Genomic DNA, 72,089 nt, shown 5'->3' on the forward strand with positions numbered 1-72,089 from the left:
GTGCTAAAATAGGTTGCTCTATAACTTTTTGTTTCAACAGATTAAAACTCTTATATGCTCCTATAGTCCACTTAAATTATTTCTTATCCCCTCTCATTGTTTCAATCAAGGGCCCACAAATACTACTAAAACCTCTTATGAACTTTCTGCTAAAAACTAGCCAGCCTGTGAAAAGATTTTACCTCTATAGCACTCTTTGGAGTAGGCCATTCAAGGGTAGTCTTCACTTTCTCTGGATCTATTTCTAGACATTTTGTTGAGACTACAAATCCCAAATACACAAACTCCTTCTTTACAAAACTACACTTCTTCAAGTTTATCAACAACTTTTCTTCCCTCAACTTATCAAACACCTTTTGAATATGCATCATATGCTCCTCCAATTTCTTACTAAAGATAAAAATACCATCAAGGTAAACAATAAAAAACTTACCCAGAAAATCCTTTAATATCTTATTCATGCCTCACTAAAGTGCTCGATGTGCAATTGGTTAACCCAAAAGGCGTGACTAACCACTTGTAAAATCCTTCCCTTGTCTTGAAGGCATTCTTCTACTCATATCATTCTCTTATTTGAATCTGATGGTACCCTCTCTTCATATCTATCTTTGTGAAATGCAGAGTCCATAATATCATCCATCCTTGGAAATGGAAATCTATACTTGATTGTGATTTTGTTGATAGCTTGAGAATCTCTACACATCCTCCATTCTCCATTCTTCTTTGGTGCTAATGTTGTTGGTACAATACATGGACTTAGACTTTCTCGAATCAACCCCTTCTATAATAACTCATGAACTTGTCTGTTTAGCTCTTCACTTTCTAGTGGTGTCGTTCTATGTGCTGCCTTGTTTAGAAAACTAGCTCCTAGAATCAAATCCATCTTGTGACTGATCTTCCTTACTAGGGGTAATCCATCAAGTACATCATCTAACACAATATCGAGAAACTCTTCCAACAAATTTGCAACTTCTACAGGTACCTCCTCTTTTTCTTCTTTACCATCTTTTGGGATTACTGCAAAACACATATTCTCATGCTTCATACCTTAGAGAAACTCTTTTCCATCAACAAAATGTATTTGTACTACATACTTTTTCTTCTTTCTCCTTCAATGGTTTCAACTCATGCTTCACTCCATCCTATTTGTTAGAGTGTAGGTATTTTCTCGCCCATCATGTACAGCATGCCAGTAAAACTATCGCAGCCTACCTAGAAACATATAACATATTTTGATAGGTATGATATCACACACCTCATCCTGGTAGCTTCCAATCTTGATCTTCACTAACAATTTCTCACTGACCATGAACTTGTGGTCTTCTTGCACCTAGGCAATACAGTATGGATGCAGGGGTTTCTGCCTTTTCAGATTCAACTTTGTGACCATTGTTTCGGACACCATATTGTCAACACTTCCACCATCAATGATCACATCACAACACTTATGTTCACATCTACACCTTGTGTGAAACAAGCTCCTTCTTTGATCAGGTTCATTCTCACCATTCACAAAGACTCTTCTGTTAACTAGGACTTCTCCTCTTTCAGCATCTTTAGATTGTGATGATCTAGCATCTTCATCAACATGTGCAACTATGGCCTAGCCTTATCTTCTTTGATCTTTCCTTCCTTGGCACTGGGAACATTCAAATAGTATATGTACTTCTTCTCTACAATAAAAACATTTCCCATGGAAGCCTTCTCTTCCAGATCCTTGCCCACTTTCTCTTCCTCTCTAATCTATATTATTCTAATCATGGAAACCCTCTAGTTATGATTTTTACTTTCAACCTTGTCTTGTGTCTTCTGATCATCAATCTAACCTCTATAAGATTGTCTACTAGATCTTCCGTCATGACCTCTTCCACTATTCTTGTTATCAAACTTTTTCCTTAGCTTCTCCTCAACTCTTAGGGGAAATGGGTATGCCTCCTCAATAATGGTCATTTGAATCAGACTCATCTCATCCTAAATGCGTGGCCTTAACCCATTAAGATAACAAGCAACTTTTGTTAGAATATATAGTCCACTAATATAACTGAGAGTGAGGGGTGAATCAGTTACCCAACTATCATCACAAATATTAACCTTAAACAAAATTAACCATGTAAATAAAATAAACTAAAACCACAACAAGATACTCATACACAATTAACACTAGATATGTTAACTAGGGAAACCCTTGATCAGAGGGAGAACCCCAATGGGGATGGTACCCACAAGATGATGTACTAATATAAATATTCCTTGTTAACGAATAGACCCTGTTAGGAGTCTGTTACAAATTTAGTACATATGAGTCCCTATTAGGAGACTTTGAATCCTTGTTAGGAGATTCCAACCTTGTTAGGAGTTGTGCCAATCCTATTAGGAGTTGTGGAAGACAATTGAACCCACTGCCCAAACAGCTTCAAGGTTAAGATCAAAGAACCCACTATCCAAATGATCTCTATATTATTCCTTGCAGAATAATAGAACTAAAATGTACTTCTTCCTCTATCTCTTTCCTATCAACTAAACTTATGCTCCTTTAGATCTTGTAACCAGATCTCATACTACGCATCCAATGATCCCTTGGATCACTTATACGCATTCAATAAGCATTCTGCTCCTCGCTCTGCACACTAATACTTCGCATTCCACTTGATCTTCTTCTTCAAGATATATTACAAATAAGGAAAAAAACTTTCCTTTATACCTTATCTTCATAATAATTCCTTGAGTCAGCCTTGAGGATTTCTCAATTAATTAAAATAAGATAATTAATTAATTCACATTTACAACAACATTATTGGCTCATAGTCTATAAAAAACTACACACGTGTGAAACCATGTCTTGTGCACATGTTGGCATCATCATATGATTTTTCTCCATCACTATGTGACTGTGCATCTCTTCATTACATCTCAGATAAAAGATAGTAATAGATCATCATAACTTTGTTTTCCAATGCTTTGTTTCTGCACTACTTCTAGTAAATCAAGTGTAACTTCCATACAATATTGACTCAGACTTAGTCCTCTTAACTAGGTCATCAAGACAATCTCAAGAACATTTCCTCCACTGTGCATCATCTAAAATGTCCTTAGCTTCTACGTATCATAAGATTACTGACTATTATTCTTCTAGTCTTAACAAAATTACTGCTATGTTGACATCAATGACAATTACAGTCATGAATGCAACATATCAATAATCTCCAATGCTTAGGATACTCCCCCAATGTAGTATCATCAGCATTCATGCTAACAATCTCCCTGATGGCAACATCGATAAAAAACATCTAAGTTCCAAGAATACCAAACAGTACTCTAGTGGTGTTGCTATTGTTCTCATCTTCTCAAATCATCTTCATCAATCAAATCTAAAATTCTCTAGAACATTTCTCTATTCATCTACTTCTTTTAGGATTGGCAATAGTTGCTCATAGTAAACAACTTCCAATACTTTTTGGTTGCACCTGCATACTTACACTTTGTTCTGTGCACTTACATTAATCTTTCTTGCATCTGTGTACTTACATATCCTTCAACACACTTACATATTATTTTGCACACTTACATATTATTCTACACACTTACATAAATCTTTCTAAATCTCCCTAAAAATATAACTCTCGAGTCTCTCCCATTGCCATCTCAATAGGTGCTTCTCTTTCCATTGCTTATGTGCATTCTCTCAATATGTTTTTCATGTATATTCTCGCCCCCATTGGCATCAATATCAAAGGTGTCAATCACAATACCAATTGTTAATTAGCTTCTCAAATCATCAACTAGCTCGAGTGTCCAAATACATTATTCAATACCAATTAACAAGATTCCTTCATGACTCAGTATATACTAGATACTCCCCCATTCAAGAAGCATCAACATTTAGTCCAGTCTAACCATAGTGGTTTGTACCACTGGACTGATGCACTCCTTGCATCATCTACTCTAAAGTAGATAGGGGCATAACCCCTAGCATACCTCTTAGGTACTCAAAAGTATATTTAGGCAAAGGCTTCGTAAAGATATCCACAATTTGATCTTTAGTACTTACATACTCCAACCTTATTTCCTTCTTTGTTTCCTTCTCTCTCAAAACATGATACTTAATGGATATGTTCTTTGTCTTAGAACGCAATACTAGATTCTTAGACATACTTATTGTACTTGTATTATTACAGTAAATGATAACAGGCTCTATAAACTTAGTCCCAATATCCTTCAGCATTTGTTTCATCCACATAACTTCATTACAATTATTTTTTGTTGGAACATACTCTACCTCAGTTCTACACCTGAGAAATACAGTCTTGTTTCTTTCTCAACCAAGAAACCAATCTTCCTCCAAGAAAGAATACTCTATCACTGGTGCTCTTTCTATCATCCATACTGCCTACCCAATCTGCATCAGTATATGTACACAAGGTAAAATCAATTAATCTATCATACTAAATTCCATAATAAGATGTGCCCTTTAATATCTAAATATCCTCTTTACTACTGCATAATGATACTCTTTAGGATCAACTTGAAATGTTTCTATAATCCCAACTGCATTTTCTATATCTGGTCTGGTGAGTTAGAAATTGCAATCCTCCAATCATAGATTTATACTTTTTCTGCTCAACTGTAGGTGTCTCGTCTTTACTAGATAACTTGTGACTAGTTGTCATGGGTGTACCAACAAGTTTGCAACTTTCTAAACCAAATCTTGTCAAGAAGTCTTTTAGATACTTGGTTTGTGAGATAAATATCCCATCCTTGTTCTGTGTAATCTGCAATCCTAGGAAAAAATTCATTTCTCTTATCATGCTCATTTCAAATTCATTTTTCATCTCTTCAACAAACTTATCACTTTCTTTATCATTACCTCCAAATATTATGTCATCCATAAATATTACAATGATAAATAAACCATCATCAATTTTCCTCAAATACAAATTACCATATGTCATACCTTTAATAAATCCATGCTTAGACAAATACCTGTCCAACCTTGCATACCAAGTTCTAGGTGCTTGCTTCAAATAATATAGTGCTTTAGTCTGCATACAAAATCTTTATCTTTTATCGGAGGGAATCCATCAGATTGCTCAGTGTAAACTTCTTCTTCAAGTTCTCCATTCAAAAAAGCTGACTTGACATTCATCTAATAAACCTGAGAATTCTTTCTTGCTTTACTGATATGTACTCTATTCAGAGTATATACTGCAATGTTAACTATTTCTCTCCAAAATGTCTTTGAAACATCATTCTCAAATAACATCTCTCTTGCTACTTCTACTACTTACTTGTTCCTTCTTTCAACAATCTCATTATGTTCAGGTGTTCTAGGTGAAGATAATTGTCTTTTGATTCCATTCTCTTCATAGAACATGTTGAGTTCTCTATAGGTGAACTCTCCTCCTCTATCTAATCTTAAATATTTAATCTTGACACTAGATTCATTTTCAATTATATTCTTGAATATCTTAAATTTCTCAAAAGATTCAGACTTCTCTTTAATAAATGCTACCCACATCATCCTAGTGAAATCATCAACACAAATCATAAAGTACCTTTCACCATAGAATCCTCTGGTTCTTGCAGGACCACTCAGATCTATGTGAACAATCTCCAATTTCTCTATTGTAGAGAACTTCTTGCTAGGAAAAGACACTTTCCTTTGCTTAGCCAAAATACATTCCTTGTAGATATCATTGTAGGGGGGCGGGAGGTATATTATTGTAGGGGAATGAACACCCACCATAACTATTCGCTATGCAGGGTGTGCTTGAGGGACGGAACCTTTCCCCATAGAATAGTAGGGGCCCCTTCAAATACTAGGGGCCAAGCACCCCACTACCATTTAGACACCTGCTAGCCCCCTTACCCTCCCAACTTTCTTTTCTCCCCGCAGTCAAATTTGTTTCGGCCCCCTTTATAATAGTAGGGCCCCTCCGGTTATTTGCCTAATAAATGTGGGGGGGCCCTTCAATTTTGAGGGTCACATTAGAGCACCCCCCCCCTACAATTCTATGGGGAACTATAGGCTGGAAGCGACATTTTGTTGATAGATCTCTTGTATGCCTTTACCTTTCACTCTGTCCTGATAGGCCTCTGCAACATAACTGCCCGCCCTTAGAATAGTAGGGTGCTCGAATGGAAGGGACTGCCCTACCATCTATAGGCGGACTTGAGTATTCCATACCACCTTAGCTAGGACTTGTGCATGCGTAGTCATTCTCTTGATGTTGATCCTGATCATTAGTAGGCTTAATAATCTTAGGTAGATCTCTTACTAAAAATGTACTGCTAACTTTCACAATATTATCAAAGTTTATATGATAGAACCTTCTATGTGAACTGTTGTCAACCTATTCAACCAAACATGTTATTTCAGTAGGATTCAATTGAAATACATTACCTCTGGACCTAGTTTCAGTACCAATAAGCTTACCATCTTTGTATTTGATAATGCAACTCTTCTCTATGAACTGTAACAGATATCCCTTGTCTGCCAATTGTCCAACACTTAGCAAATTATGTTTCAAACCATCAACAAAGTAAACATCATCAGTGTTAGTTTTTCCATCAAGAGCAATAGATCCAATCCCTATAATATGATAGGTTGCATTGTTATCAACTCTAACAATGCCTCCATCATGATTTCTAAACTTAACAGATTTTTTCATATCACCAGTCATGTGATGTGAACATCCACTATCAATTATCCAATCTGATTTCTTCTCAACTTGGGTAACTAGAGCTTTTTCTTCTCTTATTTCTCTATCAAGATCATCTTCCTTGATAGCCACAAATCCTAATTAATCATCACATTCACTCTATTCTCTTTCATCAGATTCTTTGTCTTCATTAGCAAATAAACAATTTATATCCTTATCTCTTCTAGGCTTAAATTTTCCTCTAAAGTTTTTCTCTCTTTTAGGACATTTAGATGCATAATGACCATATTCATCACAAGTCCAACATTTAAATATTTTCTTACCATCTTTCTCTCTTCTTACCAGAAGGGCTATTCCTTCTTCAATCTTCTTATCTTCTTCATATTTGCTACTACTAGCAAAGTCTCTTCTTGCACTTGTACTTCTTGGTAGATTAGGTCAAATGGTTAGAGCACTAAAAGTTGTCTCAACTCTGGCTTATTCTCCATACTATCTCATTTCTGCTTCTATAGATTCTAATCTCCCAAGTAGTGTTTCCTTTGTAAAATCTTTGGTGTAGGGCATAACAATTTGAATCATCGAAGTTGTTTGCTTGAATGGTGGTGTTAAACTTTTTAGGATCTTCCATATAACCTCATCGTCTTCTTTAATTCCACCAAGAGACCAGATTCCTACAATAATTCCTAATATTCTTCCTACATAACTTCTTATGGATTCATCTTCCATCATCTTAGTATTTTGAAATGCGCAAATCTAATTTTGCAATCTTACTCTTTTTGCATGAGCATCACCTTCAAAAGTAACTTCTAACACATTCCAAATTTCATGAGAAGTTTGAAATGTCTTTACCTCATTATATTCATTCTTGAGAAGAGTTGACAATAGGGCTTCTATGGCTCTCATGTTACACATGAATAGATCTCTTTCTCCCTCACTGCATTTCTCTAATTTTGATTCTTCAAAATTGCTTTCTTATCTTTTGTCAAAATCCAATATCCTAGAACCATGCATAGCTAATGAGTCCTCATCTTTTCCTTCCAACTATCATAGTTGGCCCCATCGAATCTTGGACTATCCCTCATGAACATATTCACCATTGATCTCCCAAAGTTGTTAAGCCTAGTTATCTTCAAGGACCTAATGCTCTGATACCAATTGTTAGAATATATAGTCCACTAATATAACTAAGAGGGGGGTGAATCAGTTTTCCAACTATCATCACAAACATTAGCCTTAAACAAACTTAACCGTGTGAATAAAATAAACTGAAACCACAACAAGATACTCATACAAAATTAACACCGTATATGTTAACTAGGGAAACCCTTGATCAGAGGGAAAACCCTGGTGGGGATGGTACCCACAAGATGATGTACTAATATAGATATTCCTTGTTAGAGGATAGACCCTACTAGGAGTTTGTTACAACATTTAGTAAATATGAGTCTCTATTAGGAGTTGTGGAAGACAGCTGGACCCACTACCCAAACAACTTCAAGGTTAAGATCAAAGAACCCATTGTCCAAATGATATCTGTATTATTCCTTGTAGAATAATAGAACTAAAATATACTTCTTCCTCTATCTTTGTCCTATCAACTGGACTTCTGCTCCTTCAGATCTTGTAACCAAATCTCATACTGTGTATCCAATGATCCCTTGGATCGCTTATACACATTCAATAAGCATTTTTCTTCTTCTCTCTGTGCACTAATACTTTGCATTCCACTTGATCTTCTTCTTCAAGATACATTACAAGTAAGAAAAATAACTTTCCTTTTATACCTTATCTTCATAATAATTCCTTAAGTTGGCCTTGAGGCTTTTTCAGTTAATTAAAATAAGATAATTAATTAATTCACATTTACAGCAACATAGTTGGCTCATAGTCTATACAAAACTTCACACGTGTGAAACCACATCTTACGCACACACTAGCATCATCATATGAATATTCTCCATCACTATATGATTACGCATCTCTTCATTACATCTTAGATGAAAGATTGTGATAGATCATTAGAACTCTACTTTCTAATGCTTTGTTTTTGCACTGCTTCCAGTAAATCAAGTATGACTTCCATACAATATTGACTCAGACTTAGTCCTCTTAAACACACCATCAAGAAAATCTTAGTAACATGTCCTCCACTGTGCATCATCTGAAATGTCCTCAACTTTTGCGAATTATAAGATTACTGACTGCTATTCTTCTAGTTTTAACAAAATTACTACTATGTTGACATCAATGACAAATATAGTCATGAATGTAACATATAAATAATCTCCAATGATTAGGATACTCCCCCAATGTAGTATCATCAGCATTCATGTTAACAACTTTATCCTTATCAATTTTTGCATGGTCAGTTCTTATGAGAACTTGATAGAACTCCTTGGTATAATCTTGAACAGATCTTCCCGCTTTCTTCAACCCTTGCATCTTCTTTATCAAATCTAGCTCATAATCCATGGGAATGAACTGTCACTTTATTTTAGCTATCATTTGATCCCATCTAGTGATTTTGTCTTTCTCTCTTCTATTTTGCTTCAATTAGATCTCCTGCCACTAGATCTTTGCATGTCCCTTCAGTTTTGCTTTCACAAAATTGACCCTATCAAGATCCTCAATATCTTCATACTCAAATCATTCCTCCAACTCATCAATCCAATTGATCAGTTCCTCTGTGTTAAGATTTCCTAAAAATGTGGGAATATCAAACTTGGGTCTTTTTCCAATCTTAGAGATGGCCTTGAAAATTCAAGTTCTTCTTCTGGGTTCAAAATTGCATCTACTTCAGCATTTTCTTCTTCTTCCCTTTCATCACTACCTACAAAAAGATTCATTCCTCTACACATTTATTCTTGCAATTCTTGTATTTGCCTCTAGAGGGCTCTAAAACCCTAAGATGTAACACATACAACTCTCCCAATACGCTCTCTTCATAGAGGCATTTTCATGCTTCTGTTGGAATCCTAGTGTAAACTGCCTCACAATCAGTGATTTGTATACATACTCAACCCAAACCATAGTCCTGGTGTGAACAGTTTCATAGTCAGTGATATATCCACACACTCAAGAACTTGGCTCTAATACCACTTGATGAAGAGTGCTCCCCTTAATATCATAATCACATAACAGAAACAAAGAAACAATAGCAATTGGCGAGAACAAATTATGGGCTTCTTATTAATGCCACAAATGTGAAATTAAAGAATTTAAAATTACAATATGCTAACCCACATGGGCACCTTCATTACAAATTTTTGCAATACAAAGCTATGAACTATCATCCAGGGTTGTCCTAGACAATGTTTGGGCATTTCTTAAATAGGAAATTTTATGCTACCTGGGAAAATTCTAGACACTCAAACTTAATACCCAAGGTTGAAAGACCCTAAAAAATACATTTAAAGTCATCCAAATACATTTTTGACATTTATTTTCAGAATTTTTGGTCGGCCCAACTTTGGAAAGCCATAACTCTCAAACCGTTGCTCTGATTGGCTATTATAACCACTTTTGGAAACTTTAGCTTATGAATTGCATGCTTAGATTCACGTAAGCACCCATCTGTCGAGTTTTTGGGCCTCATATGGGAATATTTAGGCCTCCTATGGTGAGCCTAAAGTTTATATACCAAAATTGCAAACAAAAAATCCATAATAAATCCGTAAATATGCATGATATGGCACTGAGCCTCAACTAGTAGGTTGATATATCCAAGATGAACATCCACCTCTAAAATTAGGACATTTTGAGCTTGTATGACTTACTAAGTAGCAAACGTCCATGGACAACAACTCTACATTAAAGCAACCCTTATTCAAACAACTGAAAAAAAAATATTTTTGGTTGATGTAAGATTACTCTTACACATAGGATGCTCCTGCATCATTAATTCACTATTTCTTTGTTTTGCACTGGATAATCTTTTTCTTGTATACTTACTTTATCTTCCTTTCATTCATCTCATCTTTGTTCTTCACAAAAAATTTCAAATAAAATTTACAAGTTTGGTTTCCTTCCCTTCTAAAATAGAGAATAAAAAGATTTTTAATTCATTTTTAAAACAAAAAATATATCTTATATGTTATAAGTCTTCTTCATTTCTCTTCAAAAAAGGAAAATTTGAAGAAGGCTTTGAATTGATTTTTAAAATAATCAAAAAACCAGGTTATTTATATCAAATACCCAAAAAAAGAATTGGTCAACAAGGACTTCAAATGAAGTCACCTTGGCAAAAACCTGGCAAAGCAAGAAATTGTCTTATTTTTCCCAGGGGGCTTCATTCAAAACCCTATCTGAGCCACCAGATTTGGCCCGGGGGGCTTTGCATGAAGACCCCTTCATGCAAAGGGATCTTTGTGTGAAGGCATCAAAATGGACATTTTTAGTGAAGTCCTTGAAATTTCTATCAAATTTTTCCCTTCGGAGGGCTTGAACAATGAGTAAATAAGACTATATTTTAAACTAAATCTATGAGATTGTCATACTCTAAACAAGCTTTTCAATGACTAAAATTTTCAAGCATATATTGTGTCTATCATGATGTATTATTTTTAATTTTATTAAATATAGGTTGTTTAAAAATTTCACAAATCTTTGTTTGAAGTTTCAAGAAAATTAGAGAATAAGAGGATTTATTTTTGAAAAATATGTGTTATCAAGGAACTTTTGTTACTTTTCTAGAAAAAATAGAAAAAATGTATTTTGATTTATATAAATCAAATTATATTTGTCAAAAATACCCTATATCTAAATTATCATTAACGTCACTTTTCCATTGAATAAAATCTACAAATTTTAGTGAAATTGAACGAAACCAACTAAAGTTGCTAGGTATCAATGTTGTCATTCTAGCCTTGTAAGAACTTCTTCAAGAACTTCTTCGTTATCATATTTTAAATAAAATTTATGTTGATCAAAAGAGCCATCACTCTTTGAAAATGTCAAATTTCATATCAACCACTTCTCAAAGGAGAAGGAATAATGGACTTCAATCAATTCAAATAATTTTTTAAAAAGTATAGTTAGAAACTAGAAAGAAAGTCCTAAAACAAAACTAGTTTACATCATCTTTAAACTATTTGCAATTTTTTAGTAATATGTGTCTTAAAATGAAGTTTTTCAAAAAAAAAAAAAATATATATATATATATATATATATATATATATATATATATATATATGTTTCAATGTCAGAGTTGGCCAAAACATGGGAACTAGTATTGTGGGACCAAATTATTAATATTAATATTATGATGTTTGCTTCAATCATGTCCAACAAAATAATACATTATGTTAATGAGTTAGTTCAATCAAGGTAAATATTATTGAATATTATAATTATGTATTTGTGTAATATATATATATATATATATATATATATATATATATATATATATATATATATATATATATATATATATATATATATATATATATATATATATATATATATATATATATATATATATATATATATATATATATATATATATATATATATATATATATATATATATATATATTGAATATTATTATCACTATATAATATATTAGAATATTCACACACACATATTATTACTTCATATTAAATATTATACAGTATTAATAATAATGTAGATAGACTGATTGAATACATTAATGTCTAAATGTATGTTTATAGAGTTGACCGACTCTTAGTATTCGATGGGCATATTAGTGTTCATTTTAAATTTATCCAACCAGGAGTCACATACCTAATGAGATGTGACTTTGCGGTGGAGTCACTCCCAATAGAGGATGTGACTCCCCATCTCATATTAATATTCCTTCAAGAAAACTACATAACCACCAATGAACACATACCTAAAATAGTCTCTGATAAATGCATAGTAGTAATTCATAGCATTTCACATTGCAATGATTACTTTTGTACAAAGTCAATTTGATATCTACCAGTGTTAACAGGTTTCTTACATTGTATAAAACAAATTTCTATCTATATTGTAGCCTACATATAATTCATCATTTATATTTATATTCTCTCCTTGTGATATTGATTATAATATCACTTACAAGAATTTGACTAAGAATATATTCATATCTGAAATTAAAATTCTCACTCATAGTAAAAGTCTGATAATTTTAACATGGTACCAAAATAGGTTTAAAGAGACTATCATGATCAAAATTAACTATATAGTGCACCCAAATATTCTTAAAATGACACATCTTTTAAAATGGTGAACAATATGAGACTAGAAGACAAGCTCAACGGTGATTCAAATTTTTCATGATGGAAATTGAAAATGAAATTAACCTTGAAGGAGAACAATCTAAATAATTAATTGAAAAATCAGAACCTCCTCCTAAAGGAAGTGACAAATTGGAAAAATGGGAAAATGATAACACTAAGCCCATGAAATTAATTGTGGACGGTGTTAAGGACCATCTACTCCCAATCATCATGGAACTAGATCTAACACATGAAATGTATAAAGCTATTGAAGAGACGTTTGAAATCAATAATACCATCAAAATTGTCACATTAAGAGACAAACTCTCTAATATCAAGATGAATAAAGAAGAGACCATTTCATCATATTTTATAAAAATAATAGAGCTAAGGAATCAATTGTCAACCATAGGTCATATTTGTGATGGCAAGGAATTAATCATAATGCTCTAAAAGGAATATTTGCATCATGGGATACATTTAGACAAGAAGTATGTTTCCTAAACTTGATAGACTCAAAGCTAATTGCATACAATAATAATGTAGGTTAACATCATGAGGCATTGGTATCTCTTCCAAAAAAGATGATATCAAAGTTCTTTCAACATAAGTAAATAAAATAAAGAAGAAATAAATATTCAAAGGAAAAAGGAAACAAGTACACTACTCCAAAATGTAATACTTTAGATACAATATGTATGGTCATCTAGCATCTAAATGTCTTGATAGGTTCAAGCAAAAAGCTTCATTTTCCAAATCGACAACTCTAATGAAAATTTAGAAAATAATGCCTTATATTCAGCTCTATCTAGTGAAGTTTCAAATGGATCAAATACTTGGGTGATTTATAGTGGATCATCATGACACATTACTGGGGTAAAAGATTAATTAGATTCATTCAAGGAATACTATGTTGATGATGTAACCATTGGAGACATCACAACTATCTGGTAAAAGGCATTGGAACATGTACTATCAATCCTAAATTAGGAATCTCAATTAAGCTCAATAAAGTACTATATGTACTTGACATAAAGAAAAATTTGGTCTCTGTATCTGCACTTGAAGATGAAGGATACAGGCTCACATTTATAGAGGTAAAAGTCTTAGCATGGCCTAAGAACTCAAATATTAAAAAATGCTCACAAAATTGGTTCCAAACATGGATGTCTATGCAAATTAAACTCATGCTCACCTACATCACTTATTCATGGTTCCATCAAAAACAAATCTACCACATGAGACTAGAGTATTTTCATTTCTGAGGATTGCCCTCCTTAGAGAATACGATAACAAGGTTACCCAAACTCCTACCAAATCATGAAGGACCCTGTAAAAGTTGTGGTTTAGGGAAGAACATTAAAACCTCTTTTCATAATATTGAAAGCAAAACCAAAGAAGTCCTAGAGCTTGTCTACTCAGACTTATGTGTGCCAATATATGTCCCTTCCCTAAGAAGATATTTATACTACATCATCTTTATTGATGACCTTTCTAGGAAAACATGGATTTATTTCCTAAAATCTAAAGAGTTTGAAGACATTTTGTCAAAATTCAAAGAATTTAAAGCTTATGCAGAAAACATGTTAGGAAAGAAAAACAAAATATTAAGAACTGATAATGGTAAGGAATATACTTCAGAGATATTTGCAAATTATTAAAAAAGAGTTGGGATCAAGAGGAAGTTTTCAATTCCTTACAATCCCCAACAAAATGGGGTAGTATAAATAAAGAACAAAACTATAGTGGAAGCCACTAAAGCCATGATACATGATCAAAACCTAGAAACTTGCCTTTGGAGTGAAGCCTCTAACACTACAATTTTCATCCAAAATAGATGTCCAAACTCACACCTTGAATATAAAACCCTTGAAGAAGCATTTTCTGGAAGGAAAGCTGACCTTAGTCTAATAATGTTTAGGTGGTATGTTTATATTCACATTCCTAAGGATAAAATTACTAAACTAGAACCTTTAAGGAAAAGAGGAATCTTCGTAGGATATAGTGAAACTTATAAAGCATATCATCTATTCATCCCTGAAAAAAGAAACATTGAACTGAGTTGAGATGTAATATTTGATGAAGATACTGCTTGCAAGAGATCCAAAGTTGATAATGAATCAAATGATGAAAAATCCCTAGAAGAATCAATTATTAAGATCAAGAGGGAGAATAAAAAAGAAGAAGATAACTCTTTAGAACCTATGGTCATGACTTACATATCTCAAAATAATAAGAAGAGACCTCTATGGGCTCGAAAACTAATTGAAGAAAATAGTACAACTCCTACTAGGTCTATTAGAGAAATAAAATGACCAAACATATTCTCTATCTATATTGCACTCACGAGTGAACTATCAAATTTAGAACCCTCTAACATGAAAGAAGCCATGAAACAACAAACCTGGAAAGATGCCATGATGGAGGAATATAAATTCATCCTTAAGAATGACATTTGGGATATTGTTCCTAGATTGAAAATCAAGCATGCCTCATATGGAAGTATTGGAAAACAAAAATATAGGTTTTTTGCAAGGGGTTTCTCTAAAAAGGAAGGAATCAAGTATGAAGAAATTCTTGCTCCAGTTGCCAAATATACCTCTGTTAGAATTGTAATACCCATTGCTACTTCCAAAGGATGGAAAATTCATCAAATGGATGTCAAGACTGCCTTTTTGAATGGATTAATATAAGAATAAGTTTATCTCAAAAACCTGAAGGATATTTGGTACATAATAAGTATTCACATGTATTAAAATTAAATAAGGCATTGTATGGGCTAAAACAGGCTCCCCGGGTTTGGTATGAATGAATAGATCATCACTTAACCAAACTTGGTTTCTCTAAAATTGATGTAGACCCTAATTTGTATTTTAAAATACAATAAGGAGATATGTTAATTTTGGTACTATATGTTGATGACCTATTGATTACAGAAGAAGATCACCTAATTGCCAAGTATAAACAAGATCTAGCATCTAAATTTAATATGAAGGATCTAGGATTACTGTACTATTTTCTAGGACTAGAAGTATGGAAACATACAAATGAGATAATTCTAAATCAAGGGAAGTATACATAGGATATACTAAAATGATTTGGAATGATAAAAAGAAAACCTATGGACACTCCTACGGAAACATATCTATAGAAGCTAAAAGAAGCAACTAAAGATTTTGAATATGTTGATCCTACTCTTTACTGAAAAATTATTGGATCCCTAATTTGTATCCAGTGACTATTAGACGTGACATATTTTATGTAGTAAATTTACTAATTTAGTTCATGTGTGAATCGAAAAAAGCTCATTTAGTAGTGAAAAAATACATTCTCAGATATCTCCATAGAAGTTGAATATGGCCTAAGATACACAAATGTTAAACTAAGTGGTTATATAGACTCTTCTTGGGCATGAAACTCTTTAGATTAGAAGAGTACTTCAAGATGTTATTCTACCTTGGGATCGGAAATGATATCATGGTTCAGTAGAAAATAGTCATTAGTAGCTCAGAGCTCCATGGAAGAAGAATATATAACAGCATCCATTGGAGCTCGGGAAGCCGTATGGTTGAGAAAGCTTTTAGTTGAATTATTTCAGAAGCCTCTACCATCTACAACTATCTATTATGATAACCAAAGCTACATCAAACTCTCCCTGAATCCAGTATTTCATAATTGGTCAACACACATTGAGATATCATATCATTATATACAAGACATGGTTGAGAAGAATGTGGTCAAGTTAAGATATATTAGTAGAAAGGTGGAACACTTTTGTAAGGAACTTGGTATGATTGTAATTTATGAGAAAATATCTTAGAATAATTGATTATTGTACATTATATTATAAATTTTATGAATTTATTAAACATGTGTATATCATGAGAAAGTGAAAACTTTCAAATGATCCTCACTTGTACTTGCAAAATTTATTGAAAAATGACGATCTTATAATAAGTTAAATTATGACATACTTTTTATGTAAATGTTAAAATAGATCATGAAAGGCTTTATCTTGTAAATCAACAACTAAGTGTTAATCATTAGATTGACAAACTATAAGTTGTTTGTATAGATATATGATAGGTATTTGGTGAATATCTTTCCTTGATATTCTGATAGGCCACTACCGCATTGAGCATTTGGTGGATATCATCAATTTGATGCTCTGATAGGTCATTACTCATATTCATTGGTGGATATCATTAAATTGATGTTTTGATAGGCCAATGCTCATGCTAATTGATATGATATTAAGATAGTACTCGGTAAGTATCCTATGTTGATATTCTAATAGGCCAATACTTATAAGATATCATATATTGGAAGTCTTATATTTCCTTTGTTATATTATTTCTAAATATTATCAATGATGCTCTATTTGCAGCAATTACTTCTGTACAAAGTCAATTTGATATCTACCAGTGTTAACAGGTTTCTTACAATGTATAAAGTAGATTGTTGTCTATATTGTGGTCTATATATAATTCATCATTTAAATTTATATTCTCTCCCTGTGATATTGATTATAATATCACCTACACGAATTTGACTAATAATATATTCATATCAAAAATTGAAATTCTCACTCACAATAAAAGTTTGTTAATTTTAACACATTGAAATCAATATTAAAATATTGTTCTAACACATACATATAGCATAATATTATACAATAATATATTTGTACAAATCAATATATATAGCATAATATTATACAATAATACATTTGTACAAATCAATATGTTAATATATAACTAATTATACAATGTTAACAAGTTAATGATTTCACACTAAATTCTTGCCACTACTATTTATAAATCAAACTATTTCAACTTTCCTCAATTTACATTGGACAATAACTAACAATGCCATGTCTTACATCAAAAAGAATAAATATTCACTTTACTAAGATATTCTCATTATTATAAAACAATATTTTTTCTTTAAAAGTAACCTCACACAATAAATATTTTTAATTGCTTTAACTCATACTATTCCAACTATGTTGTTTCACATTGGTCAATAACTTTCAAAGCAATGACTTACATCAAATAGAACAAATATTCAATCAACAAATTTATTCTCATTATTATAGGACATTATGGTTGTTGTAAAACTCTCTAGTTACTACACTAAATGCATTAATTTTGAATAACCCGTTAAAAAATCTGGCTTAGATAAAATAAATAATTATACTTGATTTATAGAAGGCAAACAACTCTTAATATGACTATCTCAACATAAGGCTAATGTTAACATTTTATTTAATAGTCTAAAGCATAAACATCTGTTGTTCCTCTAATTGGCTAAAATAATTTTTTTTTAAAGAATAGTGCCTAACCTCAAATTGCCTATTAGCTCTTCTCTTGCAACCCATATGGTTGGAAGTACTAATATATTATATTTTAAAGTGGTTATATAATAAGATTTCCTATTTTTTTATCTTTAACTAAAAATCTATTTTTTTAAGTAAAAATAAATAAACATCATTATTCATAATTTATTGTTTTTAATATAAATTTTTTAAAAAAGAAAGAATGAATGAATTTAGAATAACAAGGCAAGAGAAAATATCATTTGAAAAAGAAAAATAGAAAGTCATTACAAAAGTAAGAATCATAAATTATAATATTTTATAAATAACCATCTCAAAATAATATTTAAAAGTAGTTACAATTATTTTTACTATAATACAATTTAATTAGTTATCAAAAATCTCACATTACAAACTTTTAGAAATAATGAAAAGTCATTTCAAAATAAGTTACATAGTAGTGTTTATTTTAGTTAAAATAAATAGTTTGATTTTTTTGAGAGGAAAATGTGACAAGTCACATATAATATATTAATAATAAATAATGCTCTAGTTCAAAAGCTTATGAAAGAAAGAATCAGTAAGAAAAACCATGTCAAAAGACCAAACGCATTGGGTGAGTTCCACATCAGTTGAAGAGGAAGCATTCAGAGAAAACCCCATTAAGTGAACAACTACCACCGAGATTGAACATCTTCCACCAGGCCTAAACCAAAATCGACCAAATTTAGCAAAAATTTGTAGCCCACCAACATATCTCCATCCAATACTATGTAGGTGAAGGAAGTAAATTAGAATTAAATATTAGGAAGTAAGAATAGATTGAATGAAACATCAAAAAAATAGATATAAACAAATATATTGTACCTTTTTTAGGAGGTGAACATAGTAATATTTAATAAATGTGTGCATGTCTATATTTATAAATAATTTTTAGAATTGGCACTATAAAAAAATGGTTGTATAAGACCAAATGTCTTAACCTATTAAATTGAGATTAATCGTTTATAAAAATATATTTATTTGCTAAAAAATATGTAGATTTTAGAAATATTGAATGAGGTAAAAATAGTTAAATATTAATGATTGATATGTACAAAAGTAACTCAATAATCATACAAAGAGAATACAATAGTAATGAAAAAATAATTACTTCCCTTAATATTATGGGGCAAGGATTCTTTTAATTTAGAAGTGCACCCTATCAAAACCATCCTCCTCATCTTAGTGAGATCTTCAAAACTTGATGGCCATTCTTCTAACTCAAAACAGTAGCTCAAATCCAACACCTCCAAATTTGCAAGTAGGCCAAAGTTCGAAGGTAACTTTTTCAAGCTTGAACAATTTCCCAAATTCAAATAATTTAGGGAATTTAGATGCCCAAAAGTGGAAGGTAATCCAGTTAATGCAGAGCAGCCTTCTAATCTCAACCATCTTAAATTGGTGAGTTGCCCAAATCCTGAAGGCAATTCTTCCAAGTCATCGCAACCACTTAGTATCAACCTTCTTAGATTGCTCAATTGTCCCAATTTGGAAGGAAGTTCTCTCAACTGATGGCAATTCACTAAACATAAATTCTGTAACTTTGTTAGTTTTTCTATTCCATGCGGTAGCCTTTGCATAGTCTTGAAACTATATAGGAATAATGTTACAAGAGAAGAATCTGGAGTGACTCGGGGTGGAATTGTAGAATATTCAGTCTTGTTCTCAGCAGAATCCACGATGTACATGTAACGCAGGCTGGGAGGAAACTAAATATTTGCACAATAAATATGAAAAGGTTATCAGATGCTATTATATAATTCAATGAAAGATATTAAGACGATAGGGGTGTCTAAAGAAGTCAGATATTACCTCATATAACCTCATGCTTTGCGTGAATGGGCCATTGTAGTAAACAAGACGCTCAAGTTTCTTAAACTCCATTGGCAAATCACGAACGTTGCTCGGAATTTCAAGGTACTGTTGGGTGATGCGACGCGCTCCTCTGTCCACAGATGGTTAATTATGCGGTGTTCCATGTTCACTAACAGTCATGGCTTTTGGTGCAACGGCAAATGGGCCCTACAATTGGTATCAAAGCCTGGTTTTGGCTTGGTCATGGGTTCAAATCTCCCCGGTGCCTTCCCGACCCGTGTAAGCACCTGGTATGCGCGTCGAGGGGGAGATTGTTGGGTGATGCGACGCGCTCCCCTGCCCACAGGTGGTTAATTATGCGGTGTTCCATGTTCACTAACAGTCATGGCTTTTGGTGCAACGGCAAATGGGCCCTACAGGTACCTCAGTTGTTCAAACGGTTCCTCGCATTTCTCCCTGAATGCTATTTGCGGTCCTTGGTAACAGAGCACTCTCAAGGACTTGCTCAGACAATTCAGATGATAGCGATTAATTTCGATAGCGGGCTGCTCATGACTTGTGTTGAAATAAATGTCTTTTAATTTTCGAAGTTTCTACACAAAATGAACAATGCATATCATTATGATCATGAATGAAAAATGTATATTCGAAGTATTTAAGACAAACAATGAAGATATGACATACTTCTTCATCTTCTAAGCATTCCAATAAACCCTCGGGGTTAGTGATTCTGTTTCCTTCTATTTCTGACAGCTTCTTCCCTCTTGCTTGAATTATATTATGAATAATCAGCCTGCCATATTCAGATGTCTTCACGAATGTGGCAGCTTCTAGGTCTCTGATTTCCTCATCTCCGACTATGCTGACAACAAGTTCATTGCGCCAACTATTAAAGTGGGTAACGATATCTAAAAAGGCCTCTCGAACAGGTCCTAGAAATTGGTTATATACAGAACCAAAGATACGGTCACTTATGTCTCTCTCTTTGACCTCCTCTCCTACTTTAAGCATCTCTAATACTAAACTCTGTGTCTTAATTCCCCTACTTATAGCCAGTTGTGAACCAGCTAATTCCAATAAAAGTGGAACGCCGCCACACAGCTCAAGGAGATTGCTTATATTAATTTCATCATTATACTCTGAAACTTTGTTTAACAAAATTTGTCTAGCCTCTGCCTCTGGAAGTGGACTCATGGCATGCTGTCGGCGTTGAATAACCGTGCCCACAAGTATATCTGTCTCCTGGAGATTTCGAGTAGTGACAAGTATTCTACTCTTTGGTGGAAGGCAACTGTCCAATTGACGAGGAAGAAGTTGTTCGAGATATGTACTACGGGAAACATTGTCAATGTATAGAAATAGAGGCTGGTTAAGATTCTCTTTGAAAATGGACCACAACCTCTCCTGACCTTCATGGCAGTTTCTCAAGCGTATGTTTTTTCCGAACAATTCATTTAAAATCTGCTCTTGGAGAGATCTTAGATCATTCCAAGTACAATATTCATCTAGATGAATTCTGCAATGTTTATAGGATTGGAGGTTGAGGTTTGCATAAACTGTATCAGCGAGAGTTGTCTTACCAATTCCTCCAAAACCATAGACAACCACAACAATGGGTACTGCATTATGCGAATATAAATCAAGAAGCTGAATAACGCTTTCTTTTGCGCTTTCAATTCCAACTGTTTGTGGAAAAACTCGATCAGAGTTTGTGGCAAAAACTAAATTTAACAGAAAAAAATCATTAAAGTTGAAAAATATCTTACCTGCTGTCTCGTATGCATAGATTTTCTGCCACTCTGAAGCTACCTTTGGCACTCTTTCCACCATCTCAATTATATGGGAGAGTTGGATATCGGTATACAAGCGGTCAATTTTGAATTGAAAAGCTTTTAAACAATCAGCACTGACTTTAGCTGTAAGAAACCTTCAGAGAATAAAAAGTTTAAAGTTTACTTAAATTTCTTGATTGAATAGAACTAAAGCAATTGCGGATAAAAGCGAAGCGACTTCAGCCAGCCTTGTATTTATTAAAAGCAGACACTTTTTCAGCTTGGCTTACACTTATCCAGGTCAGTTCTAACTAAAATCCATATTAATTGTAAAACAACTTTACAACAACTTTTTAAAATATTCCTACACTTCGACTGTTAAAATGATAAATGAAAATTTATATCCGTTTTACCTATATTCTACCGAACCACATCTTAGCCTTTGGAGTCAAACATAATTGAATTTTTGGATTTTTAAATTGCACATGCAACAATTCGAATAAAACTCTTTAAATAATTATGTAAAATTAAATCACCATTGTATCAGGGGTAATCCAGAGTTTGTTCAGAAATTAGGCGGAATTGTATTTAGTAGCAGATATGTTGGATATACTGGTTTAGTTTTGGAGAAGGGGGCATAGATTGAGACTTCCTTTAAAATATATATATTAATGGAGATAGATTAATGTTTACATCAATTATTATAGAGCGTTTTAGTTCTTTTATTTTTAACAATAGACTATGTACCTTTGATTCATAAACCCTTAAAGTCGAGTGTGTAACTTGGTACAACATATAATATTGCATTGTTTTATACAAAAATATTAAATAAATGTTGGGGAGTAATGAATTCACAATAGAGTTTTAAACAAGGGACGCAAGCGTCAAGTTCCTACCTACAGAGTAATGTTAATGAAAATTCAAATTGAGTCAACCTTGTAGTTAGTACAGTTTTCATGTTGCCATGTACAAAAGGTTGGCATACATACTACTTGAATGTCTTAGAATCTAATTTCAACATACAATACAATTTAGGAGTTCACATCTATTAATTAGTTGAGTTTTAAAGTTGTAAAGATTTTCACTTTATAAGTAAGAATATTTATTTATTTTATGACTTGTACTTCATTCTATAATAATAGATTATATTAATCTTGATCACTTGTCCATGTAATTGATGGTTCATAAACAACATGGAAATAGATGCAATCTAAAAGATGTTGAGTATAAAATATGCATTTTGACAATACTGTGAACATAATTTTCATATTATTTGTAAACTCTAGTATATATATAAAATTACTTTGGAAGAACTCAGAACTCAAGTGCATGGAAAGCACCCTGTAAGCAATGAATTTTTTAAGGATTAATACTTTTTTCTTTTGTCACACATGATTAACACCAACATTTCAATTAGAAATTTATTATAAAACATTTATGCTACGTTAAACTTGATTCAATAACATGCTATCATTTGTTGCATCAATCATTGTATGATGCTTAATTAAATGAAACCACCATATCATTGGTACAAGAAAAAAATTCAAAATGTCATTGTAGTACTAGAACTAATGACCTCAAGAACATTCATGAAAAATAAACTTGATATCTAGAATTTATAAACTTAGGTCCTACAAATGAATCTGCTTGCCCCGTAAGTACTAAAATTGATAATCTTCTAAGTTATAAAACAATAATAGTTATTTTCATTTATACTTCATTTATTCTTCATTTTGAAATGTAATTTGTGTATTTTATTTGTTGTTGTATCTACAAATTTTCATGGGGACAAAGGAATCAAAATGCATATTTCCTTCTAGGTGTGCTTGTCAATCTACGCTATGATGTGGAATTTTAAATAGAGATTTATACAACCATTATTTTTGACATGGCCTCAATTATATATAAGTTATCTTGACACAAATTAAACATTGACATTAATTATTGAAGAAGGGAAGGATCTGAGAATCATATGCTTGAAACGAGTTCTTAGTCAACAAAGTGTTGAAATATTAAATGCATATAGTCGTTTGCCCCTAGAGCCAAATGCCCACCTACCACCCTGACCACGTCAAAAACATTAAAGCTCGATATGAGTCTTTTCAAATCTAAAAATGAGAGGGAAAAGGTTTTGCTAGTAAGACAAAAGGGATGATTTGATTCATTCAACAAGAGTGTGGAGTCAGAGAGAAGTTATAGAGAAGAGCAGAGAAGGAAGAAGAAAGAAAGTGATCAGTAGATCCAGTCGTTGCAAAGACAGAAGGAAGTTTGTTTCGTGTCTGCAGTTGCACGTGTTTCTTCTCTAGTCATTCTGTAATTTTATTGTTTGTTGAATTTGTCTTGTGAAGCAGTGATTGCTCTAGACACTATTGTATGCAACCATTAGAGCTACAAGTTTAAAGTTTAAATTTTTTACCCATTTGAAGTTTTAGGGTTATTTTAGGGTTTTCTGGTTGAAGCTGAATGCTACCAAATTTTGTAATAGTTTTAAATCAAGTTGAATAGCAAGCAAGCAAGCATACTTGAATCTATTGTTGTTACTTATTCATTTCATTTGAGAAGTTTATTGTTGTATGCTTCAAGCTTTGGCTCTCTGTTTTTAATGGTGGAAACATTCACACTATAAGTCTTTCACTTGGTCTTGTCTTTTTTGAAGTCTTCTCCCTACAATTATTGCCGAGCTCACTCAGCATCCACCTCTACCGAGCTCCACCTTACAGTGGTGACCAAGCTCACTCAGTATTGCTTACTGTCGAGCTCACTCAGCATCCATTTGTGCCAAGCTGCCCTTTGAGTGTCGAGTTCACTTGGCTCCTTCATGTGCCGAGCTCACTCGGCACCCCCCTGCCACTCGGCTCCTTCACGTGTCGAGCACAAAATTGGCACTCGACAATAGTTATTGCTAAGAAAAAAATTTTAAGTTGTGATTTTATTTTCACATGGTATCAAAGCTTTGAGGCCCCACATCCACAGTGAGTTAGGGCATTTTTCTAGGATATTTGATATGGCAGGAGATGTAGGAAAGATATGGCAGTAGCCACCATTCTTCAATGGAAAAAATTATGATACATGGGCAAAGAAGATGAAACCATAATGGTTGCAAATGATTTATGGGAGTTTGTGATTAATGGGTTCAATGATGTGATAGACCCAACTCAATATGTTTCCCTTACCAATAATCAAAAGACTCAGTTGAAAGAGTCAAGGAGAAAAGATGCAAAGGCATTAAGTTTGATTGAGGTAGCTATGACAGAGACAGTTTTCCCCAAGATTGCAGCAGCAAATTATGCAAAGGAAGCATGGGATATCCTTGAGACGAACTTCAAGGGAAATGACAAGATCAGAGTAGTAAAGCTACAAATGATCAGAAGAGAGTTTGAGAACCTTCAGATGAGGGATAATGAACCTATTGCAGAGTTCAGCTCATGAATCTCCACTTTGATAAACCAACTCAAATCAAATGGAGAAGAATATGATGAGTAGAGAATTGTCGAGAAGATATTGAGGAGTTTACCTTAGAAATATGACAATCTTGTCATGACCATAGAGGAGGCTAAAGACCTCACCACATTGACCATGGATGAGTTGATGGGAACTCTTCAAACTCATGAGCAGTGGATAAACAGGTCAACAACTACTTCCCAAGAGCAGTCTTTCAAGGCTCAAGAGAATTCAAGAGGCAAGGGGAGAGGAAGAAATGGCTCCAATAGAGGCTCAAGAAATAGAGGTCGTCAAAGGAATGGTCAAAGGAAAGTTGGTGTAAAAAGCTCAGGACGAGCAAGCAACCAAGAGGGAGAAAGCACCTCTCAAAACAACTCTAGAGGAGGTAAGAAGATTTACAACTCCAATAAGAGTAATGTTGAATGCTACTATTGTCATAAGTATGGACATTATGCAAGTGAATGCTGGAAGAAATAGGGTGATCGGTCAAAGAAGAATGCAAATGTGGCTGATGTAAACATGGAAAATGTGAATAATCCCACAACCTTCATCATGTGTAACATTGGTGAAGAAGGAAGCCCTAAGGTATGGTACCTAAACAGCGGTTGTAGCAACCACATGAGTGGTAATGAAAGTTTATTCTCTTTCATTGATAAGACTTTTAAGTCTGAAATTAAAATGGGAAATAATGGAACTATTTCCATAGTGGGAAAAGGATCTATTATGGTCTGCACCAAGCAAGGTGAGAAGAAGGAAATACAAAATGTGTATTTTTCCCCCAGTATGAAGCACAACTTAATGAGTGTTGGACTCATTCAAAATGTATACAAGGTGCTGATGGAAAATAACAAGTGTGTTATTCATGAGAAGAATGGGAGTAATAGATTACTTGCAGCAGTCCAAATGACAAAAAACTGGATGTTCCCATTGAGAATTGAGAGATGTTTCTCTTCTCAAGTCAATGATGCACCTCTCAAGCATGTATGTATAGCATTACACCAAACAATCAGCTCTTAGGAGCGTGATTGAAGACCCCTCCAAGCTTTGACATCTCAAGTATGGACATCTTGGCTTTGTTGGTTTAAATTTTTTGACCAAGAAAAGAATGGTAGATGGTTTGCCAAGCATTGTAAATTCATATGACAAGTGTGAGGCTTGCATATTGGGTAAGCAACATAGGCTTCCATTTAATTCTGAAAATTCTAGAAGGGCTAGAGCACCATTAGAATTGGTGCATTCTAATTTGATAGGCCCTATGCAAACTACTTCTATTTGGGGGAGTACTTATTTTATGACATTCATAGATGATTTCAGTCGTAGGACATGGGTGTATTTTTTGAAGAATAAATATGAAGCATTTGATAAATTTGTAGAATTCAAAGCCCTAGCTGAAAAAGAATGTGGACACTATATTAAGGTCCTTAGATCATATAGAGGAGGGGAGTATACCTCTAATATGTTTGTAAATTTTTGCAGGAAAAATGGCATCAAGAAAGAACTTATGGCCAGTTATACTCCGCAACAAAATGGAGTGGCTAAGAGAAAGAACAAAACCATTGTTGAAATGGCAAGAAGCATGATGAAAGCAAAAGGACTTCCAACTGAATATTGGGGAGAAGTTGTAGCAACAGTAGTATATTTGATCAACAGGTGTTGTGTCCTACAAAGTTAGTTTGTGATAAGATACCTCTTGAGGCTTGGTCAAGGGGCAAATGGACGGTTGAGCACTTGAGAGTGTTCAGATGTGTAGCATATGTGCATGTGCCTAAGGAACAAAGGCAAAAGTTAGATGACAAAGGTATGAAGTGCATCTTCACAGGGTACAGCTCAAAATCAAAGGCCTATAGGCTATATGATCCAATTGACAAGAAGATCATCATTTCAAGAGATGTGGAGTTTCTTGAAAATCAATCATGGGATGGCTTGGTAGATGAATCCTCAAGCACTTCAAGTAAAGTACCTACCATTGAAGAGGAAGAAGATGACATTGGTGATCAGCAAGAAGATGGAGTAGCAAACATAGATTGTAGACAAAGGCAAAAAAGCAAGCAGCCCTTAACATGCCGAGAAACAACTCCAAGCACTTCAAGACAACCTCAAGCTAGTATGCAAAACAATAGCAGCAGCAATACTAAAAATTCAAATCCCACTCTCGCCTCCCTATTGCCAAGAAAGACCAAGAGTCTAAGGGAGATATACCAAGATGAAAGGTATGAAGAAGATTATGATGAGAGTGTAAATTTTGCATTATTTTCTCATAGTGATCCAATTTATTTTTAGGAAGCTGTGAAAGAGGAGAAATGGTGTAATGCCATGGATGAGGAAATAGATGCCATTGAAAGGAATGAAACATGGGAGTTAAATACTTTGCCTCCCGAGAAACAAGTAATTGGAGTGAAATGGGTTTATAAGACCAAGTGCAATGTTGAAGGAAAAATAGATAGGCATAAGGCACGTTTAGTGGTCAAGGGGTACAAACAGCAATATGGTAGAGATTATGATGAGACATATGCCCCAATTGCAAGAATGGAAATCATGCATGCTATCATAGCAATTGCAGCCCAGCACAAATGGAAGGTATATCAAATGGATGTGAAGTCCACCTTCCTAAATGGTGTATTGAAGGAAGAAGTATATGTGGAGCAGCCACCTGATTATGAAGTTGTAGGTGAAGAACACAAGGTGTATAGATTGAAGAGAGCTCTTTATGGGCTTAAGCAAGCTCCATAGGCATGGTACAACAGGATTAACTCATATTTGATGAGCAATGGCTTTAGCAAAAGCAATGGTGAGCCCACACTTTACATCAAGGTAGCAAATGGTAATGTGTTGATTGTTGTCTTATATGTAGATGATTTAATCTTCACTGGAAATGATAATTTCCTAATTGGTGAGTTCAAAGAGGCTACGAAGAATGAATTTGAAATGAATTTGAAATGACAGACCTAGGTCACTTGAAGTATTTTCTAGGCATAGAAGTAAAACAAATGCATGATGGCATCTTTATCTCTCAAGAAAAATATGCAAGGAAAATCTTGGAGAGATTCAAAATGAAAAATAGTAAGGTAGCCCAAACACCAATAGCAGTAGGTCTGAAGCTAAGCAAGGTAGATTGTAGCAAAAGTGTGAATCCAACACTATACAAGAGCATGGTTGGAAGTTTGATGTATTTGACTGCAACTCGGCTAGATATAATACATGTAGTAAGTTTGATTTCCAGATTTATGGAAACACCAAAGGATTCCCATTAGCAAGTGGGAAAGAGGACCCTAAGGTATGTGAATGGTACCAAGGGATTTGGGATTTTGTATATTGCAGCAAATGAATTCAAGTTGGTTGGTTACATGGATAGTGATTATGCTGGAAGTTTAGATGATAAGAAGAGCACTTTCGAATACATGTTTCATATGGGATCAGGTGCAATTTCATGGGCATCCAAGAAGAAACTTATTGTTGCTCAATCTATAGCAGCGGTTGAATACATAGCAGCATGTCAAGCTATTTGGTTAAGTAGGATCTTCACAAATTTGAATGAAAGGCAAGAGGATGGAATCACAATTTATTGTGACAACATATCATCAATTGCATTATCCAAGAATCTAGTCTTCCACGGGAGAAGCAAGTATATTGAGATCAAATATCATTTCATCAGAGAGTTGGTGGAGAATGGAGATATCAAAATAGAATTTTACAAGTTTGAGCAGCAACTAGCAGATATTTTGACAAAGCCATTGGGCATTGGAAGCTTTGTACACCTAAGAGAGTATCTTGGTGTAGTTGATATGGATCAGCAATGATCCTTGTTTGGTTGGCTTGGGACAAAGGGGGAATGTTGAAATATTAAATGCATATAGTCATTTTCCCCTAGAGCCAAATGCCCACCTACCACCCTGACCGCGTCAGAAACATTAAAGCTCGGTAGGTGAGCTTTTTCAAATCTGAAAATGAGAGGGAAAATGTTTTGCTAGTAAGACAAAAGGGATGATCTGATTCATTCGACAAGAGTGTGGAGTCAAAGAGAAGTTGTAGAGAAGAGCAGAGAAGGAAGAAGAAAGAAGGTGATCAGTAGATCTAGTCATTGCAGAGACAGAAGGAAGTTTGTTTCGTGCCTGCAGTTGCACATGTTTCTTCTCTAGTCATTCTGTAAGTTTATTGTTTGTTGAATTCATCCTGTGAAGCAGTGATAGCTCCAGGCACTATTGTATGCAGCCATTAGAGCTGCAAAATTAAGGTTTAAAGTTTTTACCCATTTGAAGTTTTAGGGTTATTTTAGGGTTTTCTAGTTGAAGTAATATGCTCCCAGATTTTGTAATAGTTTTAAATCAAGTTGAATAGCAAGCAAGCAAGCATACTTGAATCTATTGTTGTTCCTTATTCATTGCATTTGAGAAGTTTATTATTGTATGCTTCAAGCTTTGGCTCTCTAGTTTTAATGGTGGAAACATTCACGCTATAAGTCTATCACTTGGTCTTGTCTTTTTTGAAGTCTTCTCTCTGCAGTTATTGCCGAGCTCACTCGACATCCACCTCTACCAAGCTCCACCCTACAGTGGTGACCAAGATCACTCGGTATTGCTTATTGCCGAGCTCACTCGGCATCCATTTGTGCCAAGTTGCCCTTTGAGTGTCGAGTTCACTTGGCTCCTTCATGTGCCGAGCTCACTTGGCACCCTCCTGCCACTCGGCTCCTTCACGTGCCAAGCACAAAACTGGCACTCGGCAATAACTATTGCCGAGAAAAAATTTTTAAGTTGTGATTTTATTTTCACACAAAGAGCATTGCTCAAAATACTTAATTACAATACCATTAGCTTCATCTAGGTGCACAGGTTTTTGGATTGATATCTACATACTATATTGGACTTCATGTCTAGAAAAACACTTAATACCTTTCTTTCTTAATTAGGATTTGTGACACCACCTCTTCTCTTTTCACTTCGAGTAACTGTAGTCTTCATTGTCATTCTCATCTATAATAGAAAACATTATGCATCATCTTAGATTGTTCTTGAATACCCCACTGATCTTATATGAACGTCCACAACACCTTCATGAGTCCCCATGTCATTCAACCTGTGAAACAAAGAAGATACGAATCCAAATCCATTTTGAATGAAATGATAACCCGAGACATCTTATCATGGAGACTTTGAGATGGGCTTTACCCATATAGCTTTTTTTCTCAATTTTTAAATTTCCTTCTATATGTGCTTATTTGCAAATTAGGTACTTGACTAGTGTCCACCTAGTGCTTCTTCAATTGAAAGCGATATCCATTCAAAGGGACTTGCTCCTTAGTCTCTTTCTGACAAGCTCTTGTCTTCCTCATAAGAGTATCCTTCAAAGGAGTGTTGTTAAGATTATAAATTGATATGCTTATAACATTTCTTTTGTAGTGCTTAACGGAGTTCTCTCCCTAGCTAGCTATACTTTACTCTTCAAGCTATGGTCAACATAGTTGTGGAAAAAATACTTCTCCATATGGTAAATATCATAATATCTTGCGTGTCCCTAAGATCTCCAAATCAAATATTTATTGATCGATCCATAGAAAAAAAAACCTATCAAATGCATGCTCCCTATTATCCTATGTATGAAAAATTTGTTGGCTACCATATTCATTCTTGTCTTGACATCCTCAGCTTCATGCATCTGGTTAGAGGTATGTACTAATTTGAGATTTGTGAATAAGAGGTACATACTATGTTATACAAAGCATTGATGCACAGAAAAAGACAAATGCAAGAATTTTTGCCTAGTCAGGCACAATGTATTGGCCTGAATTAGAGTGGGCCAAATTATAGAGAAGGATCTTCTAGAGGGGTTCCACAACATTCATGGAATATGGGGGAGAACATTCGATGTTGATTTAGGGTATGCCAAATTTGGCAGTGATTTCAACCATCCAGGCCAAGAAAAAGTCAGTTATAATGCAAAGAGGAGGGGGTGATTTATCTAGGACATTATTTATGAGCATTCGTTGGAGAAATAGGTGTTAATATTAATCTTCAAGTTTCTTACACTCTAAATATTAGATTAGGTTTTCTTTTGTATTAGTTTATTTGTTATAGTTTGTTTTTAGTTTCGGCAATTTTGTATAACAGTTTGTAACTATTATTGTTGTCTCTTTTATAAATTTGTTGTATTGTTCTGATTGAGGAGAACATCAAATAATAAATGGTTTCCACTTTCTACATATTTTCATCTTGTTTTTCAATCTGAGCCAACAGTGGTATCAGAGCATTGGAATTAATCTATGCACAAAGCTTTTGAAGACTAGAGTGTTTTTGAAGAAGCAAAATAAAAGAAAGCAGATTCAAGTGCAATTGATTTAATTTTGATAAAGTTTTTACAACTTGATTACATTGCTAAATTTTGGCAAGAAAATTTCAACAATCATTTACAATCTGTGCAAATTGTGTTTCTTTCTGTATTCACAATGCAATCTATTGTTTCATTAATTGGGGAAACATTATCTGGAAAAGATAATTGGATGGAATGGCATAGAAAGGTGGAAAATAAACTCATATTTAATGATTTATGGTTCAAAATATGTGATGGAAATACTCAACCTATAGAGCCAACTGATGCTAAAGAAAAAGAAATATGGATATATAAAAATTCAAAAGCTTTAGCTTTGATAAGGGCTTCTGTTAATGGAGAAGCGTATCAACATATACAAGGATGCACACTTGTCTGGGATACCCTTGATAAATTGAAAAATTTATTTGATTCTCATTTAGAGTTAGAGTTTATTCAATTGCAGTTAAAACTATTCAATCTTGAATTGAAAAATGGTGATGTTATGAGTCTAGCTTCAGAAATTAGAGCTATAAAACAAGATGTTGATGCTACATGTGGGAAAGTTGATATTTATCTCACATCTTTTATCAAAGCACTTCTTCCAACACATTCCACATATCTAGAGTCTCTTTAGGCAAGCAATCAATTAAAAACCATTACTTTTGATCTATTAGTTGAAAAGTTAGCAGAGCGTGACAAAGCATTTGGAAGGAAAATAGATAATCCAAATGAAAATGTTTGTCTTGCTTATCAAGAAAATCCTAAAAATAAAATAGCTTCAAGAGGTGATCATAATGATAGAGGAAAAGGTAGAATTCAATGGAAGAAAATTGATAATCAGAATGATAGACAATTTTTATATTGTAAAAGATGTGGTAAAAAAGGTAGTCATGAAGCACATGAATGCAAACTCTCTTGGAAAAAGATAGAAAGTTTTAAAGGAAACTCTTTTAAGCAAAAAGATAAAACCAAAGTTTATAATAATGATAAATCTTTAGATGATAAAATTTTAGGTACAGCTCAATTTGCTTGTGATAGTGATGGTGATCAATATGTCCTTACTGTTTTAGAATGTGCATCTACTTCCTCATGGTATGATACTTGGATTTTAGATACTGGAGCCACACAACACATGACATTTAGACATGATTACTTTCAGGAATTTAATAAAAGTGATTGTGGTCCAATTTACTTAGCTGATAAATCAAGTCTCAAACCTATTGGAAAAGGAACTATTCGATTTTAGTTGCCTAATCTTCCAGATTTTGTGCTTCATGATGTTTTATATATGCTAGGACTAATTTTTTTTTAGATTTCTAGGAAATTGCACCAGACCCAAGGTGCATTAAAAAACTAGTAGTAGATTTACCATCTGTTGAGTCACCTACATAATCTTAATCTGAATATCCAATCAAAGAAAACTCTTTTGTTCTAGAGTATTTCAGCCCATAATGTTGTGTGCCTTTCAAATACCGAATAATTCTTTTAGCAGCTAACCAATGAGCTTGGCAGGGTTGTTGCATAAACCTTGAAAGAACTCCAACAAAAAAAGCAATATCTAGATGAGTGGTTGTGGCATAGATCAAACTACCAACAAGTTTCCTATACAAAGTTGCATCAACCAATACTGAGGAGTCATCTAATGTGAGTTTGATATTTTGCTCCATGGGAGTACTAAGTGGTTTGCAATCAGCCATGCCAAACTTTTGCAAAAGATCATCGATGTATTTTTTTTGGGTAATAAAAATAGAATAAGGTTTTTGAATCATCTCAATACCTAAATAGTAATGAAGATGACCTAAATCAGTCATATCAAAATGTTGTGTTTCACATCTTGAATAGTATTTTCATCACTACCGATGATAAATAAGTCATCCACATAAACAACAAGATAGATAAAAATGTTATCAGCCTTTTTAACAAAAAGTGTTGCATCATCAAACTCAAAATGCTAGAAATCCAACTTCAACAGATGCTCAGTAAGTTTTTCATACCAAGCCCGAGGAGCTTGTTTCAAACCATATAAAGATTTGTTGAGCTTGCATACCCGATGTTCTTTCCCATTGCTGACATACCTTTTAGGTTGAGTCATATAGACGATTTCTTTGAGATCACCATTTAAGAATGTAGTTTTGATGTCCATTTGGTGAATTTTCCACCCATTTTGAGCTGCAAGACTTAACAAAGCATGGATGGTGGTCCATTTTTCTGTAGGTGCAAATGTTTCAACAAAATCTATTCCCTCTTTTTGAGAATATCCTTTTGCAACAAGTCAAGCTATATGTTTTTCAAGGGTGCCATCTGCTTTATATTTATTTCTAAAAATCCACTTGCAACCAATAGGTTTACAACCAAGTGGTGGATCAATCAACTCCCATGTGCCATTCTTTATTAAGGCATCATATTCATCCTGCATAGCCTACCTCCAAACTTCACTCTCTTTAGCTTCAATATAGGAAGTTGGTTCAAAGTCACTAGCAAGATTGAGTTCATCAATAGGCTCTATATTATCTACAACATTGGATTGAGCTACTAGCCTCGCTTTGTAAGAACTTCTTGTACCTTTTTTTCCTATTTCATCAGGTCTTAAGTCTTTTAGAGTTTGTTGGAGTGATTTTTCCCACTTATAAGAAGATTTTGATTGCACAAAAGAAGCTGTAGTGTTCAGATATTTCAGGCTCATTGGTTGATGGAGTTTCTTCTTGTTCATTCATAGATGGATCAGCTTGATTTTGAGGTACATATGCAACATTTGAATCCATTAAAGGTGAGGCTAAATAAGTTGGGTCCCCCCAGAATTTATAATCTCACAGGAAGTTTCTTTCCAAGGAGAAGATTTTGATAGTTCTTCTAGATGTTGACATTCAATATCTTCAACATTTTTAGAAGTTTCACAAAATGCTACATCACATGTAATGATGAGTTTTTTATTAGCTTCATCATACAACCTATAGGCTTTAGAGGATTCAGAATATCCAAGAAATATGCATTTAAAACTATGATGTTGCAACTTATTTCTTTTGTCTTTAGGAATTAAAGCATAGCAAGTGGACCCAAAAATTCTAAGATGTTTAATAGAAGGAGGATATCCGAACCAAACCTCATATGGAATTGCCTAGTGAAGTGCTGATGATGGAGACCTATTACGAAGATAAACTGCAATTCTTGCTGCTTCAGCCCAAAAATACAACTTGATTTCTTTAAAGTATAACATTGCTCTAACCATATTCATGATGTTTTATATATTCCTCAGTTACAACGCAATTTACTATCTCTTGTATTGATTTGCCAACAAGGTTACTCTATTCTATTAAAAGATGCTCAGACTGTTGGCCCAGACTAAAAAAACAAGATGAAAATATGTAGAAAGTGGAAACCATTTATTATTTGATGTTCTCCTCAATCAGAACAATACAAAAAATTTATAAAAGAGACAGCAATAACAGTTACAAACTGTTATACAAAATTGTCGGAACTAAAAACAAACTATAACAAATAAATTAATACAAAAGAAAACCTAATCTAATATTTAGAGTGTAAGAAACCTGAAGATTAATATTAACAATAGAATTGTTTTGCACTCGAAACCATCGCCAAAAAACCTCACACTGCCCAAGTTCTCATTTTTCATTCTTCTCCAACATGAAGAAACAAAGTTATTTTGCTAGTGCGACTCTACAAATACGCATTCCCATCTTTGAAAAACTAAAAGCAACCCATACCATACAATGGCAACCATTTTTATTAGTGTAAGAGCAGGACGTTCGCATATCCTCACCACTCCTTATGCCAAGCAGCAATAAGTCGTAATCAAATCTGACAGACTTCCAGAAGATGCAGACATGACATTAATAAAAAAGTCTGAATGAAATTAAGTATAAAGTAATAATAAAATGTTAGCCAGACGATATCCAAGAAAGTCTTTATTGGAGTTAACAAATATCAAATTTTTCTATTTAAAAAATAGTGGGGGAATAAAAAAAGTAAATAATCCTGAATGTGGTAGGACAGATAGCAATTTTTTTGTTGGACAAACTCTGCATGCATGCTAGGTGCAAACATCCAAAAATAACTATTCTCATGGGAGAGCGTGCAGTAGTGTAGTTGGGGAAATTAGCCTATGTGTCATCTCAATGTGATGAGCAAAATCCAATTAGAAAAGAAAAATTTCTATAATGTCCTTCCTAGCTACCTCTGGTTCAAAAAATTTATCCACGAGTCGGGCTGGCTTAAAGAAGTAGAGGAGTTACGTCATCCCTCTCTGGTTCACATTGAAAAATATGCTATAGATTAAATAGAAGTAGTTTCAGTCGAGGGATTTATGTTATTTGGCATGCATTCTATCAATTTGGCCTTAATATTGCCTTTTAAGCTAAGCCTTAATTTTGATTCTGACAAAAATTTATACAAGCCTCTCTGGTTTATACCTCATAAATTCCCTCGGGGTGAGAATAGCGTGGTTCTTTTGCTGAAAGGTGCCAAAGGGGCTCAATGTTTGGCAGTCCACTATATTTAGGCCCAGGCTAAGAGCTCTATCCTTGAAGATTTTTTTGGTGCGAATAATTCGGCCAAGGCAGAAATCCTTTTTAGCTAGATGGAAGAGTACATTATTCTAATGCACATTATATTTTAACCTTATTTGTGCTACTTGCTGGTAGAGATTAGAACTTTGTGGCTCATTATTTATTTCTGGCCTTTTTTTGTTTGTTTGGGTTAAGATCCTATCAAACCTATTCTCTTTGCGATTTCCTTTATCTCGGGTCTTTCCTTTCAAAGGGAACTTGTGTCAATTTCTAGAGCTATTATTTTGCATATGATATGAATGGCATCATCACACCAAGGAGGAAATAAGAAAGGTGGGCAAATGAGAGTGCAAAAATGAGTCGGTGGAAAATTAATCGTTGGTGCTTGAATTGGCATGGTATGCCTATAATATGAACTAGGCGCATTGTTTCCTTTGACGAAAAAGACGGGAACAAAGCTTGATCCTAGCATTAGAAAAAATACCTGAAAGAATCATTATTATTCAAAAAACTTACCTCATATAATAGGCCTACTAATATACATAACCAAAGAAACTTAAGAAAAACCTTACAACTTTTAACTCATGGTTTGTGCACTCTCCTTCAAAGTAGGAGCTTGGAATCATAAAATTACTTGCAATTGTGATGATCTACAGTAACGAAGACATCGCAGTGGATATATGGCGGTGAACTAAGAATTGGTAAAAGGAAAAGTAGCGAACAATCCAGATGAAAGGAAAGGACGAGCTGGTTGTCACATTTAATGCAAAAGGATATAGGTGCCATAGATTTTTTATTTCTTTCTAATTTTTTCCAAAAAAAAAAGTATTTTTCTCCTCACCTTTATTCTTAAGAACCCATAAAAGCTTAGATTAATAGCATTTTTCAAATTTAAAAAAATATAATAACATAACAAACTACAGAAAAACTTTTAAAGATATTCGTTTTAAAAAATTACTTTTGAGCACTGAATGCCATTAGTTTTTAAAAAAAAAAATTTGAGCACTGAATGCCATTAGTTTTAAAAAATTAATTTTGAGCACTGACCGATTCCAAAAGTATTCATGCCGAAGGCAGGAACTAATAATTTAGAAGGCAACAAATAATTTAGAGGACAAGTACGGCTTTGTTTGTGAATGCAAAATGAACTTTGCATGATAATCAAGTTAAAAGAAGAAATAAGACAAAATAGAAGGAATCTGAAATAATAGAATTTGATTAGTAGGAATTATAGTGAGTATTGGAGCAATGCAAGTGAAATTTTGTAATAAAAACCAAATAAAAAGGACTTACAGTTGTGAGAAGAAAAATATGGTCAACATAAATTTTCATCTTGTAAGGAAAAGTTGATTCATAAAATGAAAGTTATCAAATCTAAAATTGAAAAACCATTTGAACAAAGAGAAGATGGAAGAATGGGATGGAAAATGTTAACTTACTATAAAGAAAGTACACAAGTATTAGGGAAAGAGATCCAGCACCTAGATGTCTTAAACCGTAAGTTGAATTATGCATATTTTTTCAATGTACCTCTATAGGTGACTCAAGAGTATAAAGCTAAGGTTTCAGCATAGGCATTTACGATCTATTTGTAGAGGCCATAGAGTGCAAAGTGGTTGAAAATTGCCAGTTCACCCCCCAATAGCTGCTTACAAAACAATAGTACTTTTGGCACAAATGGACCAATCAACAACCAAGAAAGTTAAAAAATGATCAATTATTAGTACATGTGTTATCAGATATTAGTTTGTGTGTTATCAAGTAATTGAAACTTTTTAAAAGAAGTGACTGGAGATATCTATCACGAAACCCTCACGGCAGCTATAGATCTCTTTCCGTAATAATTAGAATTTAAATAGAAAAAAAAATAAGACTGCGATGAAGAAAAATGCATCCTATCATTAAAGACGACTCAAGATATTACAATTGTGGCAGTGGTCCATATTAGAGATGGAGATACAATAGAGATGGAAAATTTTAGAGGCCTCATATTTGATGAAGTCGTATTATTCATTTTAGATTATCAACTACAAGAACATCCTGAAAATCCTACAATAATGAAAAGGGTGAGGAAAAAAACGGTTTTTCACTGAAGATGAAAGGAAAATGGTTGATGGAATGTTTGAACTGACCTGAAAATATTGGCCCTTTTAAGTTGGGAAGCGCAAATGGTGGTTCCTGCAACAATGCACTGGACTCCCTCATTTACTTTCTGCTTCTCTTCTCGTATTTCCTCGTTCAACGGCAGAATTTGCTTGCCAAGAATAAGCATACTTCTCGAAATTTGAAGGCACTCACTCCTCTTATCAGACATCTCACTAAATCTCCCCAATACATACCCTAACATAGAAAGTGCTATTCCTACCGAAGGAATTTTCTTAGCACCTTCGATCGCTTCTATATAAACTCTTTCTATCTTCTATAATTTTCCTGAACGGAAATTATCCAATAAAATGTTAGGCATAACAATCAACATCCATTTAATATAGTTTGTCTTAAACTTTTGGGGTTACAACCTTCCAGTAATTTACAACTGCCTAGAAGTAAATGATAGAGGAATGTTATTTATAGTTCTAAAATGGTTTTACCATTACAAAACGCTTGCCAATGCGGTTATCTAGAATCTCCAGGATTCTTTGGCCATCCTCGATATAAGAAGCTCCCGCCGAATTAGATCCTCCACCACTCTCCTCTCCCAACTGTATTGGACAACAGTACATTTAGACTCACTAAAACCTAACAAGAATAGATTAGGGAAGAAATTCGTAGATGACTAAGATTGTTGTTACCTGGGCATAACATATTCCAAACTGTAGAGTTACAGAAATCCTTATCATACAAGCTGATTAATTTCTTACAATATAGAACACGTTAGATAACTTACTGCGATCTTCAGGACCTCTTCTCGAACCTGAATCAGACTGTGAATCTGGCTCTCGTCATTGAACTTGTGAAGAAAAATATTAAAATCAGAAATAGCAGCATTGGCAGGTTCAGGAATGGTTATTTGTTGAAGAGGTTGTGGAGCTGAAGAGGATCTAGTGCCGCAGCAAGAGCAGCATAAAGAAGAGATATATTCGGCCATCCTATATTAGGGAAGAAATAAATCAGATGAGAATGAAAATCCAAGTGTTGTTTTCTTCATTAGAGAAGATTAATCATGAGGGTTTTTATCTTTGTCATTCCTCTCTTTCAGATCTATAAGAGGCAATGTCCAGAGAGATGAGATGGAAAGCCTCGCAAGTTGTTGCAAGCGCAATGCATACTCTATTGGTAGCTGGTTCTCACTCAACGGAGAAGAAAGGACGACAAATGCCAGCTTTATGTCAAGTTAATAGTCAATCAATGTATACTTGGAGATAGAAGGCAGAAAGTGGGGTCCATCCTGTGTATTCAATTTCTATGTAGTACCATTCATCTCTCTACTATTCATGATCCTGTGTAAGAACGTGGTGTTCCTACACGAACTTTTTTTGTATTGAGTTACCAATGGATTACTTGTATCACTGCACTTCTATCGGTACTTTTCATTTCGTACTCTTCCCCTGCCCTTAGCTGGACAAAACAGGAGTAAAAACTTTGGATGCGAGAAAAAGAGTTTGAATTGAGGAATCCGCATTGAAAATTAGTGGAGGGCAGAGAGGGCCCGCCTGTTTCACCAATGGATCATTTTTATGAACTCGAGCGGGATAAACAGAAAACTCCAAATCAAGGACGTTTCACATGGCAGTCGATTTCAGCTGTCAAAGGCAAATTGCTTTCCACCATTGAAATTGTGGAATAGCGTGGGAAAAAGATGGCAAAAGTGAGAAAAAAAATATCTATTTATTTTTTCATTATAGTGACCCCCTTGCTCTCAAATGAAAATATGTCTCCAAGTCCATATGTACACATAATAAACTCAAAAAATAACTAGGGCTTGCAAGGGTTAATTTGATAGTCTTGTATACTTTTGATGATATTTTTAAAACTATTCATAAACTCTAAGTGTCTACTTGGCTAGGCTCATCTTTATATGACGCAGTGCAAGGATAACTTTAAGGAACCCCCCCTCCCAAAATTTATAAAATTGTGGCGAATCACATGTCATTTGGGTGAAAAAAAAATTAATAGTGTTGGCGAATTTTGCGTCAATGGATGGATATTTGGTGGCAATTTTTTTAATCAATTTTTATAAAATAATGACGATTATAATTTTTGTTTTTAATAAAATTATTAATATTGATGGCGAATTATGTTTTGAAATATGGATATTGGTTGGCGAATATTTTAATAACCTATACCTTTTTTATAAAAAGGTGGCGAAATTATTTTCCAAATAATTGAATTAATTTATTTGTTATGGCGAATGGTTTTTAGAAAGTTATAGTTGGTATGGCTATTTTCAAAAGATGGGAAATAAGTAGCCTAATCGAACATACCAACTTACATAAATTATTGGCAACTGGCAAGTGATGGTTTAAAAATGTGGTTGTTTGACCGTACATTATGGAAGCATAATCTTTGCCACTACCACTGTAATTATGTTAAATGTATTATTTGAGAACTCAGACCGTCTGATGATCCAAGATCAATGGCTAAGGTTTAATTTCAGCCAACATTTCTTGAAGGAAGAAGAATTGTCGAGGTAGTCATCGGAATGTTGACACGTATCAAGGTAAGTTGTATGCAGAGTACAGTGCACCCAAAAAGAATTAAATGTTGTGTCAGTGATAGCGACATTCTCTCGCTAGTACGCTACCAAACGTCTGGAATGAAGCCTCACCCTTGTTCAAGTGTCTGAAATGGTGACATGTTTCTGTCTAGCATGTATCACTTAAGTTGCAGGAGATAGTATATTGATGTCTTGTCACTGTTAATTACAATTTACAATTGGCCTTTTCCATCGGCTAAGCGGCTTCGCACGCATTAGAGGACATGCCACAGTCCACTAGCAGTAGTATTATTAGTCTTAATTACAAATTTACAATTGCCCTTTTCCATCGGTTAAGTGGCTTCACATGCATTACAGGACAATGGATGGTATTAGTGTTTAATTACAATTGGCCTTTTCGGCACGTACTTGCAATTATGTTCAAGATTTGAGAATATTTGCTAATTTAATGTAATTGAATTGGCAGTCGGACAGAAACAAACAAATAATCCCCGGCACCCTACCCAACAAGCTTATTTATAGGTGATTGAGCTACTTCTTTCATCATTGCTCATCTCATTTTTGGTAGTCGATAGGTCTGGTTTGTTTGGTGTTAGTCTGCTAGAACTTAGACTTTGAACTTTGTAGTAAAGATGGACAACCCTATTCGCCTGAGATGCACTTTGGAAGAGGAGCAGAAGGCCTTTCTAGGTCGCGTTCTTGAGGAAAACCTCTTGTCAATTTGCAATGAGGTTGTTCCATGCTCTGGTGTGAAGTTTGTTATTGCTGGTGTCAAAATGGTTGTTGGGCGTGAGTTTTTGAAGAATGAGAATCGGTATCATGTCAACAGTGACATTACGTCACAATTTCTAGCCTCCCTACTTGACCTCGGAGAAGCAAGGGCCAAAATTTTGCTGCTCCTGAGGAAGATTTTTAAAGTAGTATATTTGGACGATGACATTGAAATTGTTGCTCATGTAGTTTTAGGAGTGGGGATCCCTTGGGCAAGTGAAGTCCACAAGCTTCTGCAACCTGGCCAGAATGTGGTCCTGCAACCATTTTTACTGGGCTTGACTGTTGGGCAGTTGTAGCACCATAGGAAATGCGCAAAAATTGGGTTGAATTTTTTTCGAAAATGGTTTTTCCTGGATGAAGTGGAAGATGGCAACAACTGGCTACAAGAATTCGCAACCATGGTCAATTCTGGTGGTTTCTACAACGAATAGTCCAGTAGTTCTAGAGTCTAGGGTTTTCCCCTAATTTTGTAAATTTGTAAATTTCAAGAAATATCAATGAAATTTCTAGAGTTTTAGTTTCATATAAAATTGTATTTCATTATTTTAACTTCTTATGCTTACTTATGCAACATTGCAATATTTTGCATTTTTTAATTTTCTATTGAATTGTTTATAAAAGCCTATGTGAATATAAAATATTATTAGTCCCTGCCTTTGGCAGGAAACTAATGGAATCACCTAGTTCCATATTAGTTCTATAATCTAAAAATTTCATTGATATACCAATGTTTGCAAAAGGTTTATTAATTTGCATTTTTTTAAAAATTGAAAAATACAATTTTTTTAAAACTTTATTGGTTCATGATGAAAAAGGCAATGAAAAATTTATTTTTTTTCAACACCTTTATTAATGCAAGCATTAATTGCAACCTTATATTTTCTTGTGACAAGTGGATAAACTTTTTTTTTAAATAATCATTTTTCGAACACCTCTATTAATGAATGCATTAATTTCAATTTTATCTTTTCCAGATTTGTGACAAGTGGATAAACTTTTTTAAAAAAAGACAATTAGTTTTAATTGATGTTTATCTTTGTAATTTGTAAAATGTTATTCAAATATAGATATTTTAATCAAATATAGACATTTTAACTCTTTTAAATTGTCAATTTTCAAAAAATATTTTTTATATAGTTTAATATCATATTTATTTTAATTTTAATTTGTATATAAGTTTAAATTAGAATTTAATTATTTTTATTTTTACCTATCTAAACCAATGCTTTTAATAAATTTTCTTTTATTTTTTATTTATATATATAATTTTATTAGATTATACATTTATTTAACATATATAATTTTTACTATATTGATATTTTTAATTTATACTTTAAAATACATAATATTAATTTTGTATCAATTTTAATAAAGTTCAAATTATTTAGCTAATATATTATCAACTTTATTTATTATAAGTGTGTTTGGTTTTTTTAAAGCATAAATGTTATTTTAAAATTAAATTTTTTTTTTTTTTAATGCATTATATTTAACCTTAAGAATATTGTCCAGCTTCTGCAATTGGATAAATTTATCACTTGAACAAGATATATCAAACAATTTAATAATTGAAATTAATCAATTTAACTCTTTTTTTAAAAAAATATACAATTTTATCTATATCTCATGTATAATTAGTTGATAAATATCTTTGGTATGATAAATGTTCTTTAGTATGTCATCTAATTTTAATTTAGCATGATACTATAATGTTTATTTATATATTCTTTTACTATTTTAATTAATATACATCATTGCAGTTATATAATTTAATAATATACTAACTATACTCGTAATTTAATGGGAGTGGGACCCATGACCCACGGGGTCACCACACCATTCACTGGTGTCGTTGGATGTTTATAGATCAACGATCGAAGTTGAGTTTCGGGATGAAAGGAAAAAGAAACCCTGTTATTTCAAACGTGTCCCAGAATCATGACATGAGTCACTAAACTCTTCGGTCGACAAACAAATAATAATGTCATTTCAATTTGGTGATGACGTGACACTGACACGTCTTACTCGTGATGTGAGTCATCTTGATACCTGACTAGCTTAGTTAATGAGAGTGGGACCCACGACCCATGGGGCCACCACACCATTCACCGGTGTCGTTGGATGTTTATAGATCAATGACCGAAGTTGAGTTTTGGGATGAAAGGAAAAAGAAACCTTGTCATTTCAAATGCATCCCAGAAACATGACACGTGTCACTAAACTCCTCAGTTGACCAACAAATAACAATGTAGTTTCAATTTGGTGATGACGTGACATTGACACATCTGACTCGTGATGTGAGTCATCCTGATACCTGACTAGCTTAGTTAATGGGAGTGGGACCCATGACCTACAGGGCCACCACACCATTCACCGGTGTCGTTGGATGTTTATAGATCAACAACCGAAGTTGAGTTTCGGGATGAAAGGAAAAAGAAACCCTGTCATTTCAAACGCATCCCAAAATCATGACACGTGTCACTGCTCAATTAACACATTGACATAATCGCATTCCACTTGCAGTTAACAGTGACGTTATGAATGACATTAATACATTATGACGTGTTAGGTAACACTAGTGGTCCACGATTCCACTCACATTTAAACTGAAAGTGTACTATGTGACAAGTGTGACAACTATAGACTATAGAGTACAAATTCTACAATTTTGGCGCATTAAGTTTCTTTAATTTTGTAGTTATACGTTGTCTGCAGATTTAGAAATTAGAAAGGGGTTACAAATTACAATTTACAAAGTTATAGTGCAATGTTGGATTCTTAATTTCTAGGTTGAGGATTGTGGTCCGAGGAAAGAAACAAACTACAGTCTCTCAGCTCTCTGCAAAAATCAAAACTAAGGGCAACATGAATGTGAACGGGTAAGTGTAACTACTAAAATCTTGAAAATTTACGTCCCACATTTTAAATTTTACAACTTTACTGTTTATATTATTATATAAAAAAATTTAGTCTGTAAGGTTTTAATTTTGAATCACCCCTATAGGCTTGTAGCTGTGTTTAAATATTTACCACGATGGGCAAAACAAATACCAAGAATAACATGGGCAAAATAATAGAATTTCACAATATGCTTAAAACACCAGGTTTCAGTGATTTATTCCATGATATACATGATCCTATTATTCATGAAAATAAGGGTATAATGGAGATAAGATTTGCACTTGAAAACAAGTGGAATGATCCAAATAAGGCTTCAAAATATTCTTCATTTAACCCTAGTGTAAATGCAACTGCAAATAAAATTGTACTGTGGCTAGCTAGGTCAGCACGCATGGCGTTACCTCAAGTATTCCCTTGCCTAGAAATTGTTATGCTCTGCGTCAAAAATTATGATGAAAATAGAAAAGCAATTGTGAATAAAATTACTCAGGACGAAATTTTGTCCATAACTGAGAGTGAATTTGCTAGTCTGTTGAACCTAGGGTTTCAACAACAAAAGTCAAATGTACATATTGACCTGGGAAAGTTGGCAGATGATTATGAAAAATTAGATGCAGAATAGAGAGATTCTTATATCAAAGGAATAACAAGTGGTTGTAGGCTGAGTCCAAATCACATGCCTCCTTATGATTTTGAATTTTTTGTGCCATGGGCACAGGACAGTATTTCCTTGCTAGCATTTTGTTTGGGATTGGATAGTAACAAACAAGTGGATGCCAACATTTTTGAAATGCTTTATCATATTCATTTTTAAAAAGAACTAGTAAGATATCGTTTTATTGAGCACATTGTTTGTTGCATGCAAGATCAATTACTAATGATTCAAAGAGGTTCAAAGAAGACATTTAAATTCACAACCTACTTGTGCTAACTTCTCCTAGCAAAGCATCGTGCATTATTTGAAGCAAACAAGCTTTGCAGTCAGACTCAAGGCCAAAATCCAATATATGAGTGGACACCTCAGATAAGGATGATTGATAATAGAGGGAACTACAACAATTTTGTAGACTTCTTTTTGGCACCAATGTACCATAAAATTATAGGCACTCCAATGCCTAGATTGCCTGTTACTTGTAGAAATTGCATTCAACTCAGAAGTGAACTACAATTGGCTGACTGGTACTTAATGGAAGAGTACACTATGTTAAGGTCTTACAGTTCATGGGTAAAACCCTACAAACTTCCAATATATGTAACAGAGAGGGTATTTGCATTGGAATGTGTACGACAAATGGAGAGCACAGATGTACTCTTTCATGGTTAGCAAAAGAAAATGATATTTCCCTCCTTTCCATTCTCCTTTGGAGGGTTCGCATTTGAGAGAAGAGGATTCAAAGTGGCAGAAGCCTTTTTTTCAATTTTTCGATTTGATGTTGACAGTCACTGGCAGTATGATCCACTAAACATAATTGGAGCAAGGCTTAAGGGCATTGGGACTTCTGCAAGAAAATATCAACATGAAAGTATGCCTTTGATTGAAAAATTTAAAAACATGGACTCCTGGGAGGAGGTCAAAAAACAGATGGAGAAATATTCTGCTGAAAATAATATGTCAATACAGGAATTGTCATCACAAATAATGGCATTGCACAAACAGAAAGGAAAAGTGCAGGGCATGACATCGTCCAATTTCTACAAGAAAGTTGATAAACCATCTACAAAACCTATTCCAAAAGAGCTAATGAATGATTGTATAGATGCTGGATGGAGTTGAAGTAAAATTTCTCAATTTTGGGAAATAAGGAAGAATCTCGGTGAGCCAAAGACCTCTTTAGATCGTGATGAGGTTGAAGAGGATACAATATTTGACGAATTGTGGAATAAGGAGCATCCACTTGAAGCACATCACAGTGATACTGATGATGATTACGATGACCAAGATTCTTTGAATCCCTCATACAGTACACAAATTCAGAGAGGAGTTGATGCATCCACCAAACTTCTATATAGCAAAGGGGCAAAAATTGTAGAAAAAATGGGCTACCAAGGTTCTGGTGGTGTGGGTCCCAGTGGAGAAGGGGTTTGCTTACCACCTCAACCACCAGCCGTAGCACCAAAACATGGTCAGAAACCAAGCCTTGGGCATGGAGATAAATCATCAACTCAATCAATTCCATCCACATTGGATTCATCTCAGTTAATTAAATTTGTTCCTGCTTCATTTACAATTCCAGTTCCAAGCACTCAGATTCAATCCGAATCAACTGTCACTCCCACAGTCGTAGATATCATGGGTACAACTACAACTAGTGGTCTGAAAAGGACATTGTATATAGATGTAAAAAAATTTGGTCCTGGAGATCAAGAAAGTGTAAAGAAGCAGAAGGTTATGACAAGTATTAGTAGTACTACTAGTACAACAACGCCAATGGTGACTGAGTCCAACAATTGCCCATCCTTCAGGAAAAAACCCTCAGAACAATCCACAAACCCCACTAATGGGTCTAGGTGTTGGTTATCCTCATGGTATTGGTGGAATCTCGTACATCAAAGCAAGTGCTACTGCTATTTCACCATTCAAACATTCAATTGTCTCACAAAATCTTGATTTTCGTTACAATGAATTTGTAACTAACTATGAAAAATCAAAAAACAAGAATAGACAAAATAGTAAGACAATGAAGATGGAAGCAATTGCTACAGCTCGTGATGCAAAACCTGCAACCAATAGGTTATTTCCCACATATGACCCAGATAAAGATATGATGGAATTCATGGTTGTTATGCCCCTAGCTAGAGATAACAATCCACTAGAGAGTCAGTTAGATCCATCTGAATTTCAAGTTAGCACTCTCCAAATGGATTTATCCAAAATTGAAAATGTGGACAAGATAAATGTGTCCAAAATGACCGACCAAGTGGTCTATAGTTAAGTGATGAAGTTGGAGAGAGAGAAAGGAAAGCTTCAGGGCACAATAGATAAGTTAAAGGCAGACTTGGCAAATGTAAAGGCAAGTGAGAAAGCAGTAGTAAACAGTTGCAAAGAATTAGAGAATAGGATAAAAAATTCATCCTTTGGCTCTAAAGAAGCAACTGAACAGCAAGAACAAATGGACGCAGAACTGAAAACTCTAAGGGAAAATTTGGAAAAAATGGGAAAAAAACTCCAAGATGAAAAAGACTCTTCAACAAAGTTATACAGAAACTTGGAGAATGCTGCAAATGTAAACAATAAGTTAAATAAAGAATTGAAAAATGAGAGGGTAAAAACAAAAGAGTGGGAAGAGAAAGCAAAAGGGTGGGAAAATAAAGCAGAGCAAATAAGAAAACATAGTGAACACCAGTACTTAGAAATGAAAGAAGACCTAAAGAAGGCAAATGATACTATTAAAAAATATGAAAATGGCTTGAATGACCATGTAAATAATACAGTAAAGCAAATAAAAAATTACTTCTAGGGGAAAATAAAGACTTCTACTGATAGGTTGTATGATTGTTTCGAACTCTATAGATGAAGCTCTTACATATGTTTTTGGGAAGCTGAAAGAGCAACTTCAAGATAACAAAAGTTTTGGTCAGAGACAAAAAACTGCAAAGCAGATTATAGAAGAAATCAACAACACTGCTGACAGGCATTTGGCAAGCAAGGGAATTCAAGACCGCATTGGTTCAATAATAAAGGCAACCTCTGTATTTCATAAATGTCAAAAACTAACAGAAGTAGAAGAAGTTCTTGCTTTATTTGGGCCAAAGCTCGCTAAGATGAACAATAAAACAGCAAAATTGATATCTCTTGGTTTACCGAGTCTTGGACCTAATTTCTCAACAACGGGTTTCGTTGGAAGAGAAGTTTACAAACAAAAGTTGGAGGACCAAATAACCTCTAATTTAGGCAACCTTCCTCAGGACAGAACTCATGAAGGCATTGCAAAGTGCATCAAAATATTCACAAATTTGCATGCACTAGTGGAACGAACATTGCTTGAAACTCACTCTTCCAAGTATGGAATGCTGATGAGAATGCAGGTCATTTACCATAACATCAAAAATTTTACCCTTCCAACTGAAGAAGAATGGAGCATACTACAGAAATTTATAGTCTGTATGTAAAAGTACTTTCAGTTTCAATCATCTCTATATCTTTACTATATATGAATATCTTTCATATTATCCTACATACTACAGTCTAGACTCTAGAATTGAGTTTAAAGTAACAAGTTTGAACTTTGTTTTTTGAACAGGATCAATGTTGCAGTCTTGCAGATGCTATTGCCTATGCTAAAATTGCTAATTTACTAAACCAACCTGTCAAATGCAGAAATGTACAACTAAAGTTGTAGAGATGTTGTAGACTTGTAGATGTCTTACTGATTTAGATTTTGAGACTTCACATTAGGCAAATCGACCTGAAGCTGTTGTTGCTCCCTTGTTTCTATAAAAGGGAATTCAGGGTCATTGGCTTACAAGAATTGTACCATATTAGCTTAATATTGCAAATGAAAACCATTAATAATTATTAATTATGGAATTGAATCTGTGATTCTATCTAATTTTCATGTTTTCCAATTCAATGTATGTTGAATAAATGAATAAAATAGAAAACAAAATTTCATTCAAGAATTTCAAATTCAAATATGAATGATCATTGATGACATGATATAAACTACACTCTACAGTAATAATACTCTTTGTTCTCAAATTTTAATGATGAAACATAATACATTCTAATTTCTTGCTTTTCTAAAATGAACATTGAATGATAGGATATCATATAGTAGTTAATAAGTTCAAAAAATACCTATTGGTTGCCACTGCTAATTTAGCAGAAATTTTTTAAATTTTCCAATTCATCTCTATGTCGTCATCATCATCCAATTCTGGTAGTCCAGTTGCTTCATTGTTCTCTTCATTTTCGTTTGTGTCTTCTTCAACTTCAAGTTCACTTTGACCTCCGCTTCTATGACTCCCAATCCCATGGCCACTACCACTGCCAACTGTACTTGTCCCACTTGGAGACGCTGTAGGAGATTGGTTAATGGTGTTGCCCAGTCCCACCCTTCTTTTGCATCTTTTCTTCTAGATTTACATTGCTTTTTGAAAAGGAAAAGTATTGACATTATACCTAGATGTGTATACCCTCAAGCATGATTCCAAATTCTTGTTTAGTTGGTTTCTTAGCTTTGATTTTAGGAAGCCCAAAGCACTGTAAACTCTCTCATCCTCCACTAAACCCAATATCATGGTTTGACATAGATCAGCAAGCTTGAAGTACTCTAAAATTTCTTCATGCAATAATGTGCTCTATTTTAGTTCTGTCCAAAGCTTTTTTGCCGAGCCCTCTTCATGTGGTTTACGTATTAATTGATATTGATGCTTCATGGTCCTTGCAAAGGTGCCTGATTGCTGTCTAAGAAGACCCTCATCTAATATTCTGTTGATAGTCACTCCATTGAATTCTATAGATTTGCAAAATTCCTTAATCAAAATCAATAGCCTTCTACAATAATCTTTCTTATTGTTGAAGGACCACTATTGAGGAAACACAATTGCCATGGCCTCAAGTAGTTGATCATATGGGAATCGTGATATTATTTCAGAGGAAACTCTATAGGCTATCTCCCTTGCAGTAGATGTTATAGACTCGATGATCTTGGTAAACTCTTCCCTTGTAACTCTTGTAGCTCGCTTATTTGGGGCACTATAGGACATTGGAATCTGAAATCCCCTTACACAAACACATAAATCTCCATTTTAACCGATTTTTAAATAATTATCAAGATCGTCCAAATCTGTTAGTTTTTGCCAGTGATTAAATCTATCGTCAGATAAATTTAGGTCAGTACGATAGAGACTATCAAGGGCTCGACATGACATTTTATGCAACTGAGCATATTCTGCAATATACATGGCTCTTTGCTGGGCTTTTTTCATAATTAACCTCATTTCTTCTAGCATGGAAAGAAGAGATGCCAAAGTCAAAAGTGTCTCTATATTGCTTAACCTCTGAAGCAGGTCGCCACATCTCTGATTTTTTGCTCCTAATTTTCGTACATCAGTCCAATCAAAGATTGATATTCAAAAAATACTTGATGCGCTGGTCCATCCAAAGAGATCCATCTGGTATCAACATCTTTTAGAAGCTTGTTTCCATTGGTAATTCCATCAGCAAAGTGCTGAAATTCCCTAAAATGCTTGGGACTTTGACAAAAATATGCATACAACTCTCTTACTAAATCTTCAACCTTGTTTACTGAAGGAAACTTCTTCACAACTCTAAAAGCAAGATTCATCCTATGGGCCATATAGTGAATGGCAACAACATATGGTGAACAAGAAGCCTGCATCTTTGTGCAAAGACCATTCCTTTGACCTTGCATTACTGAAGCTCCATCCGCTCCAACACAAACCAACTTCTTCACTATTGTCAATTCATCCATAGCTCCATATTCAATTAAATTACTCTTTACTAATTGAAATAAAGTTTTTGCTATCGCATTGTCTCTCAATTTAGCAATAGATAGTAGATGTGGTTGGCGAACATTATTCTGTACAGTATAAACATGCATGCATACCCATGACATATTATCTATTGCCATAACTTCATCTAAGGACAATGCAATAAAGGTTGACTCTTTTATTTTTCTTTGTACATCCTCTATTTCAACCTGTGCAATACAACTTGCCCATTCCCATCCACTGTTTATCGACCAATGACTAACAGGATAGTTAGGAACTTTCAGAAAGTGTAAAAAACCACTCATTTATGGATAGTCTGTCATTGGACGCCCTCTGCTCAAAATATAGAAAACGTTACTTAATTAAATAGCTTTTCCACGTTCTTCTACTTCACTTGCTTTTGCAAAAATAGCATTAATAGAACCTTGAACTTCACCAAGCTTCATCTGAAATTTTTGAAACATATAATATTCTTCAGCATTCCTTTTATGTTGGCATTGCTCCTTTGTTTTATATCTTACCACTTTTATTTCCTTACCATCTACAGTTGAGGTTTCGTAAATCTTACCAACATGTTTCTCTATGGTGTCTAGTTTAAGCTGCAACCGCTTTTCCTTTTTATACTTCCAACTACAAATTGCACATATGCATTCTATTGGTGGCTCACCTACAATTGGATTGTCCACGGGCTCAATGAATGGATACTTTGTTGCCCAATCAAATTTAAATCTCCTAGCCATCTCCCACTGACGATCAATTTTTTCTTTCGATTTTCCTCTCCCTTTAGTGTCACTGTTACTGTTAATTGCACCATCATCATCACCGAAGTCGATTGATTCATCCTGGTACTGGTTATTTACTGGATATTCTTCTTCAAGGTCATCTTCATTAGAGATATCAGGTTCTGCAACTCCGTCACCAGATTTATTAGGCTCCCCAATTTGTTGAATGGACTCTTGTGTAGGTTGAGATTGTACAGGCTCCTCTGATGATGTACCTTCCTTACTTTGACCAACACTGTTGCGTCTACCCCCACCAAAGTATGAAGATATATTTTTGCATTTCGTTGGCCTCTCTTGGACATCTCCACCTTCATTAGTCCTACTCCTCTTCCTATTTAAATTCGACTGACATCTCCATCAAATTAAGGTTGCAATAAAATACTATGGACTCGTAGTCGTAGTCGTTCGGGTTCTCTACTGATCGCAATACTATGAAGAAGGCTCCTTCTTTCGGCATGTTTCAATAATGAAACTCATGTCTTAAATAGACAACTACAAATAAACCGTTTTCATTTTGGTGAATGGGCCAACCGTTACATATGATAAGAACTAATATTTGGCGAAGCCCGCATAATTTCAAGTAATTGAGTGGGCAAATAGGGCAGGAATTTGGGACCCCATTGTGTGTGATGCATAGCGAATTGGGTCCTAGGACAAATAAAAATTTCACATAGGAAAATGGGAATTTGGCAAATGATGATCGTCGAAAGAGACACTCAATTAATTATGTGGCGAATAAGAATAAACATTAAAGAGAAATATGGGCGAAGAACCTGACTACCAAACTGAAATTACGTAATAATAGTGGCGAACGTTCCGACCACTATATGAGTATTTTATAAAATCTGGGCGAACCGGTCAACTAGTATATGGTGTTTTTTTCTGCCAATTTCTATAGCCCGATCGGGACATATTTGCCAACTGGCAACTAATCGCCACTAAAAAAATCTCTGACGCAGTGCAAGGTAGGAGAATCCCCAAAGGAGATGTCCTAGCCCCCAGCTATACAACCATGCGGTGGAAACATAATAACAAGAAGCAACAATGCAAGATCTGATACCAAATCACAATAATATATTCATAAAATATAACTGATTACATGTAATGTGCCGAGTTGTAAGGCCTTCCCGGTTACAGCCAAATACAAAGCAAGTAATAGTTCTGCAAGATCCCTCAAGATCCAATCCCAAACCTTAGCTAGTCCAGATTATACTCTGGTAGAAACCTCCAAGGAAGATCTAAACTTGTGCTTGCAAGCCCACCAAGCAATCTCCTTGTTTTCCAAGCCGTAGCTACTAGCCCTTCTCCAAATTCGCTCTTCCAAGCTCCTCCACTTCTCCACGATGGATGAATAATGCCTAAAGAGTTCCCTACAACCCCTACTTATACCAATCTAAGCCATAGGTCGGCCCAGAACACAAATTATATACAAATACATAAATTAAATGCCAAAGTCGGCCTCCTACAACAATTAAATTCTCAAAATCGATGTCTTAGTAAAATTGTGATATCTCCTAGCTCCAGATGAATTAGAACTCGAGCTTCGAACCATAGGTAGAAATCTAGGCCCTCTTTCATCCTTGAAATTTTCATTCTCTAACTCGTTGTAAAAAATTAGATACAGGGCTTACAACAGGCACAAAATTTCCAGACCATGCCGAGCAGCAGTCCAAGCACCTTTCAAAGAAACTACCGAGCTTCCTCTCATGAACTCCAAAGTAGCCACCGAGAAAAACCAAAATGCTCCTGCATCATTATATCTCTCTTATTCACAAACATAGACATTCATCTCTCCCTCTCTATTTTATCTTACCCCTCTTTGCCGTTAGATTCAATATATATGTATCATATTTCTTGTATTTCTCTTTGATTTATTTTTTTATACATGCGCTCTATCTATTTATCTATTAATATCCATCTACCACACCATACATCAAAATGAAAATGAATGTCTGCAAGTCCATATGTACACGTAATAAACTAAAAAATACGTCCATATGTACACATAATAAACTCAAAAAATAATTAACTTGAAAGAATATTAGAAACCGAATAAACACAACAAAATACAGAGCTGCTGCAGCAGATAGAAAGGAGAATTTGTATTACTCATCAAAATAGTCATTACATAGTTGACTTCTTTATAGAGGATTTACTTTAGAACTCCTGATATGGAGTAAAGTCTCTCAATGCAAACAAATACATTCTATCAATTACTGAATAGACTGGAGGATGCGATGTGCTGAAGACTGATCTTTCAGTGAATGTAACTGGTACATATGTGCTCAGTTCTTCCACCATAAGTAACGTGAACTATAACAAATTAACCAATGCATATGGAAGTCATGGAAGATGACTTGGAGACTACCAAATAAGCCATGCAATCTATTATAACACACTGAAAACTAACTCATCAAATTTGTAGATCAATTTTGACTGGGTGCTTGCATGGAGGAGAAACTGTTTCCTTAAATTGATACTAGTCAGTTACAACTGCAGACTGTGGAGAAATTTTCTCCATCCAACATAACTACATACGGTCATCGTTAGAAACAAGCACGTACTTATGCTTCATTGCATCTAATTCTTGTTCACGATCGCGCAAAACCTTCATCGTTACAGTTAATTCTTCATCACGATCATTCAAAAACTTCCTCGTCGCCGCTAATTCTTCATCACGATCTCTCACAATCTTCCTCGTTGTAGCTAATTATTGATCACGATCACTCAGAGTCTTCCTCGTTGTAGCTAATTCTTGATCAGGATCACTCACAGTCTTCCTCGTCGCCGCTAATTCTTGATCACGATCACTCACAGTCTTCCTCGTTGCAACTAATTCTTCATCGCGGTCACGCAAAATCTTGGTAGTTGCAGCTAATTCTTCATCACTTTCACGTGATCTCTTCTTTGTTACAAATAATTCCTTCTCTGACGACATTTCAATCTTCTTGGTTACGGCAAAGTCAGACTGCTCGCCACATCCCATATGAGCCAATAAAACCCACAAATGGCTGAGAAATTCTCCTCCGGCCGCCAAGCACTCGGCGTGATATGTTGCCTTATTGTATACTGCAATATATATCAGTAGCCTACCCCAATGCCCCGCCAGAAGCTCCCACCTCCTCTCTTTTTAGTCCTTCGCACAGTAGCAGGCCTGCTAGTTTTTCCCCGGAGCCAAGTGCATTGTTGTTGTTGTTGCTCAAGAGATCTAAGGGATCTCCCCTTATAATGATATCCAGGGTAAGTGTGCTCAGAAGTCGCTGCACAAGCTGCATGTATATAGTTCTTGCCATCTTGGGGTGGACAGGCAGAAGATGGGGGCGCGACAATAGCAAGTATGCACAGTACCTCGACAGTATTTTACTGCAACGGACATGCTCATTCTCATCCTCGCTGTTCAATTCTCTTTTCCTGTCGCATATAGTGGTCGCTATATGCCACATAAGAATGGCCTCCTCTAGATTGCCATGCTGGTCAAGGACAGCCCGGATTTCATCTTCTTTGGCGAAATAAAGCTCCTCAAAGTTGTAAACATTCTGTCTGAATGTTTCATTACTAGCATCCGGAGGACATGTCTCTTTGAGGACAGCAAAGATGAAGTTCTTGAGTTCCTTTTCGGCAGACACTTCGTGGATATGTCCCAGTTCGATGTAACAGCTAACACTCAGATTGTACGTCTTTGGTAAGAATCCAGCCGCCTTCCACATAAAAGGAAACCTGTAAGCCAAGTCTCTATAAGACACCGTTGGGGAATTCGATTGCTCCAGTATCTCTTTACGACCTTCGATCTGCATGACTTAATAAGGATTCGTGGAGTCGCAACACGAGCACAAATTAACCAAACCCTTGTCCAGTCTGATACTATAACTCGCCATAGCTGAAAGACCTCTACCGCAAGCGCTACTGAAATCACAACCTATGTCACAGTCCCCTGTGCTTGTCTCGATTGGTTGTCTCTCAAAATTAGAAACCCCGCTGCTCCCATGAGAATGGTGTTGAGTACGCGCACTACCATCCCCCACTTGCTGAACGCTGTACCGCTGTACTTGGAGAAGACTGCATCATAAATGAATTTTAGTTCCATCTCCACAATTTGGAACGCATTGTCCGCGCCAAGGTCAACCCAGAAATCTCTGGTCTTCAGCCGGGCCCCTTCAACGAAAGGAAAACTTCCAAACCTCCGCTTATACATCTTGAACAACGCATGAGAAAGGCAGATATTCCTGTCCGTTTCTTCAACACCAGCTTCCTCGACGGCCTTCATAGTGACTACCCCTCTTATTTTGAACGAAGACGCATCTGCCACTGCTTCTATTCCTTCTCCTCCCAGCAACTGATCCTCTCCCATAATAACAAATCCGTGATCGTCTACAACATTTTCTCTCTCCATGTATTTTGAAATTGACAGACTCGACATAACAATTTGAGAATAGCTAGCAAGCCTCAAGGAAAGGGTCCTCTCTCCGTACTTGATGAATCCTACAAACAGAAGAATAATAGCAGAAGCTAAAGCAGGGCCTTTCAATGCTGCCGCATATATGACATAGACTGCCACACAAACTTGATATAGCATATTGAATCCGTGTCTCAACCAGAGCTCATTATCAGCCATGGAATAGGCAGTGATGGCATCTGGTCCTCCTAGATGCATCAGTAACACCGGAGCCCATATCGCATATATCCCACTCCGAACGTTGTGCATCATGGTCCCGAGTTCAGATATGGCTACAGCAACTGCAGAAATGTAGGCTCCCCACACATCAAACGCAGAGTTCTACTTGAAATGAAGTATCTGCATGCACCAAGAACAACTAAAACAAGCTGCAACGTCATGCTGATCAGTACTAGAGCCCTTACCAACCATTGTATTGGAATCCGCAGCGCATAATCTACCAACACACTCCACACCACACTACTAACTGCGTGCATGGCCTCCCAAACTACACAGACAAAAACAATAAAATGGAAAATGAAAGCACGCACAACTGGCCGACAATCTTCATGCTAATCTTCAATGGAAAGCTTTTTTTATACTTGGTTAAGAATCAAAAAAGAAAAGTACAACTACACCTGCAAAATAGCTGTATAAATATTAAAAGTTTATTAATAAATTTTATACGCATTAATAGTTATTTATTGCATTACAAGTATTTGAAATTTATAGATTCTAAGTAAAGTAATTGTACAAGTTCATTGATTCTTATAAGACGAATGAGGCATAGTGTAACTTAAAGACAACACACTACTTGGTTTTATTTCTTTATGTAGCTTGTATGCCCAACTACTACCTATTTTATTAGACTTCTACCCTTTCACTTTTGTCCATAATCCTATTTTCCATCAAGGTCCTCACAACTTTCCCTAGTCAAGTGTCACTACCGCAGTTAATTTTTAAGTTGCACTCCCACTCAATTTGTTGTGCTCAACCCATCATATTTCATGCTTGAGGGGGAGAGGCCATTTTGTCATTAAAAAACAATCAATATCCACTAGTGAGAGGTGGAAAAATAATTCTCTGTGACATTTCCCACCTATATTTGCAAGGAGGCATTCAAAGTAGTAATGGAAGTCTTGAGGATATCAAGTATGTCTTCGTCTCTATTTCAAGATTTGTTATGAAGATATGTAGGAGTGAGACTACAAAGAGGACAAGATCAAGAACCTAGACTACTAGCTCAATAGGCAGTCATATGTTAATGTTTAGCATCAGAAGAAGCAAAACGTGAATTAATTGATATTATGAAACTACTATTGATTCCATAATCACAGAGATATAAGCATACATACATACATACATACATACATACATACATACATACATACATACATACATATATATATATATATATATATATATATATATATATATATATATATTAATGTACGTATACACATACATATGCTTACATCCTTGTAATAGTTCATGAATTAGCAGTAGTACTAAGATCATGTTTTTGATTAATCGGCAAACTTCATAATGATTAGGCACTTATGTTTATCATGCCTTGTATCGGATTTCAATACTTATCGTGCCTTATTATTATCGAGTGTTATTTCTTATCGTGCCTTGTTATTGTTATCGGGCACTAACTTATGCAAAGGTTAGCTGTTATTTAAACTAACATGCCTCTGAAGAGGCATGTCTCTACGTGGCCCTTGGGCCACATAGAGACATGACTCTTCGAGGTCATGTCTTTCACCCTTATATATATATATATATATATATGTGCATAAGTTGCCATAGGGAAATCATCTATCACACGGCATCCAAGTACCTACAGTCAACAACAGTATTGTATAAGCATCACTCTATTATCACCATTGTTTCATTTGTCATACAACACTTCCTTGTTATAGTTATTGTTGAAGGAGAAGGATAAACAAATATATTACCAAGATTGTTGCCATAGAAGAGCAAAGATATTATGCATTGTTCAAGTAAGATATTCTCTGCAAGCATTTATTTGTAATTGTTTTATCTATCAGAGATCCACAATAATTAACATGGTATCAAAGTTGTACTGATAGAAAAAATTTTACAAAATACTCATTCTAATCTAAATTTCAAAAGTTATAGAAAGAGGTCTTAAAATTCAAAGCATTAAAATGGTGAATCATGTAAGAATAGAAGATAGGCTAGATGGAGCATCAAACTTCTCATCTTGGAAAATTAGATAATTAATAGTGCTAAGAGAAATGGAATTGGAAAAATACATTGAATCAAATTTACCCATGCCTGAAAATGAATCTGAGAAAGTAATGTGGAAAAGGCATAATAATAAAGCAATGAAGATCATTATAGACTCAGTAAAGGATCATATACTTCCATCTATAGCTAATCTTCAAACTGTATTTGAAATGTTCTCCACCATTCAAAATACATTTGAAATCAATAATACAAGTAGATTATTAACTTTAAAACAAGATCTACTTTATATAAAGATGAAAAGTGGAGAATCCATAACCTCATATTTCTTAGGAATTATTGAATTAAAAGATCAACTTGCAACTATGAAAAACCAAGTGGATGATAAGGAACTAAGCATGATTGCTCTTAGAGGTCTTCCTCAGTCATGGAAAACCTTCATTCGAGGTTTAAGTTCATGACCCGAACTTTCAAAATTTGATCAACTAAAGAATGAATGCACTCAAGAGGAGTCTAGACTAGCTTCCAGAGGTCTAAATTCAAATCAAGAGGGAGACATCCAAGCACTATACACCAAATCAAATAAGAAAATAAAGTTTAAGATTAACAAGAAGGATTTCAACAAAAATCACAAATCTCACAAACAACGTGACTGGTCCAAAGTTAGATATTTTAAATGTGATAAGCTTGGTCACTCTTATTATGTATGTCCAAAAAAGTAGAAAATTCAAGCAACTTTAGCAGAAGTTAAAGAAGAAAATGTTGAGAAAATGAATAAAGAAAATTATGCATTCTTCGTAGCTCTCTCAAGCAAATTAAACACTAATCACAATACTTAGATCATAGATAGTGGAGCTTCTCATCACATCACCAAATTTAAGGATAAGTTTGAAACCTTCTCAAAACATGAATCAGAAGAAGTAACCATTGGAGATAATTCCTCTCACCCTATTAAAGGAATTGGTTCTTGTTCTATACAACTAAATTCTCATATCACACTTTAGCTCAAGAATGTCCTATATGTACCAAGGATCAAAAGAAATCTTGTCTCTATCTCCAGACTTGCTGATCAAGGGTACAGAATTGCATTTCAAGAAGATAGAGTCCTATCTTGGCCTAAGAACTCAACTATTAAGAAAGCCATCTCCATTGGAATCAAAGATGGAAATCTTTATAAGCTTTGTAATAATCAAAATCCTAATTTAAACTTAACCCTTAGTAATGATAAGTCAAACTCCTCTGAAATTTGGCATAGGGGACTAGGTCATCTTAACTTTTGAGCCTTATCATCTATAGGGAAATTTGTAAAAGGTCTACCTAATCTAAAAGTAGATCATTCAAGTATTTGTAAAGGGCGTGCATTAGGTAAAAATACTAAAAATTCCTTTCTGAAAAGTGATCATAAATCTAAATCCATTCTTGAATTAATTCATACAGATCTTTTTGGTCCTATGTCAGTCCCTTCTCTTAATGGATGTCTTTTCTATATAATTTTCATTGATGATTACTCTAAGAGAACCTAGATCTATTTTTTGAAACATAAGGAGTCATCTGAGGTCTTATCCAAGTTTAAAGAATTTAAAGCCTTAGTTGGAAACCAATCAGCTCAAAAGATCAAAACCCTAAGGTCTGACAATGGAGGTGAATACACATCTAATATCTCTAAAAACTTTTGTGTCTCTGTTGGGATTAAGAGGGAGTTTTATGTACCTTATGATCCTCAACAGAATGAAATAGCTGAAAGGAAAAATAGATCTATAGTTGAATCAGCCAGAGCTATGTTACATGATCAAAATCTTCATTACTCTTTTTGGGTTGAAGCATCCAATACTATTGTCTACATTTAAAATCAATGCCCTCACTCCATATTAGGAAATACCACTCCAGAATAAGTATTTACAGGCAGTAAACCAGATTTAAGCCACCTAAGAATATTTGATGTCAGTCTATATTCACATACCAAAAGAGAAAAGAACCAAATTGGAGCCTTCTGGGAAAAAGGGAATATTCATTGGATATAGTGAAACTACAAAAGGATACAGGATCTACATTCCTGGGGAAAGGACAATTGAAATTAGCAGAGATGTAGTATTTGAAAAAGACATAGCCTTTAAAAATTTTAGTAATAGTGATGAATCTATTTCAGAAGAAGATCAACCTATACAAATTTAGAGGGAGGATGATTTTGACTTCTCTTCCATGTCTAATCATATAGAACTTGAAAACCTTAACAATAAGAAGAGACCTCTTTGGGCTAGAAAGGACTAGAAATCAATCTTGTTATGTTGCATTACTATCTGAACTCATAAAATCTAAACCAACTAATGTTGAAGAAGCACTTTCACATCAATCATAGAAGGAAGCAATGATTGAGGAATATAACTCTATATTGAAAAATGATGTATGGGATGTTGTGCCTAGACCTAAGAACAAATCAGTTATCTCTTCCAAATGGTTGTTCAAGATTAAACATGCTTCAGATGGTAGTATTGAAAAATACAAGGTAGAATTTTTAGCTTGAGGTTTCTCTCAGAAAGAAGGTATTGATTATGAAGAAACCTTTGCCCTTGTTGCTAGGTACACTTCAGTCAGAACAATCGCTAGTACATTTGGGCTCATTTTTTGACCTTTATTGTTCGAAATTTCAACCCATTTTTTGACCAAATTCGACCAACGAATTGGTCAATAATTTTTCGGTTGAAAATTTGACGAACCTACTGGATGGTCGAAATTTTGACCAATACGTTGGTCGAAAAATGTTGAAGTTGTTAGGTCATTTTCTGCCATTCATTAGTCAAACTTTCGACCAATGCTTGGTAGAAATCTGCAGGACATTGGTCAAAATTTTGACCAATGCATGGTAGAAAACTAGATGGCATTGGTCAAAATTTTGACCAATACGGTGGTCGAAAAATGTTGGAATTGTCAACACATTTTCTGCCATTCATTAGTCGAACTTTCGACCAATGCTTGGTAGAAATCTGTAGGGACAACGATATCATGGACCCACTTCCCATGTACTAGGTACGAAGATTTTTGGTCATGAGATCAAGCCGAGATCAAAGGGTGGCATTCACTCGCTATGAAGAAGTGCTCAAAAGTTAAGTCTAGTGAGTTAGCGAGTGTGGTCCACCACTATTGAAGTAAAATTGCTATCCACAAGATCAAGTCTGGATCGATGACGCTCGTTGACTCGCTATAAAGAGATGTGCAAAAATTAGGTATAGTGAGTTAACAAGCAATGGACCCACCATCGTGTTCTTAAAGGTTGTTTCAATTGTCTACCACACGATTAAAGTAAGATCAGTGATCATCGGTAGCTCGCTGTGGAAAGGTGCTCAAGAATTATGTATAACGAGTTAGCGAGTTGATGACACATGTCCGTAGTCATCCACGGGCCCGGTTTGAAGCGCCAACCTTGAAGGAAAGGTACAGGTGGAGGTGTTTTATTGGCTTGACTGCCAATGTGTTAAGAAGAAAGCTGAGTCATCTTAGTTGTCATTCCTAGATCGTAGGATTTTTCAAGGATCAACACAAGTTTAAAAAAGAAATTGCGATGCCACTCTATTTTTTTGTTCGGCGCATTTATGATAAGTGAAAGCTTCGTGTGGGAGAAACAAAGTATAACATAGAGATTTCCATTAATTCCAGTCCCATACGAATAGAGATTGCAAATTTTTTGAGCATAAGAGCCTGATTGATTGTGTCGTGTTAAGCCTGGTAAAGACGTGAAACTATTCTTCTGTCATTCGAGAGAAATTTTAGAAGTTCAAAGAAGAACAAGTTCAGCAAGTCAAGTAAGTACTCATATTATAACCTTTGTGGCATTCCAATTCTCTCAATACTGTCAAAATGCCTCCTAAGAAACCATTCTCTGGGCAAATTAATTACATGGATAGGAATGTCCACGATGATTTATTAGAATTACTCCTAGAATCTACTGTACAGCCTGCACAAGTTAAAAAGTTAATTTCCTTAAACCCTAGGCTTAAAATTGGTGATGGCCTATATGACAAGGGGAACTGGGTTAGGGATGCAACAACTACTCAAACTGGCCTTTTCTTGTTTAAAAAGTGGTTTTCGGAAAGAAAGTTGTTTGCCCCGTATGCTAATGTTTGGAATTTTGATTTGGGAAAGTTAGTAATCCCAAGTGTTTTCATGGATTATGATTTGCTTGAAGCCATTGCTAAGAATTATGACAAAGCCATTAGGGTTGTAAGAAGAAAGGATGGTGTGCCTCTGGTCTCGATTACTCCTAAAAAAATTAGAGAGGTTTTTCACCTGGAACCATTATCAGACTACCATGTGCAAATCAATCTGCTAGAATTAGAGAATGAATATAAAGCAAAGAAGGATGTAATTAGGGGAGGTGCACTAAGGGCACATATTGGTACAATAGAAACTTTTCCAATAATTATTGTAGCCTCTAGAGAGCCTTTTAAGAAGTGTCTTTTCACTTCCTAGGTTGTAGAGATATACAGGACCTTATGCCGAGTTTTTGTTGAAGATGAGCAAGAATTTATGCCCATTGGTTTCATGTACATGATGGTTCAGATTGCTTCCTTCGGTGTAGATGTTATTTTTGATTTTGCTTCCTTTTTGGCTAAAGAAATTCACATTGGTTTAGTTGGGATTGCGAAGGGGAAGGTGGAAAAAAACTTTTGGTCACTACTCTCTATTAATGCATATTTTTTTGTTCAAAGGAGTGACATATTTTGGTAATGAGATGGAACTAAACAGAGAGGAGAATGGGGAAATACTGCCAATCCAATTGTGGAGTGCAGATATGACTTGGGATGCAAGTAATGCTAGTTTTGTCAGATTTGATAGATATTTTGTTGCTAAATTGAGATGCCTCATATTGAGTGACAATCCCAGAATCCCTAGGGTACTAATGAGTCTCATCAAGCCTATGGATAACCCCCATGACTTGAAAGTTTCACATAATTGGGGAGATATCATCCCCTACCCTGTTTCTACTATTTTTAGAATCTATGGTTTCAAGGGGAACCCTCATGTTTTGCCTTACCAAGTTCCTTTGAAGGTGGGAATGGTTGAAGTTTTATGGCATTTAGGGGGAGTGGAAGAAATGTTTTTTGTTGAAAAGGAAATTAGGGTCAATTTTCCCTACCTGCACAGTGGCCCATCAGTTTTTGATTACAAAAGGGGGATGGATATTTTTGCATAAAATTTTGGAGCAGTATATGATGGCTGTCTCTCATCCCCGTTTTTGTGATTCTGAGGGATTTTTCAATCAGATGTTGAGGCATAGAATCAAGTTGGGACCGGTCAAGAACGATTCTTATTATCCAGAGGATATTATAAGGAATGAATTCTCATTGCAGGAGCAGGAAAATAAAAAGGAAAAATGGAGAGTTTATTCCCGGGTCTTAGAATTCATTCATTGTTTTGATAATAAATATGATCCTTTGGATAATGCTATTACAGAGGCTGACAAAATAAGTAAGCTCATGAATACCTTCCTTGAAATAATGGAGGTCATGAATGCAAAGAAACAATTTTTTATTGATTCATATCCTGATAAGGCCAGAGAGGTCATGAGGAGGTTGGCTTTCACTCCAAATGTGAGAAATAATAAAATAATTGTACAAAAGAGGCCCAGATATACTATAATTCAGAATAAAAGGGTTCCTATAGACAAGGGCAAACAAATAATAGGATCTACCAATATAGTCCAAGAGGAGAGACCTGAAGAGCCTAGTCCTAAGAGGCAAAAGGTAATGATAGAAGAAAGGCCTCAAGATGAGGAATATTCACCCACCCAGTCCCCTTTGAGGATTGGAGAAGAGTAGCTCACTGGTGAACAGGTTGAACAAATGGGATCACAGGGAGATATTTTTATTACTCAAGCAGAATTAGATGAGGGTAACCCTCCAGAACTTCCTCTCCCAAGTTTGGATCTAATAATAGTTGATTATAGAGGCAGGGAGTTGGACCCTATATTAGAGCAGGCAAGTCATCAATTTTTGATTGATGACAGTTTTTTTAAATAAAGGGCTTTTCAGCAGTTTGCATGGAGGACAAACATGAACGTTTTTGAGGAGAAATGTAAAAAGATGAAAACAGAGCATCCAGAAATGGATAAAACTTCCATGAAAAACCAAATTAAAGAAGAAATGATGAAGGAATTGCAGAATATAAGCCCTAAGGAGGGGAGGAAAATGATAAAGGCATCTAACATTTTATTATTGCCCAATTGGGATATTGCAGATGCATTAATTTGTGATTATGTTTCATATATATTGGAGTTGCAAGACCCAAATAGAAGAGACTTCCAAGGCACTTCATTCATTCAAGATCAAGCTGCATTGGTTAGTTGGTCATTGATAAAGGGATTTAGAGCCACACCATCACAATCAGATGAGTCTGGGTTGATGGGAAATATACTTGTAAGAAGGGTTACTGACACTTCACATGTACAGGCAACATATTGGAATGTGGATTCTTCTAAGTTTGTGTTGGCCACTACTAAGAAGGAGGAACAGGTTATGTCTGAGTTACAGAATAAATATGAAACACTTCTTGAGGCCTATAATAGGGAGGTAAAAAGGAGAATTGAACTTGAAAACAAGGCAATGGGGAAATCCACAAGGCCAAGAATAACATACCCCCATCCTCCAGTGGAACCTTTTAAATCCACCCCCTTGTAGAGATATCAGATACACCTCAAAGGCCTCAATATTATACAACTAAGGAATTTGAAGAAGAGAAGAGCAAACTATGGGCCTTACATGTAGAGTTAAATACGCAGTATGAGGATAAGCTTAGAAAGGCTCTAATGTATTTAGTGGACAAAATTGAGTGGCCCTTATTCTTTGATCAGTTGGTAAAAGTAATAGATATATGGGAGGAATTGAAAACTCATGATGATACCCTGAAGCCTATTGTTAATAAATGGGGAAGAAGGGAAAAGGAAATCACCCTTCTATGTTATTCAATTATAAAGTCTTCCAATGACCATGTTGAAAAATTGTATGATATTGCTAATGACCTATTAGATTTTGATAACAAGAGAGTTGCTCTGCAACTGAAAATTGTTTCTTATTTGAATAAGTAGAAGAATAAAAAATTTGATCTATTTCCGTGTGCCTTGGATAGAAAGAAAAAATTGAAAAATAAGGAAGAGTGGAGTAAAGAATTGGATGACCTTTTCTACACAAGGATAAATAAAGTTATTAATGAAAAGGGGCATGCCTGGTGGGCCACCACGATAGAGGAATTGGTTAAAGTCCAATTATTTTTTGATTCTTTGAAGCAAGAATTTGTTGGTTTTTAAAAGGAGGCTAGTTATATTTTAAAAAAGCAAAATGATATCCTACAGTTTAGTTGGCCGGATGATATACAATTTGACACTTGGATGGCAGATCTTCTATTGGACAAGTAGTTAGAGGAGGATGGTTTAGATGATGACAAGAAACAAGAAGGCAAGGTGTAGGTTATTGACACCTCTGCACCAGAACTAAAAAAAGAAGAAGGGGAAAAGGTAATAATGCCTGCTCAGGGTGAAAGCAGTGAGAACCCGCAGGAGAAAATTGATTTGGAGGTATCACAAGATCATCCTTCTTTGGCTAGCTTGGTAGCCACATATTCTGAGGAGCCAAAATAATGAGAGACAAATCAGAAGTTGATGATTCACAACAAAAACTGGAACTAGCCTACCTAAAGGAATATTTGATATGCCTAGCATTCTGTTGTGATTGTTTTTGTCTTTTGTATGATGCTTTGTTCCTTGGACACTTGTTAGATCACAATTGCCCTTTTCTTGTTGCAACTCATGCTATATAAATGAGTTTTCAAGTCATTGTGATGGTCCGAGACTTGTGCAATTTTTTGTTTCTTTCAAGAAGAGTACATATTTAGTCGGTCCAATAGTATGCAGAGGTTTTGAGTTTGCTTCCATTGTACTTTTTGATAAGCAAATTGAAATGACAGAAATGGCAATCTGTTCTGGGCATTCAATTGGTTATTGTATTAGTCATATGAAAAGGATAATACAAAGGGGTATTTACACTATATCTGTGTCATCAATTTCTGTCTCCAGTTTATGGGTTTATTTGCTTTGAAGTCATTTAAATAAGGTTCATTTGGCTGAATGCAGTCTGGATGGGTTGTATGTTGGTTTTATTGTTGTTTTTAATTCAAGCAATTATATAAATGCTTCAGTAAATCAGTAGGGTTTATGAGTTCATAAAAGGGATATTGCATAAGAATGGAGATGGGTGATTGCAGTTGATTAATTCTTATACAAGTTATTTGAATTAGATCTCCTGCCAATAGCCAATTTCTTGCCCAATGGATAAGGCACTAGTCCTATAAATTAGAAGTAAACAAGGATGAATTCTGCTGCTGCATATCAAATCATCTTACAAAATCAAAATTATTTTCAATCCTATTCAAGAATTATAAATGCTGGTCTCAACTCATTTATATCTAATTCCTGAGTCTTAGGTAGCTGCTATTTCCAAGAATATTTGTAAATTTTAGGAGAATTATGACCAGATCTGCTGATAAGGGATGTGTATAAGTTTGAGAGCATTGAATAATTGAAGTGAGCTATGTATGTATGTGAGGGTAATAGATGAGAATCAGAATGAAACTAAGATAATTTCATTTTTGAATTCTACCGCACCGTGCACTTGTATAGATCCTTTCTTGTTCCTCTTTGTGCCCACCACTTAGCCCACATTATTGAGTGTCCTATACAAGAAATTCTTATAGCAAGCAATTTACCCAAGATTCTTGGAGTTGTTCCACTATAAGATATGATGAAATCATGAACTAATTGCCTATTATTTAAGAAAATGAGAAACACTATAAGACACTTTGTAGTGCTGCAATAATAGCCAAATCACCAAAGTAGGCATGCTTTTTGGATCATATTCTCTCTCAGACATAGATTTAACATCCATTTTGGTTGCAGGTGATTTCTAGGAGCTTGGGGTTCACTATCAATTCCAACACCTTCGACTAAAATTTTTGAACAAGTCAAAAGTTGTTCCACTATAATGATTACTAATAAACTTTATCATTGTTCAAGTCAAAAGTTTATCATTAGCAAAAATGGTAAATAATTTGTTCATGGTCTCAAGGAAAACAAAGATTGCTTGACAATAGCAAGAAACAACAAAGATGACTTAGAAATAGTCTATCACAATGAAAGACATATTTTTCCCATCATAACACTAGCAGTGCTCTACTGTCTCGTTTTTGGTAACAGAGACACCCCCCAAACATGAAGGATTCATGCCCCAAACATCTTCAAACATGAAATGATCCACTGTCTATTAGACTGGTGTCTAATCCAGGCTAAACCTCCATCAGCAATTACCATCCAACACTGCACTTGCACCAAGTTTTCCCACTCTCCTACATTTGGTTAATATAGTACAAATAAATTATCACAACCTCATTGTCTCCCACCAATAACAATGACTACATGTGGTAGGAGAGAATCTACATTGGAAACTTTAGAATAAGTACAGTTGACTGTGCCTAACCAGTCATTGGTTTGAATGCACCAGTCTATTATTCCTTACTCAACTCACAATGAAAATTAAAAGAATGCATGGACAAGATAAAAAAAATAATAAAATGTTCTCACATTAAATATTAGTCAAAATGCATTTGATACATCATAGGAGCTCACTGTTCCATGGGACAGAGATTGAATTGCAGAGAACTGGATTATTTTATTGATTATAATTTTTTCACAATGCCTTGTCTCACCACCCCAACTCTACTTCTCCCCCAAACACTCAACAAATCCCTTCTAAATAACTTATCAACACTAAACAACCACTGCTATCTAACTATCTGACTGTTACCAGTTAGTTATAAACTGAAATTTGTTGTCTAAGTTGACACAAAGTGTCAACTTCGACAACTTACAATCATATATGCCTTTAATATATTTCACTAACCTTTTCAAAGGTTTTATAACTTCACTAACCCTTCCAAAGACATCTAAAACCCTTACAAGTTGTACTAGGCCTAAAGACACCTAAAACCCTTACAAGATTTTCTTTGCATTTTTTCTACATTTGATACTTTTCTTATAGGTGGACATGTCTATCACAAACATCCAACATGTCTGTCCTTAGACTTCATGGCAAAAACCCTACAAAAAACACACAAAAAATAAGGACATGAACCATCCAAACATCTCTAATATCTTGTGGATATCCCAAAGATGCATAAGTGCATGACTTGTGAAAACCAAAAAGATAAGACTAACCTGTATAACAAGCGAATAACCAAAATGATTTTATGTCTGTATTATGTTTGACAATGACATGATATTTGTATTCAAGTATGAGGAAATTTGTATCAATCAATTCATTAAATATCATTTGAATACAAAGAAGATTTTAAGAGATTCAAGAGCATAATTATAAGTCAAATTTGTGGAAGACCTAAATCAGACCTAAGTGAACAGACATGTGAAGGCTTATTTTGAATATGATGAGCAGATCTAAGGCAAAATTTTTATGAAGGTATATTCCAAGTTTAGAGCATTTATTGAAAAACACTATTTCAAATCTTGGTGGATTATTCATAAGTACAAGGAAAATTTGTTGAAGACCTCGAAGGAGATCTAAGGAAAATCTACATACATTATAAATGCTTTGCATTTCAAAGGTCAGTTCCTTCTGCATTGCAGGATTTGAGGTTGGTGTCTCTTGCTAATTGACTCTACACATTGTTTAAAGTTATATACATACATACATATATGTGTATGTGTGTACATACACACACAATTCACCTACAAGGATTTCCATGCTAAATAGTATATGCATCTTGTCTTCTTTTGTTAGACATCAACTATGTGAATGCTTTCTACATTGCTTTCAGTTGACTAAATATATATAATAAAATATGTAGGTTTCTATGCCAAACTAACTCCAATGTAGACAAATATCTAATAATTGGAATTTAAACCAAGCAAGAACTATATGTTCAAGGAACCAAAAGATGACTCCAATGAGACTATTACAAGCGAAAAAACTTCAGTCTCGTTAAAGAGAATTGGGATGTGTGTTTGAAGACTTAACAAATTTGAGCTTCACTTGGTTTCAAGAATACTATAATATTCTCTACTTAACAAGGCCAACCACGTAAAGGTGGAAGCTCAGCTGGCCTCACCCCCCTCCCCCTAACATCAATCTAAAGTACCCATTATCATCTAATTACATACTTCATTCATTCACTCATCCATTTATGAACTATAACATTCAATCAATACAATCACATAACATTCATTAATATGATATAAAATTCATTAATACACAATACTAATCAAAACTTCATTAACACATAACAATATTCATTAACATAAAATAAAAATATGTATTAATACGCATCATTCATACATAATTACTTAAAACAAATTTCTTTCATTATCCAACAAGGTTTATCAAAGAAGATTTTTAAAACATCATTTCTTTTTTTTGTTTTTCTGAGCTCTCTTAAGAAAAGTGCTCATAGGGACATCCATATCTGCTTCATTCTCCTCCTCTTCTGGCATGTGTAATGTCAAATTATGATGGCTTCTTCTCTTTGGAGGAGCAGGAGGTTGCTGCACTAAATTGGGCTCTATTGCAAGAATAAGTGAATGCAATAAATTAGCATACTCTTTTTATTTTTCTAACTGTTACAAGTTTGTAATTAAGTACGAGTACAACATAAAATGCATTTTTCTTACCTAACAATGCCACATCATGTACATTAACATTTTGATCTGCCACCGCATCAACATGTTGAACACTTGGAACATGGTCCAATCCTTCAGCATGATGTTCAACATGCTCTGAAATATTCAAAAAAAGGATACACATCAAATTCCAATTGAAGATGTTAAATTGTATTCATAATTGCATAATTAATTTCCAATAGGAAATTAATACCTCCACCACTATAACACACATCATGGCCTTCGTCAAGAGCAGGTTCTGTGGTAGGATATGAAGGTTGCAGTAAAATGTTATGCACATTGTTATGTAGTCAATTTATGTTTAAAACTAATACCAAAAAAGAATCTTCTCAACTATTTAATTTCATTTACTTTTCATCTGACCAATTTACCTGTGAGATATCATTTGGTGCACTAGATTCTTGGGCAAGGCTTACAGATTCTTCACATAGGCGTGTAACCACAACTTTATAGCCTTCCTTCAAGGAAACTTTTCTATCTTCATCTGTGACCTCCACATTGAAATCTATGCCCTGTGGTTTTTGCTTGATAACATCAGTTTTCCATGTATGGTTTCATTAAACAAAACTATTTGCAACATTATATTTTAAAAAAAAACAAAATTCATTGCTCTACTTACAAGTCGGGACTGCAGATTCATATAGCCACTAGAGCCAAGTTTGTGTTGGCCAACCTTTTCTATTCTCGCTTTTGTAGCCACAGATGTATCCTACAATCTATGAAAAATTTCAAACATCTTAGATTATATATTTACAAATATCAATAATTAGTGCATGATTACAATGTACTTAATACTATAATGGCATACCTCTTTTTGCCCTGTGCTGCTTCATTATCTCTATCTTCACATAGCCTTTTCTCCTTTGCATCTTCTATTATATCATTCCACTCCATCGGTGGAATCATAGGAGGATGGTCATACTTTGGGTTATCCTTAAGACCCCTTCTATATTGATCCCTCACAGTCTTTATATGCTTTTCTGCTCTTTTCAGAAGTAGGTCAGTGTTAAAAATGTTTTTCCCAAATTTCTCCTCAATGGATGCAATCAGCTGATTTTTTAATTCCCCAGCTTGTAAATTCCACCTTTTTAAAAATAAATAGATTGTTAGATCAATAACTTTAATATATTACAATAAATAGAAGAAAAGAAAAATTATGTAGCAATGATATGAAACTACATACCTTTTACGTATGGTGGGTCCAAATAGTCTCAATGTCATATGAAAAAGATGTTCAAAGAATGCATTATTACCTACAAAAACATAAAGGATTTATCAGTCCAAATTGAGCAATGTAAAAGTAAACTAAATTTACATTTTAAATAATATCAATTTGAAAGCACCTGGAAGCTTTCATTCTCTTAATGGAAACATAGTTTTCTTATTCAACAACAATGTCCCTTCATACGAACCAGTACTAATCACACGAACTACTCCAAGAAATAGATCAACTTCAGTAGTACTGCTCTCTGTTGCTCTATCAATTGAAACATCATAACAATTAAATGACAATTTTAGTACTGCTCTCTATTGGTCTACCTCCCTGCCTATGTCCATGTCTCTCTATGTGTGGCTATATATATATATATATATATATATATATATATATATATATATATGTATGTATGTATGTATGTATGTATGTATGTATGTATGTATGTATGTATGTATGTATGTATGTATGTATGTATGTATGTATGTATGTATGTATGTATGTATGGTGTCTGTATGCATGTGTTTGTGTGTATGCAAGCTTCTGTAGACATCATTTAAGCACTAATGTGCTACTTCATTGTTCATCAACTTGTAGAAAGACATTACAACATATAGCACATTACAAAATATAGCAAAACAAGGTTTTACCAGTTCTACTAGGCATAGATGATGATGTTTGCATGGTCCTTGTTGTCGACAATGTAGCAGACAATAGTGGACCGCCAACCGAAGGAGGAGTCCGCACTTCATCATGAGCTGAAAAATAGAATATTGTTAGCAAAGACATTTGCAATGGATAAAGATCAAATGGGATACTAGCGAGAAATGTCGACAAA

The 72,089-nt window shown here is 34.5% G+C and overlaps 1 protein-coding gene across 2 annotated transcripts; it reads right to left on the bottom strand.

Annotated features, from left to right (window-relative positions):
• Window positions 1-19,256: 19,256 nt before the first annotated feature.
• On the bottom strand, window positions 19,257-39,395 carry LOC149551646 (disease resistance protein RPP2B-like). 2 transcript variants are annotated; one of them, XM_089787150.1, is made up of 7 exons: window positions 38,979-39,395; window positions 38,683-38,793; window positions 38,227-38,513; window positions 21,822-21,982; window positions 20,740-21,737; window positions 20,053-20,648; window positions 19,257-19,949 (listed from the first exon to the last, which is right to left on the bottom strand). In XM_089787150.1, exons 1-6 carry the CDS (start codon window positions 39,177-39,179, stop codon window positions 20,469-20,471), a joined length of 1,938 nt encoding a protein of 645 aa, XP_089643276.1. In that variant the 5' UTR covers window positions 39,180-39,395; the 3' UTR covers window positions 19,257-19,949; window positions 20,053-20,468. The 2 variants fall into 2 exon arrangements, with proteins under 2 accessions (XP_089643276.1, XP_089643275.1); XM_089787149.1 differs by having other exon boundaries at window positions 20,740-21,982.
• Window positions 39,396-72,089: the final 32,694 nt, after the last annotated feature.

This window comes from Cupressus sempervirens, chromosome 6 (genome assembly GCF_028749045.1).
Source record: "Cupressus sempervirens isolate cs-2001-9-10 chromosome 6, ASM2874904v1, whole genome shotgun sequence".
Lineage (NCBI taxonomy): Eukaryota > Viridiplantae > Streptophyta > Pinopsida > Cupressales > Cupressaceae > Cupressus > Cupressus sempervirens.

Excerpts from the sequence above, each read along its gene's own strand:
- LOC149551646 (XM_089787149.1), bottom strand. The coding sequence starts at position 39,179 with ATGGCCGAATATATCTCTTCTTTATGCTGCTCTTGCTGCGGCACTAGA. Across the intron at positions 38,794-38,978 it reads AAGAGGTCCTGAAGATCGCA|TTGGGAGAGGAGAGTGGTGG; the intron begins GTAAGTTATCTA and ends TGTCCAATACAG. Across the intron at positions 38,514-38,682 it reads TTGGCAAGCGTTTTGTAATG|AAGATAGAAAGAGTTTATAT; the intron begins GTAAAACCATTT and ends GGAAAATTATAG.